At 42.9% G+C, this 55412-nt stretch overlaps 2 protein-coding genes and 1 pseudogene across 3 annotated transcripts; all 3 read left to right on the plus strand.

Moving 5' to 3' along the window:
* LOC110522979 overlaps positions 1 to 9415 on the plus strand; it is an 11941-nt pseudogene extending 2526 nt beyond the window's left edge.
* An 11754-nt stretch (positions 9416 to 21169) lies between these two features.
* Positions 21170 to 45622, plus strand: LOC110524169 (KN motif and ankyrin repeat domain-containing protein 2). Of its 2 annotated transcripts, none has more exons than XM_021603560.2 (12): positions 21170 to 21383; positions 35044 to 35162; positions 36178 to 36266; positions 36393 to 38264; positions 41487 to 41589; positions 41726 to 41950; positions 42349 to 42439; positions 42803 to 43022; positions 43245 to 43387; positions 43491 to 43691; positions 44717 to 44815; positions 45143 to 45622. In XM_021603560.2, the coding sequence occupies exons 3-12, from the start codon at positions 36230 to 36232 to the stop codon at positions 45200 to 45202; spliced, it is 3051 nt and encodes a 1016-aa protein (XP_021459235.2). In that variant the 5' UTR covers positions 21170 to 21383; positions 35044 to 35162; positions 36178 to 36229; the 3' UTR covers positions 45203 to 45622. The 2 variants fall into 2 exon arrangements, with proteins under 2 accessions (XP_021459235.2, XP_036833866.1); XM_036977971.1 differs by having other exon boundaries at positions 42803 to 42953.
* A 463-nt stretch (positions 45623 to 46085) lies between these two features.
* ndufa7 (NADH:ubiquinone oxidoreductase subunit A7) lies at positions 46086 to 49728 on the plus strand. Its single transcript, XM_021603562.2, has 4 exons — positions 46086 to 46282; positions 46541 to 46590; positions 46779 to 46913; positions 49506 to 49728. Exons 1-4 carry the CDS (start codon positions 46232 to 46234, stop codon positions 49594 to 49596), a joined length of 327 nt encoding a protein of 108 aa, XP_021459237.1. The 5' UTR covers positions 46086 to 46231; the 3' UTR covers positions 49597 to 49728.
* Positions 49729 to 55412: the final 5684 nt, after the last annotated feature.

Consider the following 55412-nt stretch of genomic DNA (forward strand, 5'->3'; position numbering starts at 1 on the left):
TGTTTTGGGCCATCCCTGGCTAGTTTGTCATAATCCTTCTATTAATTGGTCTAGTAATTCTATCCTCTCCTGGAACGTCTCTTGTCATGTGAAATGTTTAATGTCTGCTATCCCTCCTGTTTCCTCTGTCTCTTCTTCACAGGAGGAGCCTGGTGATTTGACAGGGGTGCCGGAGGAATATCACGATCTGCGCATGGTGTTCAGTCGGTCCAGGGCCACCTCTCTTCCTCCACACCGGTCGTATGATTGTAGTATTGATCTCCTTCCGGGAACCACTCCCCCCCGGGGTAGACTATACTCTCTGTCGGCTCCCGAACGTAAGGCTCTCGAAGATTATTTGTCTGTAGCTCTTGACGCCGGTACCATAGTCCCCTCCTCCTCTCCTGCCGGAGCGGGGTTTTTTTTTGTCAAAAAGAAGGACGGGTCTCTGCGCCCCTGCATAGATTATCGAGGGCTGAATGACATAACAGTGAAGAATCGTTATCCGCTTCCTCTTATGTCTTCAGCCTTCGAGATCCTGCAGGGAGCCAGATTTTTCACTAAGTTGGACCTTCGTAACGCTTACCATCTCGTGCGCATCAGGGAAGGGGACGAGTGGAAGACGGCGTTTAACACTCCGTTAGGGCACTTTGAATACCGGGTTCTTCCTTTCGGCCTCGCTAACGCTCCAGCTGTCTTTCAGGCATTAGTCAATGACGTCCTGAGAGACATGCTGAACATCTTTGTTTTCGTTTACCTTGACGATATCCTGATTTTTTCACCGTCACTCCAGATTCATGTTCAGCACGTTCGACGTGTCCTCCAGCGCCTTTTAGAGAATTGTCTTTTTGTGAAGGCTGAGAAGTGCACTTTTCATGCCTCCTCCGTCACATTTCTCGGTTCTGTTATTTCCGCTGAAGGCATTAAGATGGATCCCGCTAAGGTCCAAGCTGTCATTGATTGGCCCGTCCCTAAGTCACGCGTCGAGCTGCAGCGCTTTCTCGGCTTCGCGAACTTCTATCGTCGTTTCATCCGTAATTTCGGTCAGGTGGCAGCTCCTCTCACAGCCCTTACTTCTGTCAAGACGTGCTTTAAGTGGTCCGTTTCCGCCCAGGGAGCTTTTGATCTCCTCAAGAATCGTTTTACATCCGCACCTATCCTTGTTACACCTGACGTCTCTAGACAGTTCGTTGTCGAGGTTGACGCGTCAGAGGTGGGCGTGGGAGCCATTCTTTCTCAGCGCTCCCTCTCTGACGACAAGGTTCACCCTTGCGCGTATTTTTCTCATCGCCTGTCGCCGTCGGAACGTAACTATGATGTGGGAAACCGCGAACTGCTCGCCATCTGCTTAGCCCTAGGCGAATGGCGACAGTGGTTGGAGGGGGCGACCGTTCCTTTTGTCGTTTGGACTGACCATAGGAACCTTGAGTACATCCGTTCTGCCAAACGACTTAATGCGCGTCAGGCTCGTTGGGCGCTGTTTTTCGCTCGTTTCGAGTTCGTGATTTCTTATCGTCCGGGCTCTAAGAACACCAAGCCTGATGCTTTATCTCGTCTCTTCAGTTCTTCAGTAGCCTCCACTGACCCCGAGGGGATTCTCCCTGAGGGGCGTGTTGTCGGGTTGACTGTCTGGGGAATTGAGAGGCAGGTAAAGCAAGCACTCACTCACACTCCGTCGCCGCGCGCTTGTCCTAGGAACCTTCTTTTCGTTCCCGTTCCTACTCGTCTGGCCGTTCTTCAGTGGGCTCACTCTGCCAAGTTAGTCGGCCACCCTGGCGTTCGGGGTACGCTTGCTTCCATTCGCCAGCGTTTTTGGTGGCCCACCCGGGAGCATGACACGCGTCGTTTCGTGGCTGCTTGTTCGGTCTGCGCGCAGACTAAGTCCGGTAACTCCCCTCCTGCCGGCCGTCTCAGGCCGCTTCCCATTCCCTCTCGACCGTGGTCTCACATCGCCTTAGATTTTATCACCGGACTGCCTTCGTCAGCAGGGAAGACTGTTATTCTTACGGTTGTCGATAGGTTCTCTAAGGCGGCTCATTTTATTCCCCTTGCTAAGCTCCCTTCTGCTAAAGAAACGGCACAAATCATCATCGAGAATGTTTTCAGAATTCATGGCCTTCCGTCAGACGTCGTTTCGGACAGGGGTCCGCAATTCACGTCTCAATTTTGGAGGGAGTTTTGCCGTTTGATTGGGGCTTCCGTCAGTCTCTCTTCCGGCTTTCACCCCCAGTCTAACGGTCAAGCAGAACGGGCCAATCAGACTATTGGTCGCATCTTACGCAGTCTTTCCTTTCGTAACCCTGCGTCTTGGTCAGAACAGCTCCCCTGGGCAGAATACGCCCACAACTCGCTTCCTTCGTCTGCGACCGGGCTATCTCCTTTTCAGAGTAGCCTCGGGTACCAGCCTCCGCTGTTCTCGTCTCAGTTCGCCGAGTCCAGCGTCCCCTCCGCTCAGGCTTTTGTCCAACGTTGCGAGCGCACCTGGAAGAGGGTCAGGTCTGCACTTTGCCGTTATAGGGCGCAGACTGTGAGAGCCGCTAATAAGCGTAGAACTAAGAGTCCTAGATATTGTCGCGGTCAGAGAGTTTGGCTCTCCACTCAGAACCTTCCCCTTAAGACAGCTTCTCGCAAGTTGACCCCGCGATTCATTGGTCCGTTCCGTATTTCTCAGATCATTAATCCTGTCGCAGTGCGACTTCTTCTTCCGCGATATCTTCGTCGCGTCCACCCGGTCTTCCATGTCTCCTGTGTTAAGCCCGTTCTTCGCGCCCCCGCTCGTCTTCCCCCCCCCCCCCCCCCATCCTTGTCGAGGGCGCACCTATCTACAGGGTCCGTAAGATTTTGGACATACGTCCTCGGGGCCGTGGTCATCAGTACCTAGTGGATTGGGAGGGGTACGGTCCTGAGGAAAGGAGTTGGGTTCCCTCTCGGGACGTGCTGGACCGTTCGCTGATCGATGATTTCCTCCGTTGCCGCCAGGTTTCCTCCTCGAGTGCGCCAGGAGGCGCTCGGTGAGTGGGGGGGTACTGTCATGTATTGTCATATTATGTCTTGTTCCTGTTCTTTCTCTTCACTCTGTCTCCCTCTGCTGGTCGTGTTAGGTTACCTTCTCTCCCTCTCCTTCCCCCAGCTGCTCCTCATCTTCTCTAACTACCTCGTTCACCCTTTTCCCACCTGTTCCCTTTTTCCCTCTGATTAGGTCTCTATTTCTCGCTCTGTTCCTGCTTCTGTCTTTGTCAGATTCTCGTTTGAGTTTCTCATGCCAGAACCAAACTATTGTCTTGTTGGCTTCAACCTTGTCCTGTCCTGTCGGAATCTGCCTGTTCATCTGAGGCTACGTGTGATCAGGTACCTCTGTCCTCTACAACCCAGCTAATCTCCTCTGCTGCTAGAAGGGGACTCTAACCCAGCTATTCTCCTCTGCAGCTAGAAGGGGAACTCTTCTGTGATTTCAGAAGGACCTTATGTTTCATTTGTCGCCCTCTCTGCGGGTTGTTTGTTTCGACATTAAAGAACTCTGTTATTGTTAAACCGCTTTTGGGTCCTCAATCACGTGCATAACAAAACGCATCTTTATAAGTTGTCATGGTTTTGAACTGTGTTCGTATGTTTGTCTATTCATATTCTGTATGTCTACCTGTGTATTCTGTATGTCGCTTTCTGTTTATATATTTTTGGTCTATGTATTCTGTATGTCCCTCAATGCCGATCTGCCTGTGTATTTTCATGAGTCCTTGTTATTCACCAGATTGTGAGCACCCAGGACAAGGAGCTGGTCCTGCCGTTCACCACCCTGTTCCCCGGGGTCGAGTACATTGCCCGCGCCGGCTGGACAATGGACAAGACGGCAAATAGTTAGTTCTAAAGACTGGAACAGACACAACTAACCAAACCTATCTATGCCATGGAACGGATTGTATCTGTAATGTAAAGGTGTAATTATTCCTATACATAAACCATTGAGTAAAGTGCTTGTAAAGATTAAAAAGGCGCCAAGCCTTGTGGTGTCATCTGCTAGATTTTTGTTTATTTATTGTAGCTTTATTTAACCATGTGAGTTATTAAGGAATGCATATTTACAATGTTAGCCTGATCATGTGACTTAGGCCAGCACCACCTGGAGTTCCATTCCATCCCACACTCACCAGCAATCTGGACTAGTCCTCACACAATTGTGCTACCCGCAGGGCTGAAATGGCAAGTTACCCACTCCTGGTGGGCGACAGTTGTCTTGAGGTCTGTGCCAAGGCAAATGACACCGCAACCAGAAACCAACAGCCAATCAAGCTCCTCTCCTCTTCATGTTTTATTCCATCATGTGTGGGTCGGTTATCTGTTGAACCGCACCCATTTCTTCTCTCCATAAGGGTAGCCTATGTCACAGAGCATGATCAATAAGCTAAGTCGACTTACTTTGATTTAAAAAAAATTGAAAGTTAAAAGATTAAAAGTAGCTCTTTCAATTTCAAGACAATCTTTCTCTACGAACTAGGAAATATAGAATTGTTTGAGGATATTTAGAAACGTTAGCCAGCTAATTATTTGATACGGACTTGTAACATATCTCATTGCTCCTCTGTCCAGTGCATGGGCAGTGCTGCTGTACAGGAGTCAGCAGAGGCTCCAGCTGGTCCTGCTGCCCCCGGGCCTATTCATCCCTGTAACTCAGGACCAGACCCACAGGGAGGAGAGTGTGGAGGCTGTGCTTGAGGGGGTCCACCCCTTCATCATCTGTGAGGAGATCACTGACATCTGGATCAATGTGAGTTAAAGTAACTCCGGCTTTGGCTCCAAGGCCTAGATTCTGACTTGAGATCTGAGCATGTAAAATAAATCATCCTGACTGCTTCCAGTGCCCTGATTAGCACAAAGTTGTAGTAACTTGCCTGTATCGGAAATGGCTGTTACTTGTAGTTTTTTGTTGGTTAGTTTGTTGTCACATGAATGTTAAGTTACCTACCTCTCTTCCAGTTATACGTGCTGAAATGAAACGCTTTTGTTGTCTTGAACTTTGAAACCAATGAAGGCTCTTTCTTTAAGGGCTCATATTATGTTGGTTCTTTCTTTGTTTCAGGTCTATGACATCTTTTATCTTTTTGTTCAAACAAGCTATGAGGAGATCACCTTCCTCAGGGTGAATGAGTCCAAAACTGGCTTCTGCCATTTGTACACGGTCACCACACTGTTACAACAGGGCTGTGACCAGTGGGCCAGAGACTACACTCAGACAACAGGCAGGAGACTACACTGTTGTTAGATTTTCTTTCTGGATTCTATTTCTGGCTTAATGGTAAAGATGTGAATAAGGATGCACCTTCCAAAATCTTTATTTTAATAATGGGTAGGTCAACTCATTTAATCTACTCGTTGTTCCCTGCAGATTACTTTAAGTGCCCGATTTAAGGAGGCGGTTATGTTCACTTCTCTACCGGCTTTTCACCCTCACCACAAAAACATGAATGTATCAATGCACAAGATGTTAACATGAATAAGCACACACTTACCTCACAAATTGAGACGTTGGAATGCCGCTGCAAATTCAATGTTGCTTCTTCATCGTTTTTGAATGAGCCACTCCAAGGGCAGCTACATATATAACATCAACAGTATCTGCTGTGGCTATTGTGCCCTAAGGGCAAACAAGATCAATAGTATCTGCCCTTACTATACTGACTTCCTAAGAACAACAACATAAATACTATCTGCCCCTTCTGCTCTAGTAACTGCCCCATGTGCAGCACCATGAACAGTGATATGCATTTGACATCATATTGATGTTGTTTTCTTCTCAGGGTGCCAAGGAGATTACATTCTACCAGAGACTTTTAATTTCTCAGGGAAGTCGAGGTTCCCGCTATACGGCATGTTGTGTAAACCACACAACTTGGTATCTGGCAGAGACCACCCCACCATCCCATTTGTGTGTTGAGGGCCCCAGGTTTGTTCAATTAAAATGTTATTATCCTGTAATGTAGTCTGTTTGTGATAGTTGGGATTTTATATATTTTATTTGATTATTGAACCTTTATTTAACTAGGCAAGCCAGTTAAGAACAAATTGTTATTTACAATGACGGCCTACCCCGGCCAAACCCTAACTCGGACGACGCTGGGACAATTGTGCGCCGCCCTATGGGACTCCCAATCACTGCCGGTTGTGATACAGCCTGGAATCGAGTATAGAACAAGAAGGTCCGCACAACGTTAAAGCTCCCAGTTCACCGCTTTATTGACAACGTTTCCATCCGAAACAAATCTTCGTCGGGTCAAACACACCGAGTGTTCACATCCCAAAATAAACACATTTCACCTCACATGACCATTGCGGACATGACGCATGGTGGGTGCAACAAACGTTTGTGTATCTCTAATAATTAAATAACAATGAGATGGGTGCATGTAATGGTTCCAGGAAATAATATGTATTTACAAAATGACCAATTGGGTAACATGGACGGCAAGACAAATCAAAGTAATTCTAGCCAGGGTCTATAGTCGTGTCGCCTCTAGCACTGAGATGCAGTGCCTTAGACCGCTGCGCCACTCGGCAACCCCAAAATGTATAAAAATAAAGATCATGTTAAAGGTTTTCTTATGTATGTTTTTAATGTTGAGCGGGTGTTTTTGTTTGTGCTCCAGGTGCAGTTAGTAAATAACTCGCACAAAGGAGTGAAGTACTTGAGGCTGAACACGCTAGCGCCACTATGCTACTCCGTCGTTGTCATCGATGGAAGAGGGCTCAAGTTCGAGGCTCTGAAAAACAAAATGGTAGCACAGTTTAATATCTCTAATGACATCATTGTTGTAGGTATTGACAAAATATGTGATTTCTGTATTGCCAGTTTATCAATCTGTATTAGCAGGGTTGTGTTCAGGAAGGCACAATGTGGCAACATCAAAAAGGACGTTCTTATTGGACAAGCCCAGATAGTACGTTCCCATTTCACTGCATTTCAACAAAGTTTTCTCCTATTTCGTGCCCTCTGAACAAGACCCAGTCCATGCGAGTCTTAACATTCCTTTCCCACTTTCTGTGGGTCTCAGGGCCAGGTGGAGGGGCTGCAGTACTTGGCCGACAAGTACAAGTTTGTTGACCTAAGTCGCGTGGCTATCCACGGCTGGTCCGACGGCGGCTTCCTCTCCCTCATGGGCCTTGTCTACAGCCCCAACATCTTCAAGGTGAGGTGAAAGTTCAAAGTCTCCACTGAAGAACTTTAGGGGACTATTCTTTGGACTAGGTAGGTCACAATTTCACATCACATGCATTCTGTGTAAAAAATAAGAATATTGTGATGGCAGGCTGTGCAGTTCTATAACCTCGTACCATGAAAGGGTAGTAATGTGGCCCAGCCCTGGTAAAAATCAACAAGCCCAAAATATTGACTCTAAAACTGAATTTAACACTACAAGGTCTTGACTGGTTGTAGCTATGATTACTCCTCACTCTTAACCAGTTAACATTGTAGACTCACAATCTCAAGTGATTTAAGCCTGCTTGACTTGAGCTGTCCTCCAGGTGGCCATAGAGGGCGCCCCTGTGACTGTGTGGATGGCTTACACAGAGCGCTACATAGACCTGCCTGAGAACAACCAGCAGGGCTGCGAGACCGGCTCGGTCGACCCTGCCCATAGACAATCTGCCCAGCGAGTGAGTCATTACGTTTCATTACAATGGACTATCGATCTCAGGGTGCTTAACAGGCAGTAAGTAAAAGCAGCATTAAGCACTCTCCAAAGTGCAGCTGTGCAGCACTGTCCTGCAGCACTGTCCTGCAGCACTGTTCATCCCTTGTGTTGGTATAGTCCTGATGGGATAGACTTGCATGGAATGCATTTCAATTAGCTTAGTCCTAGATTTGTTTGTGCTGTAGAGCCCACTCTTATGACAATAACCATAGGAGTTGGCTATACTGCATTAACAGATCAAGGATCAGGCTAATTTTCGATTCGAGTGGAAATACTTTTTCTTTAATATTTTTTTTTCCTACCCAGGCCTAACTGGTTACTTATTTTACACGGATTCCTTGATGAGACTGTGCACTTTTCCCACACCAACTTCCTGGGTTCTCAACTGATCCGCTGGGAAGCCTTATCTGCTACAGGTAGGAGGGTATTGGGTTTAGTTGTTCACATGTACAAGCCCATGTACACTACACACATTATAGTGTTTATTTGCGTGTGAGGCTTGCCTTCAGGGTAGAAAATGAAGAGCGATTGATAAGAGAATTGAGTATGTGCGGTGGAACCGTTTCCCAGGCTTTAGCTGAAATGTTGGCGAAAACAGACACACTATGAAGAAGAAACGAGTATGACTCATTTAATTTTCAAAGGAATCTTTTCATAGCATATAAACATCATCTTTGAAATGAGGAAGGTCGATGCATCCTTGCCGGGGCTTTCTCTTTCCTCCATATCTGATCCTTTGTCTCTATCTCTTCAGATCTACCCCGACGAGAGACACAGCATCCGCTGCCCAAAGTCTGGAGAGTACTATGAGATTATGCTGCTGCACTTCCTCCAGCAGTACCTCTGATGAGGGCTGCAGTTGAACGGAAAGAGCCCACCTCTCCTCCCCCCATTGCCCAATGTCACCCCCGCCCCCCCCCCCCCGCGCCCAGGCCGAGAGCAGAAATGTGTCGCCTATCAGTTTTTAACTGGACAATGGCTGTAAAGAAGGAGAAGAGTGAAAAAAGCGGAGCATTTTGAGAAACAGGCTTTCAGCATCTAGGAGTGATTTGGTGTTTTATTTGGGATTTTTGTGCCACACCCTGTTAGCAAAACTCCACCCCATGAACTCTCACTACCAAAACTCCTCCTCAGGAACTCTCACTACCAAAACTCCTCCTCAGGAACTCTCAATACCAAAACTCCTCCTCAGGAACTCTCACTACCAAAACTCCTCCTCAGGAACTCTCACTACCAAAACTCCTCCTCAGGAACTCTCAATAGCAAAACTCCTCAGGAACTCTCACTACCAAAACTCCTCCTCAGGAACTCTCACTACCAAAACTCCTCCTCAGGAACTCTCAATAGCAAAACTCCTCCTCAGGAACTCTCACTACCAAAACTCCTCCTCAGGAACTCTCAATACCAAAACTCCTCCTCAGGAACTCTCACTACCAAAACTCCTCCTCAGGAACTCTCACTACCAAAACTCCTCCTCAGGAACTCTCACTACCAAAACTCCTCCTCAGGAACTCTCATTAGCAAAACTCCTCCTCAGGAACTCTCACTACCAAAACTCCTCCTCAGGAACTCTCACTACCAAAACTCCTCCTCAGGAACTCTCACTACCAAAACTCCTCCTCAGGAACTCTCACTACCAAATGTGTCTTTGTTTCTTCTCCCGTCAGTGGCTTAAGACTGCACCTGGTGATGACACACAAGCATTGCTAACACATACACGTATGCACTTATCCCCATTTTTGTTCTTCTTGTTTGTTAATACTTTAGACTATGCTGTCTTGCGTCATGGTGGATTACACGGTTTTGTGTGGTGAGCAAAATAGCCTGACCACTGCGGCGTGAAACCACGCACTACTACCTACAACTGTTTATTTATGAATAGTGTCAATGTAGCAACTCATGCTTTGAAACCTTTCACTGGCACCCCGTCGGTACCCCGTTCACAAAAATGGATAGCTCCTACAGACAGTGAGTCACGTGGCCGTGGCTTGCTATTTAAAGTAGGCAGACGGGCATCGGGGCATTCAGTTACCGTTCGATTGAACATTAGAATGGGAAAAAAACAGTGACCGAAGCGACTTTGAGCGTGGTATGATGGTCAGTGCCAGGCACGCCATCTCAGAAACGGCCTCGGTCCTGGGCTTTTGCGCACGACCGTGTCTAGGGTTTACAGAGAATGGTGCGACAAACAGAAATGATCCAGTCAGTGGCAGTCCTGGGGCGAAAACAGCTCGTCGATGAGAGGTTGAAGGAGAATGAGAGGTTCAAGAAAAATTGTGCAAGATAACAGGCGGGCCACAAACAGACAAATAATGGCTCAGTACAACTCGTCGATCCTTGTCACGGATGAGCTATTGCAGCAGACGACACACTGGGTTCCACTCCTATCAGCTAAAAACAAGGAAAAAACGACTCCATTGGGAATGCGATCACCAACACTGGAGAATTGAGTGGAAAAGCATTGCCTGGTCCGATGAATCTTGGTTCTTGTTGCGTCAAGCTGATGGCAGACTTAGGATTTGGTGAAAGCATGATCGACCCATCCTACCTTGTGTCGATGGTACAGGCTGGTGGCTGTGGTGTACTGCTGTCCAATCTGCAGCAACTGTGTGATGCCATCGTGTCAGCACCCAATTTGTAGAATCCACGCCCCAAAGAATTCAGGCTGTTCTGGATGTAAGGAGAGTCCGACTCGGTACTAGATGGGTGTACCTAATAAACTGTCCGGTGAGTGTAGTTGTGTATTATCAGTTATTTCACTAGGGGGAGCTGTATGTTTGTTTATGATACTGTACAGAGTACAACTATATGAACCTGCAGCATCCAGACAAAATAAGTCACAATCGATTTTCTAAGAACTTTCTAAGGCCCAATTTCACCCAAACAATCAACCATTTCAAATACAACTCGCAATGATATTTTATTTAAGATATTTAGTTTGTGTTATACATTCAAAGCATTTATTACTATTGAAGGTATAGATGACGATATGACATTCAGTAACTCACATTTTTACCACAGACTAAATATGAAAAATTTCACAACAGTTGGACCCTTTCAAAGGGTGTAAGTGCTATAATGCATCAGTCAGTTTGACTGAAAAAGTACCACTAAAACAGTGAAATATGACATTGATCCTTAGTGAAAGGGATGTTCCTGCAGGATCGCCACACAAAAGGCAAATGTTATTATGAATAATAACATGTGTGATAATTCTGCTAACAAATTGGCAAAAGAAGTTCTGAATTTGACCTCACAACCTCAGTATTGTTTGTACAATATTGTACAAAAAAGTTGAATATTCTTATACTGAAGGTCTAATGAACCTTGATCCACCTATGACTTGACCACCAGGCAATTTGACAGCATCTTTGGTTGTACAGTTGTATGATCTTAATTTGATCACTTTGTTTTTTGCAAAAAAATAGTTTGTTTCAAAGACAAATAATCCAAACTAGATATATAAGGTAGTTACAACATTTCTAGCAGAGTAATAAAAACTATTGTTACTGTTTTTCAATTGCAGGTCAGTGTGTGAAAGGTAAAGATGATATCACGTGCCAGAAGTCTTTCATCATGCACAGCTGGAGTGCTGTACAACTAGTTAGGTCCGATGGCTAAACCCATAATAACAGGTTTTGAAGTGTATTCGCATTTACCCTTGGCCATAATGGCCGTAGGATGGAGTAGATTAGGATTTTTGATTCATGTACAAAAACAGGGTGATCAAATTAAGATCGTACAACCAAAGATGCTGTCAAATTGCCTGCTGCCTTTCACTGACATATTGGATTTTTAAGCATAATAGGCCATTGCCATGAGCAACTACATAAATCTATATTTCAATATGTTTAAAACCTTGTCATTACAGTATTTCAAGTCAAATGTTTAGTCAAAAGTGCCATTGATGGAACAGAACACCATAAAACTATAGATTGGAACAAATAAACATCCTCTCATGTTTTACATACTAGGCTTATCAAAACAAACCCAGAAGTGTCTAATGCGTGTCGAAAGCTGTCACCACTTGTTTTGAAAAATGCAGCTTCCTCAAAATACCACAATTGTCTGAGCTTGAACTTCACCTTATTTCTCGCACTGCCACTGCTTGTACCACCAGTTTCCAGCTGTGCTAACATAATTGCAAAAGGGTTTGCTAATGATCAATTATCCTTTTGAAATGATCAACTTGGATTAGCTAACACCACGTGCCATTGGAACACAGGAGTGATGGTTGCTGATAATGGGCCTCTGTACGCCTACAGTATGTAGATATTCCATTAAAGGTCTGCCGTTTCCAGCTACAATAGTCATTTACAACATTAACAATGTCTACACTGTATTTGTGTTACATTTTATGTTATTCTAATGGACAAAAAATGTTTAAAAAAAAAGATATTTCTAAGTGACCCTGAACTTTTGAACGGTAGTGTACATTAACATTGTTTTGGTTTTAAGGGATCATTCACTATCTTAAAAACAAAAAGTTGCACAAGTTGTTAAGCAGCTGAAGAATAGAAGACTGTAGATATACCATTACTATATACACACCATTCCATGAAACATATGTTTACTCTTGATGTCACGGTCGTCCTCCTCTTCATCTAAAGAGGAGAGGCGAAAAGGATCAGAGGACCAAAATGCGGCGTGGTAAGTGTCCATGGTAGATCTTTAATAAAGAAAGACTGAACACTATACAAACGAGTAACAAAAACAATAAACCAAATCCGACGCTACAAAATGAGACCTGTGCTGAAACAAGCCACTAACATAGACAATCACCCACAAACAAACAGTGCAACCCAGGCTACCTAAGTATGATTCTCAATCAGAGACAACTAATGACACCTGCCTCTGATTGAGAACCATACTAGGCAGAAACATAGAAATGCCCCAAAACATAGAAAAACAAACATAGACTACCCACCCAACTCACGCCCTGACCACACTAACTAAATACAAAACAAAGGAAATAAAGGTCAGAACATGACACTTGATTACTTCATGGAGTGTTGTGGGAGAATTGGGATTTCTGCTAGAACCATACAGCTGTTATTTTCAATGCAGGGGCTAAAAGTCTATTCGCCTCCATCATATTAACCCTTTACCCAGATTCCAAATGTATAGCATCTGTATTCTGCATGTTTTTTCGTTGCTTTCCATAGGCCTTACATCAACTGTATCGTGGATGATCTACTCTAGTCTTTTCCATGTAGAGTCCATTTTGTGACCTGACCAAATGTCACAAAAATGTCATGAGCCATGAGATACATGGACTTCCACAAGTCAATAAACACCCCAAATAAAATGTAGATGTGATAGGAAATGCCTCATACCTCAATAATGGATTCAACTGGAATTGTCATACTTCTAAAAGACACGCATCATGAGAGTAATCTCTGCTGGAACAAACGTTGCTTTCATCTTGGCTATACACATGTTTTCAAGTCTTGCTCAGTTAATCAAATAGATCATTTTCCCATGATGTTGCAACTGTTGGATTTCTGTGGGATGACATGCAAATACTTTCCTAGTTTCTGCTCTATTTCAGTCACTTTAACCCATTCACCAATTACCTCCAGTGCATTCAACTTTAGTTCACAGCGGCACAGTCCAGACATCTATTCTCTAGGTAAAGTTAATTGATTTATGGTCCTTCCCCACTACTCATTGTCTGGTTGGCCAAGCGATGTGCATGCAACTGTCATTTTACTTTTCATTCATCTTTTCCCCAATTATAATGAACATAAATATAAACCAACATGTAAAGGGTTGGATGCATGTTTCGTGGGATGAAATAAAAGATCCCAGAAATATTCCATATGTACAAAAAGATTATTTCTCAAAAATGTTGTGAACAAATTTGTTCACATCCCTGTCAGTGAGCATTTCTCCTTTGTCAAGAAAATCCATCCACTTGCTCATTTCTCTACCATAAGCCACCTCCAATGTCATTTTAGAGAATTTGGCAATACGTCCCACCAGCCTCACAACCTCAGACTACGTGTAACCATGCCAGCCCAGGACCTCCACATCCGTCTTCTTCACCTGCGGGATCGTCTGAGACCAGCCACCTGGACAGCTGATGAAACTGTGGGTTTGCACAATCGAAGAATCTCTGCACAAACTGTCAAAAACAGTTTTGGTGCCCTGGCTACCACACTGTGAATCGCTTGCAGCAAACCCGTGCACATTACATGCTCTTATCCAGAGCAATTAGGGTTAAGTACCTTGCTCAAGGGCACATCAACAGATTTTTCACTTAGTCGGCTCAGTGATTCAAACCAGCAACATTTCAGTTACTGGCCCAACGCTCTTAACCGCTAGGCTACCTGCCAAACACAGGCACAGATACTGTGTGTAACGGTGTGAGAGCGAAGTCTTGCATCTCAATATCTGCTGCTCGTTGCAATGTCATTTCACTGAGCCGAAATGAAAAAGTATTTGTACAAATTTAAGGGGTCTATTTGTGATATTTATTTTTCTACTTTTCAATATAATCAAATAATACATTTACATTGACATCTAGCATAATGAAATGCATTTTAGAGCACATGATGAGGTTTCAAATGTCATCAAGATTAAGTTCTTGCCACATATAGATCAAGAGTTATGATGTCTTGCAATGCTCCTGAGGGCCAACATGTAATTAATGTGCCAACTTTGATGAATTATTTCTCAAATATGCTTTTAGATACATATATTGTTGACATTTGTATCAACAATCCTTCCTCCAAAGGAACATTCTATGGATAATATTTTGTGACAATCCAAAAAATGATGGTCATTTTTTGTTCTAGTTTTTTGAGGAATCGCCCTATCCGCCATGGTCATTTCAACCAGGGGTCACCCTCTGACCTGGAGAAAAAGCCAAAACACTCATACTGGCCTCGTTTTCTGGCATCCTCCACTCCATCACAGAGGTTGATGGACTAAGATCTGGGAGATAAGTATTGTGTAAGTATTTTTGCACTGGAAACATTTTGTATTTCACTCAGAACATAGATATACTGTGCATATGTAAGAATATACAGTTATGGACTTCTAATATCTATCGCTCATAATGTAACTTTCAAGCGCAACTAAATGAAATTGCTTGACAGAAGGAACCCTGGAAATAAAAAACCTTGGGACACTAGTCAGAGTGGCCTTTGACACCTAACCTACATGAATTTGATTACTCAACTGACAGACATACAATAACGAACTGTGAATAAACATGGAAGGGACATTTTAAAATGAGATGAGGGAAACTGTAGATGGTGTAGTAGCCATTATCTGACGGCTCCTCATGCTCTGCCAGTGGTTGTTGATGTTACATTGTGTCAGTGTCATGTTGCCAATTTATTTTTGATGGTACTGGGTGTATAGACTGTCGGTGTTGGGCCAAGGAAGTGCGGTAACAGTCCAATGGGTAACAGTTACCCACTGGACCCATAACAAGGAAGGGACACACTAACCTAGAATTGGAACAATAAAAACATCTCTCCCTCCTCTTCCTCCTCAGGATGTTGACACAACAGGACATCCCCGGGGGATTTTGATCAGCTTAATTTGTTATATCATTATGAATCAATATTTGTTTTACCCAGCCCCACTTCCTGTCTTTTATAGTACGGCTAATGAACCATCGCTGATTAACTTTACAGGTCACTCGATCACTTCTCACATGCAGAAAACAATGCTGTCTTTCAACTGAAAAAACAACAACAACCATTAGGACACTTTGAAAGATTCAGTGCACTGGTCAGCATACACAGCTAGAGGAAAATCTATATGGCTCAACATAATCACTCAACAATAATGTTCAACATACTTAATAGCAACAGTGAGGATGGGCATTTAACCTATCTCCCTTAAGTGTCACTCGCTCTATTTATCCCCAATAAATCACAGAGAAAGAGTTCTGTGTGCTCACCCTAGTATCCCCTTTCTCCCACTTTTAGCCCTGGCCTCAGCCTTGCAAGCCTTTTGGCAAACTCCAAGCGGGCAAGCATATTTTGGCCCCTTCAGATTATTTCCGCTGTACAAACCCTGATAGATAATAGCGGTCATGTTTAAGATCGACAAATCACTTTGCATCCTAAAATAACTATTATTTGTCGATCAGTGAATGTCTCTCTTACTTAAAAGACGCATTCTGCTGATTCATCAAAGCAAAGCTGGTTTCAATCAATGTGCATGACAGACCACGGAAGCCATTACAAAACTTTGCTCAGCTATGTGTGACAGTTATGGTCAGCTATATGTGTGGTTAGACAAGGAGAGTTCCCTCCTTCATGTGCTTGTAAAATGTAACATTTTCTTCAGTGACCAGATTTATCTTAACTCTACCCTTGTAAGAGGTTTTACTGGTCAGTCAGTAGTGCCATTGTCAAATCTAACTGAGAAATACAGCAACTGTAATGAAATAGGGCCCTCCACTGTTTGGCAATATGGTTGCAGCTAGGTCAACAGGGGATATTGTGTTGACATGATGAGTGAAGGAATTGAAGTTTACCCTCCTCCCACTGTGCAAAACTTAGACTTGGTTCATTCTTTATAGATTATAGTTTAGCGTACATTTCTTTGAACAAATACTGGCAGACTGCAATTTTATCCGAAAATTCCCCGTTCTCAATTAGTTTTTAAAAGACTAACAGCTGTCTGGAAAACATAACATCTGTCGTTCTTGTTTGTGAAACTGCTATTCAGCAGAATGGAACAGCTACAAGCTCAAGAAGGATGCTCATAAAAAAAGCTGTTGTTTCCCATGTCCCGCTGGCTGCTGCTGTAAACAAAAATAACACACTCACATACACACACCCCAGTAAGCAAAATTATGTTGAAGAAACGTCTTTTAGACGTATTTTCCAGACGTTGACATCACGTGCATTCAGGTGCTGAATGAAAGGTTAGAAGATATATTTTTAGAACGTTGAAAAGACGTGTTATACGGATGTCAAAAATATATATTTTACGGATGTTGAAAATATGATACAGCATTATTCTAAAATGGATTAAATAAAACCTTTTCCTCATCAATCTACACACAATACCCCATAATGACAAAGTGAAAGCAGGTTCTTAGAAATGTTTGCAAATGTATATATAAAAAAACAAACAGAAATACCTTATTTACATAAGTATTCTATGCTTTGAGACTTGAAATTGTGCTCAGGTGCATCCTGTTTCCATTGATCATCCTTGAGATGTTTCTACAACTTGATTGGAGTCCACCTGCGGTAAATTCAATTCATTGGACATGATTTGGAAAGGCACCCACCTGTCTATATAAGGTCTCACAGTTGACAGTGCATGTCAGAGCAAAAACCAAGCCATGCGGTCGAAGAAATTGTCAGTAGAGCTCCCAGAAAGGATTGTGTCGAGGCACAGATCTGGGGAAGGGTACCAAAACATTTCTGCAGCATAGAAGGTTGTCAAGAACACAGTGACCTCCATCATTCTTAAATGAAGAAGTTTGGAACCACCAAGACTATTCCTAGAGCTGGGCACCTGGCCAAAGTGATCAATTGGGGGAGAAGGGCCTTGGTCAGGGAGCTGATCAAAAACCTGATGGTCACTCTGACAGAGCTCCAGAGTTCCTCTGTGGAGATGGGAGAACCTTCCAGAAGGACAACCATCTCTGCAGCACTCCACCAATCAGGCCTTTATGGTAGGGTGGCCAGACGGAAGCCACACTAAAAGGCACATGACAGCCTCCTTGGAGTTTGCCAAAAGGCACCTAAAGGACTCTCAGATCATGAGACACAAGATTCTCTGGTCTGATGAAACCAAGATTGAACTCTTTGGCCTGAATGCCAAGCGTCACATCTGGAGAAAACCTGGCATCATCCCTTCGGTGAAGCATGATGGTGGCAGCATCATGCTGTGGGGATGTTTTTCATCGGCAGGGACTGGGAGACTAGTCAGGATTGAGGGAAAGATGAACAGAGCAAAGTACAGAGAAATCCTTGATGAAAACTTGCTCCAGAGTGCTCAGGACCTCAGACTGGGGCAAAGGTTCGCCTTCCAACAGGACAATGACTCTAAGCACACAGCCAAGACAATGCAGGAGTGGCTTTGGGACAAGTCTCTGAATGTCCTTGAGTGGCCCAGCCAGAGCCGGGACTTGCACTTGATCATACATCTCTGGAGAGACCTGAAAATATCTGTGCAGATACGCTCTCCATCCAACTTGACAGAGCTTGAGAGGATCTGCAGAGAAGATTGGGAGAAACTCCCCAAATGTAGGTGAACCAAACTTGTAGCATCATACCCAAGAAGACTTGAGGCTGTAATCACTGCCAAAGGTGTTTCAACAAAATACTGAGTAAAGGGTCTGAATACTTATGTAAACGAGATATTTTCATTTTTTATATGTAATACATTAGCAAACATTTCTAAAGAACTTATTTGCTTTGTCAGTATGGGATATTGTGTGTAGATTGATGAGGGAAAAAACAATTTCATAAATTTTAGAATGAAGCTGTGACGTAACAAAGAAAACGAAATGTCAAGGGGTCCGAAAACTTTTCGAATGCACTGTACACTCTCAATTAAGTTAGCATCATATTACAATAATGCCTTCTCATGCCTCTCAATAGGAAAGAGGAGCCGGCTGAAGATTGCAACATAATATGTATTATTGCTCCCATCTGTAACATCCACTTATGTTAGCTTTTTCAAAAGCTTTAAAACTGGCAGTGATGATGTTCAAAGTCGTCCAACATACAGTATAAACCAACAAACCACTTCAACTCAAATAAAATGTTTGTTAAGTAAGTAAGAATTGTTATTTTCTTGCTATGACTGTAATTCAGACAGTTCCTTCAGAAAGTATTTACACCCCTTGACTTCTTCCACATTTTGTTGTGTTACAAAGCGGGATTACATGGATTTAATTGCCATTTTGTGTCAATGATCTACACACAATACTCTGTAATGTGAAAGTGGAAGAATTTTCTTTTTTTAAATAAACACTAATGTATCTTGATAAGATAAGTATTCAACCCCGCGAGTCAATACATGTTAGATTCATCTTTGGCAGTGATTACAGCTGTCAGTCTTTCTGGGTCAGTCTCTAAGAGCTTTCCAAATGCGGATTTTCCAACATTATTATTTTCAATATTCTTCAAGCTCTGTCAAATTGGTTGTTGATCATTGCTAGACAACCATTTTCAGGTCTTGCCATAGCTTTTCAAGCAGATTTAAGTCAGCCATTCAGGTGCATTTACTGACTTCTTGATAAGCAACTCCTGTGTAGATCTGGCCTTGTGTTTTAGTTTATTGTCCTGCTGAAAGGTGATTTCATCTCCCAGTGTCTGGTGGAATGCAGACTGAAACAGATTTTCCTCTAGGATTCTGCATGTGCTTAGCTCCATTGCGTTTATTTTTTTATCCTGAAAAACTAGCCAGTGCTTAATGATTACAAGCATACTCATAACATAATGCAGCCACCACTATGCTTAAAAGTATGTGGAGTGGTACTCAGTAATGTGTTGTATTGGATTTGCCCCAAACATAAGACATTTTTTGCAGTATTACTTTAGTGCCACGTTGCCAACAAGATGCATGTTTTGGATTATTTTTATTCTGTACAGGCTTCATTCTTTTCACTCTGTCAATTAGGTTTCCTTCCTCTCTGGCAACTGAGTTATGAAGGACACATGTATCTTTGTAGTGACTGGGTATATTGATACACCAAAGTGTAATTAATAACTTCAACATGCTCAAAGGGATATTCAATGTCTGCTTTTAAAATGTTTCCCCATCTACCAATAGATGCCGTTTTTCATTTTCAATCATTTGTAAACACTTAAACATTTTCCACTTTGACGTTATAGGGCCTGTGTCCACCCCAAAATATGATGTAATCAATTTTAAATTCAGGCTATAACACAGCAAAATATGTAAATATGGATGTGAATATTTTCTGAAGTCACTGCATTTAGTTGTTTATCTACCTTAGTTGAATGCACTGACTGTATGTCACTCTGGATAAGAGTGTCTGCTGAATGACCAAAATTGAAATGTAAAAATAAACAATTGCAAAGCATGATGGGTATTATTCTGATGACCTCCACCCCTAAACAAGTACAAATTTGGTAGGTACAGACCAGATCCAAATCTGTACAAATCATATATCTCTAGGCTATGTTTCACAAGTTTGAATATCACAGTACAGTATAGCACAGTTTAGAACAGTACAACACAGTAGGACACAGAAGAGTTCAGTACAGTACAATACAGTAAAATACAGCACGTATGGTTTGATATAGTAGTTTTATTCAGTAGAGTATATCACAGTGCAGTAAGGTATAGTACAGCAGAGTTTAATTCAGTAGAGTAGAGTACATTAGAGTAAAGTAGGGTACAATACAGTACACTATACTTTACTTTTCTTTACTGTACTCTGTTTTCTACTGTATTGTACTGCACTGTACTATACTCTACTTGTATTTACTGTACTGTAATGTACTGTACTCTGTTGTGCTCTACTGTAGTGTACTGTGCTGCACTGTGCTGTCCAAACTTGGGAAACATAGTTTAGTATGAATGTATTGTGTGAATGGTGGTTTCTACAGTGTTATTTTGTATTTCTGTACTGATGTTAATGTCGGTCTGTATTGCTGTTTTTGTTCTGTGCTTACACACCAAGATACATTCATAGTAAAGTTGTTTGCAGGGCAGTAGAGTTTCCCGATTCGTATTCAATGTCCTATTTCAGTCACCATGAAATGACTTGTAATAGAGCAGATATCCTATGAACGCTTTGAGGTTAACGCTATTGAATCACATGGAATCAAAACATCATGCAAAAGTAATTCATAGCAACAAAACCTTACTGTTCAGTGATTTATTCTTTATTATGGAGGCATGATTGTTCTAAATACCATATAGCTATTGAACAGAACATATAAGACATCAGGACATCCTTTTCATGGAAAACCAAGGCAATATCCTTTCCTATGCAGGCTGTCCAATTTGTTCTGATATACAGTAAATTGGTATTTGACCAGATAAGTGTATATTATTCATAATTTTTTATATACCGTTATCACAATCTAACTTAATACCTAAACATTCCACCATGCATTAAATAGCTTGAAGGGAAATGATGAACACCTATTTTTTCAAATAAATAAAGTATATTTTACACTTCATAGACTAACGTTACATTTATTAGTTCAAGTGGTGGTGAAACTTTCAAAAATGTTTATGAAAAAGGTATAAAGAAGATCTGTTGTCAAAACAATAATAGTTTATGTTCTTATTTTTCTAAATAATAACATATGTTTCTACATTTACATCTGACAATAGACTAGGCCAACAACGTGAATTTTTTTCCCTTCTCAATTCTGACTCTAAATAAGTATTTTTTAGATGTGTTTATAATATATGCAGATATGCAAGTGTATTTCTATTTTGTGTTAAGAAACATAATCAAAAGGGCTTTATATTATGACTATGGACATGAGACGGTATAAGTAGGAAGTCTGCCACTAGTCACTTCCAACCCGTTCTGTCTCCTACTACTTTTATTGGTCACACATTGGTCACACATCCCCTAGCACCGATTGGATGATTCCCCTGTCTATCATTGATTTAGCCCCTTTGAAGAGTGAGAAAACGTAAGGGTGGCATGTTTTCCTGTCTTCCTAAATTTATTAACTTATCCCGGGAATGCCATCAGAAGTTAGATTGAACGTTGAAAGAAAGCCATAGAACGTCTGAAAGGTAAGATAAACTAATTTCCTTGATACATATTACTTACATGCACTACTTATTACTCGAATAATAGTATATCAAGGGGATCAACATTTGCGTAAAGCAAATGGTAGCCTACAGGTAAAGTTGCCGCTGTATCAACCGTATTGAACCATGCCTTGATTGATTTCGAGCTCGTCTATTACATAGTAACATATTGTGTACAACTTTGATTTAGTGTTTTGAAACTATTCCGCAGAAAATATACTTTTGGGTGTTCCCAACCCATACGAAGCTCATCATATCCCTGCGACAAGTGTTTCTGTAACCAACTGTATTCTGAAAAAGCTGTAGCCGAACCATATGACACGCAAAGACCCAAACGGCGTTCCATATCTGTCAGAGTTAAAACATCAACTACATACTGTTGTATTTGTGTACGTCATAACGTTGTGCATTTATTTTGCTCACTGTTCAGAGACCGCACATGGACAGACATAATTTATATAATATTTGCGCATAAAGACTGTAGCCTATCATAATGTCTGCCAATAGCCCCATTTGAACAAAACTGGGCTAGTCCAACAACAGCTGTTTTGAATTTAACTCAAATTAATTATACATCGTTTTCAGAGTTAGTTTAGTCCTTAGATGAGAAGAATTGACACACCCCATGCAAGAACTGTTCAATTAGATATTCCTTTGCGATTTATAGGCTACTGAATGCATAGCATGGATTTACGAAGGTGCTATGTGGATTTTATAATGTCGTATGTTTTACCCCCAACACAACTTTCCATCAATTTGTATAGCAGACCCTCATGCCAAATTGAGTCAAAAGTTGTGAAAAGTATGTGAAAATGTGGATCTGTTGATTAGTGACATTGGATTTAGACAAGAAGAACACTTGAGATTCTAATCCAATCAGGATAACAAAATCCTTATTTTCCCAAGAAAAAAATATTTGGAGTGTTAGCGAAACATAGTCATCATCAAACAATAGGACATGACATCATATGAACATACCCCATTGTCAGTGGAATACTCCTTAACCCTGTTCATATCACCCCATTAAGAAGTCTGTGGTACTGTCAGCAGCTTTTCTTCACTCTATGGAGGACAAGGAAGTAGTGTTCTGCCTCAATAACACACATAATCATATTATGGTATGGGGATGACTAAAGCCCTATTTATACTTGGTGCTAACATGTGGTTGCCACCATCCGATTAAGATGATCCAATCGGATCAAGAGTTTCATGACTAAATTTGGCATTAAAATGTGTCTTTAACTGTGTTGGCATTGTGACCAGATGTTGTGGTCCCTCTGTATGCAAACTATTTGACAGATTTTGTTTCAAAATAATATATTAATTGAATTGATTTATTTGAAGACTATTATGGTCAATGGTGCCACCTGTCAATGACTTTAGAGGGCAGGATACTGATGATTTAAATGGTTTGACCGCCCAACTCCGTCTACACTTGTGAGATATCCAGACCAGTGGCGGTCAGTGACAATTTTTTTTTTCATGAGCGTGGCCTTATTTCTATTACAGCTTATTGGATGACTGTCATTCATATTAGATTCACCCAGCTCAATGTAACAGCGATAGGTTTAAGCTACTACATGATACTCAATTTTCCCTATACCCATCATGAGGTTGCTGCAGGTCGAGAGACACATTTGAGGTGACACATGGACAGACCGTGACATTCAATACCTCCTTGCACACTCTTGCATGCATCTAGCTGATTAGTATATAATCATTAGTCCAACAGTTGTAAAGGAGTTTCTATTGGACAAATTCAAGTATGTTTATTGTTCGTTTTGTTCCTTTTGCTTACATTTTAATAAACGTTTTTTAACAGAACCGGGCGTAATTAATCCCCCCCCATCACGCGTAAATACACAGCCAAGTTGTATTCCTTTTGTGCGCTCTCCTCTCACCTCATCCCTTCGCTTGTGGACTTCAATGCACAACACAAGAGCTGTATGTGACCAGTTAAAAAAAAAAATACACACAGCCATATTACTTTAGATAATATGCTGACAACGTCATAGTCAGCATAGCTAACAGAACTAACACGTTAGTGAACCCGCTACAATCATACAGTAATGTTACCGTGTACAGTAAGTAAGCAGTTACACTGGCGCGCCCGGTGGCAATACATTTGTAAAACCAAAAGTTTACCTTGACTTGGAAGAGTTCCAGTGTTGTGTTGGAAAGTCATAGCCAGCTAGCTAACATAGCATCCCTCTGTTTGAGCAGGGTGTTTTAAGTAGGCTAAACTAGCTTAGCTGCATGACAATCTCTCTCTACATATATTTCTCTCTTTCTTCTCCTTCATTTTGGAAGAGATTAATTTGTTCAAAACTGTTCAACTATTGTCTTTCTCTCTCTTTGAGTCAACTACTCACCACATTTTATGCGCTGCAATGCTAGCTAGCTGTAGTTTATGCTTTCAGTACTAGATTAATTCTCTGATCCTTTGATTGGGTGGACAACATGTCAGTTCATGCTGCAAGAGCTTTGATAGGTTGGAGGAAGTCCCCCGGAAGTTGTCATAATTGCTGTGTAAGTCTATGGAAGATTGAGAGAATCATGAGCCTCCTAGGTTTTGTATTGAAGTCAATGTCCCCAGAGGAGGACTGACGCTAGCTCTCCTCCGGCTACACCATGGTGCTACCCTACAGAGTGCTGTTGAGGCTACTGTCGACCTGCTTTGCAAAGTAGTCTGTTGAATCAATTATATGGTGACGTGATTATATTTAGTACAGTTTTATCTAAAAAGGATAACTTTTAAAATGTTTGACCATTTATTTATTTTTTTAATTCACTGAGAAGGATGGTCCTCCCCTTCCTCTGAGGACGAGACTCCGCTGATCCAGACACAATACGTGCCTGACAACCTCCGTAGGCGGTCAGGAAGATGTGTCTTTTGATCATCTACACATCATCTACACCCCCTAAAGTGGGCACCATCGGGATAGGGACAACATCTACGCATGTTAGCACCAGGGATTAACAGGGTTTATATGACTACAGCTTTGTGGAATTGGCTTGTTGTGATAACAATTGATTCACATATGGTGGATTGAGTTGTGCTCTAGACATGGCTGGTCCAGACTGTAATTCATCCACTTGATTGCTAACCATCCCCAAGTTGTCTGTCATGTGATTCTATGCTTTAAACTGGCTTATTGCCAGTTGGATTCCCCAGTCCATTCTATCTCACTTGACAGCCACGGAATCATTGTTTTGCAACGTCCATATGAGTTCATCTTGAGTTCACATGTTGAGAACTATCACTATGCAGGCTGGTGTCATAGACTAGACTCAACATAGTAAATGAAAATCTGGGACACTCAAATTAGTATGATATGTTACACTTTTGGTATGGTTACATAAGACAGAATGTCTAGCAACCCAAAGCTTGTGTTTTCAAATCTCATGAACAACTTCAGGATTTTAGTTAATTAGCAACTTTTCAACTACTTAGCATGTTAGCGAACAGTTGCCTTAACCTTTTAACCTATCCAACGTTAGCCACCTAGCTAATGTTAGCGTTAGCCACGTAGCTCAAATCAAATGTATTTATATAGCCCTTTGTACATCAGCTGATATCTCAAAGTGCTGTACAGAAACCCAGCCTAAAACCCCAAACTGCAAGCAATGCAGGTGTAGAAGCACGGTGGCTAGGAAAAACTCCCTAGAAAGGCCAAAACCTAGGAAGAAACCTAGAGAGGAACCAGGCTATGTGGGGTGGCCAGTCCTCTTCTGGCTGTGCCGGGTGGAGATTATAACAGAACATGGCCAAGATGTTCAAATGTTCATAAATGACCAGCATGGTCGAATAATAATAAGGCAGAACAGTTGAAACTGGAGCAGCAGCACGGCCAGGTGGACTGGGGACAGCAAGGAGTCATCATGTCAGGTAGTCCTGGGGCATGGTCCTAGGGCTCAGGTCCTCCAAGAGAGAGAAAGAAAGAGAGAAGGAGAGAATTAGAGAACGCACACTTAGCTTCACACAGGACACCAAATAGGACAGGAGAAGTACTCCAGATATAACAAACTGACCCTAGCCCCCCGACACATAAACTACTGCAGCATAAATACTGGAGGCTGAGACAGCTAAGTTTAGCAATAACAAATTGGAATCTGTATCATATGTATTGCAAATTTGTAATATTATACGAATTGCAATTCGTAGCATACAAATGCGAATTCGTAAAATATCATATGACATGGATGATGGACGTCCACATATTAATACATACCAATCGGAGGGCCTGTTGTCCGGACCTCTGGCAGTCTCTATGGGGGTGCCACAGGGTTCAATTCTCGGGCCGACTCTTTTCTCTGTAGATATTAATGATGTCGCTCTTGCTGCGGGTGATTATTTGATCCACCTCTACGCAGACGACACCATTCTGTATATATCTGGCCCCTCTTTGGACATTGTGTTAACAAATCTCCAAACGAGCTTCAACGCCATACAACACTCCTTCCGTGGCCTCTAACGGCTCTTAAATGCTAGTAAAACGAAATGCATGTTCTTCAACCGATCGCTACCCGCCTGCCCAACTAGCATCCCTACTCTGGACGGTTCTGACTTAGACTGTGGACAACTATAAATACCTAGGTGTCTGGTTTGACTGTAAACTCTCCTTCCAGACTCGCATTAAGCATCCAAAATGAAATATAGAATCGGCTTCCTATTTCACAACAAAGCCTCCTTCACTCATGCTGCCAAAATTGTCCTTGTAAAACTGACTATCCTACCGATCCTTGACTTCGGCAATGTAATTTACAAATTAGCCTCCAACACTCTACTCAGCAAACTGGATGCAGTCTATCACAGTGCCATCTGTTTTTGTTACCAAAACCCCATATGCTACCCACCACTGCGACCTGTATGCTCTCGTTGGCTGGTCCTCACTACATATTTGTCGCCAAACCCACTGGCTCCAGGTCATCTATACTTCTTTGTAGTTATAACTCTGCCTTATCTCAGCTCACTAGTCACCATAGCAACACCCACCCGGGGCATGCGTTCCAGAAGGTATATTTCACTGGTCATCCCCAAAGCCAACACCTGCTTTGGCCGCCTTTCCTTCTAGTTCTCTTCTGCCAATGACTGGAACGAAATGCAAAAATCACTGAAGTTGGAGACCTATATCTCCCTCACTAACTTTAAGCGTCAACTGTCAGCAGCTTACCGTTCGCTGTACCCAGCCCATCTGTAATTAGCCCATCCAACCAACTACCTACCCCATCCTACCTCATTTTTGTTTTTCTGCTCTTTTGCACACCCGTATTTCTACTTGCACATCCTCATCTACACATATCACTCCAGTGTAAATTGCTAAATTGTAATTACTTTGCCACTATTGGCCTATTTATTGCCTTACTTCCTTACTTCATTTGCACACACTGTATACAGATTTTCCTATTGTGTTGACTGTACTTTTGTTTAACCTATGTGTTGCACTGCTTTGCTTTATCTTGGCCAGGTCGCAGTTGTAAATGAGAATTTGTTCTCAACTAGCCTACCTGGTTAAATAAAGGTAAAAAATACCAAACGTTACCTATCATACTAATTTGAGTCTCCCAGTTTTTTATTAACTCTGTTAGGGCAACCTGCAGTCGTTGGTAGACCTATCAGGCTTTCTTTAAAAAAAAAACGCTTTGGTGGAATTTTCACGTGTATGTGGTACATTTTCACAACCCCTATTACAAAACTCAAAACAGATCATCAAAAAGTCAAAACTAGAAGCACATTTTCAATTGACTAAGTACAGCACACAAAATCATAGTCACTTTTTCACCAACCTTAAAACAAAAATCCCCCCCCAAACCACTAATTCTTATAATTTACAGTGTTAAATAAATATGAGTATGTGGGAACAATATTTTTTGTGAATAAATGTTGAATTTTGTCATTATAAAAAGGTTGGTAACTACATGTGAAAAATCGTGTTGGAAATCTGTTGCAGCTCAAGTCTGCTACAAAACCCACAATGCAATGCTTTCTCTATGGGTTGGCTGGCTAGCTAGCAAACATAGCTGCACACAATAATACCAAAGTCAATATCAGGATATGAAGTAGCTAGTTTGCTGTAAAATTGCCTAAATCAATTTAGGAGTCGACAATCTCACCATGTTCAACCTGCAGATCATGTGCCGCATAAAGTGGAGTTTGATATAGAACCCCTCAGTGGAGGTGTCATAATACCCATAAAACCTAGTGGTCAAACAGGGAAATGGTTCCAGTCATTTTTTTACCATACATTCTTCCCAAATGGGATTTTAGAAACACTTAAAATAAGGTCTGTGTTTCGTGTAGGCTTACCCTGGCGTGACGTTTTGATAACCATGTAAATCTCTCTAGGACATTATTCAAAAATGTATTCAACTTATTAGAAAATGAATTACATTTGCCCATGTTAATCATAAGACATGAACAAAATACATCAGTGATTCATATTTTCCTGCAACTTTCTAAAACGGCACAGGAATGCCACAAATCAAATGTTATTTGTCACATGCGCCGACGGTGTAGACCTTATAGTGAAAATATTACTTACAAGCCCTTAACCAACCATGCAGTTTTAAGATAGGTGTTAAGAAAGTATTTACTAAATAAACAGAAGAAAAAATATTATAATAATTAAAGAGCAACATTAAAATAACAGCAACAAGGCTATATACAGGGGGTACCAGTACCGAGTCAATGTGCAGGGGTGTATGTCTCGTTAACGATAATGCTAATGATAACCGTCTGCTGGTAGATGGAAAGGTTTTCCCCAAATCCCTTGATTTGAATTGACAATTTAAAATACATGAAGAAACCACAACCAGGCAACCAATATGTGTTTCAAAATTGCACAAGATTATATAGACAAAAAGTCAAAGGCCATGAATGTCCTCTATTGGTAGGCAAGTGGCTGCAGTGCAAAACAAGTGACATGGGCACTCTGTGTCATACATACAATGTCCACATATTTAGATGTATACAAAAAAAGCTAAATATACATATCTAACAAATTACTCCACTAGCGCAGAGTAGCTTTACACTTGAACCTAAGACTGGCAGAAATCGTTTTTATCTCAGCTGGGAGTTTGTTCCACTCTACCACTGCCGCATATGAAAATGTGTTCTGGCCAGTACCGACATAGCACAACATTTTGTGGCGTAGGAATGAGAGAGTTCTTTAGATACTGAGGGGACTGTACCATACATGCTTTTATGGCCCAATCCCAGCTTCAGCTGAATGACTCTTTTTATCAACTGAAAGCCACTGTATTTCACAGAGTTGAAAGACCAACAGGGCTAAGATTCCGAATGACCCTTGACATTTTATTCTGAGCTGTCTGTAGCTTGTTCTTGATGAAGTTAGGGGAGCTACTGTACGAGGTAGTGCATGCATGGTCAGTGAGTCTGCACTAACGCTGCTGCAAGTGTTTTCAAGGGCCCTTTATCTAGAAATGTGGCTTTTCTGAACAGAAATGTCACTTCCTGGTTGACCTTGGCAATTACTTTCTGCCCCATGCTCTCCCCTGTCAGAAAACAGTCTAGTTCACAACCAACGTCTCTTAACACAGTTCTTGGTTGTAACCACTGTCACCAAACGTGGCTCTAAAGCCTGGTGATCTACAGTTGAAGTCGGAAGTTTACATACATCTTAGCCAAATACATTTAAACTCAGTTTTTCACAATTCCTGACATTTAATCTTAGTAAAAATTCCCTGTCTTAGGTCAGTTAGGATCACCAGTTTATTTTAAGAATGTGAAATGTCAGCATAATAGAGATAATTATTTATTTCAGCTTTTATTTATTTCATCATATTCCCAGTGGGTCTGAAGTTTAGATACTAATTGAGTGTATTTGGTAACATTGCCTTTAAATTGTTTAACTTGGGTCAAATTCTTCGGGTAGCCTTCCACAAACTCCCCACAATAAGTTAGTTTGGAAGTATGCTTGGGGTCATTGTCCATTTGGAAGACCCATTTGAGACCAAGCTTTAACTTCCTTGAGATGTTGCTTCAATATATCCACATAATTGTCCATCTTCATGATGCCATCTATTTTGTGAAGGGCACCAGTCCCTCCTGCAGCAAAGCACCCCCACAACATGATTCTGCCACCCCCGTGCTTCACGGTTGGGATGGTGTTCTTCAGCTTGCCCTTTTTTTTTGCCCTTTTTCCTCCAAATATAATGATGGTCATTATGGCCAAACAGTTCTATTTTTGTTTCATCAGACCAGAGGACATTTCTCCAAAAAGTGCAATCTTTGTCCCCATGTGCAGTTGCAAACCGTAGTCTGCCTTTTTTTATGGCGGTTTTGTAGCAGCGTCTTCTTCCTTGCTGAGCAGCCTTTCAGGTTATGTCGATATAGGACTTGTTTTACTGTGGATATAGATACTTTTGTACCTGTTTCCTCCAGCATCTTCAGAAGGTCCTTTGCTGTTGTTCTGGGATTGATATGCACTTTTCGCACCAAAGTACGTTCATCTCCAGGAGAAGGAACGCGTCTCCTTCCTGGACGGTATGACGGCTGTGTGGTCCCATGGTGTTTATACTTGCTTACTATTGTTTGTACAGATGAACGTGGTATCCTTCAGGCATTTGTAAATTTCTCCCAAGGATGAACCAGACTTGTGGACATCTACAAATTTTTTTCTGAGGTCTTGGCTGATTTCTCTGGATTTTCCTGTGATGTCAGGCAAAGAGGCACTGAGTTCGAAGATAGGCCTTGAAAAACATCCACAGGTACACCTCCAATTGACTCAAATTATGTCAATTAGCCTATCAGACGCTTCTAAAGCCATGGCATAATTTTCTGGAATTTTCCAAGCTGTTTAAAGGCACAGTCAACTTAGTGTATGTACATTTCTGACCCACTGGAATTGTGATACAGTGAAATAATGTCTCTAAACAATTGTTGGAAAAATTACTTGTCATGCACAAAGTAGATGTCCTAACTGATTTGCCAAAACTATAGTTTTTTTTAACAATAAATTGTGGAGTGGTTGAAACACTTAGGTTGGAGCCATTAAAACTAGTTTATGTAAACTTCCGACTTCAACTGTAAATGGTTAATTTCTCTTAAAAAGTTCTAGCATTTCTCAAGTCAGCAATTAGCGTTATGTGTTAAGTGTGTAACCTAACAGTTGAGGTTCTTCAACCATAAGTAGCATGCACCCCTACTTTGAAAATGGAAATTGCCACTTTCAATATCCAGCCATTCTTTCTGATTGGAGTGGGTTTTTTCATTTGCACCTCTACAGAAAAAATGTGATTGTAAGTTACATTTAAAGTTTGTGAAGAAACATGCAGGCTAACATTTGTACACTTTCTTCAGTTGCATTTGGCCAACTTGGAGATTGACACAGCATCTCAAAAATTTGAGATGATTTGATTGATACGAGTAGGAACATACTTCTTAATGGGCTTTCATTACACAGGAACTCTATTCAATTGAATCCATCTTGGATATAAGATTGAGTTCCTACTACACCATCTACAGAGAAATGCTGAATGAAAAATGTGCTAAAAATACCCAATTCTCTAACAAGGTCTGAGGGAGAGAGGCTATTTACTAATTGAATCCAGTGCCTTGAGATGGTGTTTATTCTCCCTCAAAGTATAATCAGCTGCTTCTCACAGGAAGACACAATTTAGCCAAGGCCACTTTTGGAGACACTTAATGCATGTCATTATGCTGTTGTCGCTGAAGTCCTTAGCTTCATTCATTTACGTTTACCACAGTGAAAGGCTTCCGGGGCCTTTGCGCTCCACCTAAGGAAAAAAAAAACAAGGAGAAATACTGTTCTCACTAAAGCCATTTACTTGTATTCAATGTGACTGGCTGCTATAGGCATCAGACCTGAAACATACTGCTATAGTGACCAATGGAAAGTTGTATAATTGGGAAAAAATAGATCACACACTGTTTCTGTGTGAGACAGTTGCATCATTTATTGGACCATTCCAAGTCCATTTTCTCAGTTTTCTTGTTGACAATAGAACAGTTTGAAAAAGTAAAATAGTTCATGTCAGACTAGGTTTTGTATTTGGCCTCCCAAACACCAACCAAAGCCACAGACTTCCCCAATGCCTGATTGAATTCACTTTGTGACATTTTGAACCCAGTAGGGAGTGAGGGGGAAGGGGACTGGGATGTTGAACAAGGAGACCTCAGAAAACAGCATCACCACTGACATGGCATAATGCCTCATTGTGGGGCTTGAATGTGACTGTGTTTGGATGAGAATCAAGGGGTGTTATGGGATGCATGTGATGTTTGAGACCAAAGTTGATAGTTAAAAGATAGGGTTCTAGTCTAGATGCATATTCAAGATTGATAGATTAATATCTACTGTTAGAGCTGAAGCATAACTTGGGATTGAATTGTGTTTATGTGCATCTCGAAATCCCCTCATTGACATCAATGCACCACTTACGAGACAGAGTTATGGGTAAGCGTGCAGGCCAAAGTGCCTAGGGAAACATCTGTATATTTCCAGGTATTTGGGGGTTATTTCCTTAAACGTCCCATGCTCTTGCCTTCATGCTGTTTACACATGTTATATATCCCTGGCTCTAATTGCATGTTGTCCAAGTTTTTCATGATGTGTCATGTGATAGGATGCTTGTACTCCAGGAAAAGGACAGGACCTGTAGTGGATGTATGTTTTGCGTTCCTGTGTGTTGGTCTTTTGTTATTGCGTCGCAACGAGGTAGATGAAGTTGTGTGTTTGTTCAGCTCCTCTTTTTACTTGTTTTTTTTACCTGACTTTTTCCTCTGGCCTCACAGGAAGCAGCTTTTTGGCCTTAGCGATGGGCTTCCTGGCAGGAGCAGAGCGGCCCTGAGTTCCTGCTGCGAGACAATAGGTCTCCCCGGGGCCGGGGGCTGTTCTCAGACCTGATTCTCTTCAGGAAACAGCAGATTTATCCCAGCAGCTGATCTGAGCCATACAGAGACAGGGAGTGGGGGAGTGTGGCCCTACCCTATGAGTGTCTCTTTTCTGAATGGGACTTTTTTCTATGTTAAGTAGTGTGATGATAAAGATGAGCCTGTGGTTGTGGTGGGGCGGGCTGGAAGGATGAAAGAATAGTCCCAATCTGGGTTAATATGTGTGGGCTGAACTGGAGTGACTATCATGTATCTGTTGAGTTAGATGCCTTGCTTTTTCTATTGTCAGCTGGACTTGTTGTAGACCCTCCCCTTCCTTTTGAGGGGAAAGGGAGGTAATGGCAGGGATGGGGTTACTTTTCCAAATCATGGCTCATGCGATGTAGCCAGCAGCCCTCGACCAGAACATTTCCTGTTGAAAAGCAGTGCTGAAAAAGTCGACTTCAGTGTTAGATTTATGGTGAATGCTGGGGAAACGGCTGCCTCATTGATGACGTTAATAGTAGAGAATCATTATTTAAAAAATGTTAGACAAATATTTACAGAAATCCTCAACACCTATTTGAAATATGTGCAGTTAATTGCATTGCTTAGCTTATAGTAACTTGGCCTCAATTTGTAGAGTAATCCAGTGTGTCTGTTAACAGTGGGACAGGTTTACAAACTGAAGACCTAGGCCTGCTATTAGTTGTTCCTCACAATGAAATCGGGGAGGGGACTGTGGATGTGTCACCCTCTGTACGTTCATCACACGTGATATCTCAGACAGCACGGGCACGATTTTGATTAAACTTGGGTGGATGATGTGTCTTACCAGAAAGATCCGGCATTTACAAAATGACACTGATGGGCCCAATGCGGGAGCTATAGTAATTAACAGAAATGTGTTAGTCACACGCAATATCTCATTTGTCCCAAGGGGTGGGGGGGATGGGACATGTTTACTGTTGCCTTGTTTTGACTTACAGCCATAGGCATTAGTTAAGGTCGTTTATGGGATCATAGTCTACAAGAACAGGCAATTTGTGTGTGTGTGTGTGCTCACTCCTGCTGGTGTGTGTGTGTGTGACATGGCTCTGGCTCACTACTGGTGAGGATGAGGGGCGCAGCAGAATGTGGTTTCTCCCCCTGAGTGTGTGGGTTGCCCTGTAATTTGTTGCCTGTCATCAGGACCTGGAAAAAACATATTGAACTGGCCTATTTATGCTGAGTGGGAGCTGGAGGCACTAAGTGAGGAGTAGTGAGGGAGGGAATGGGTGGGATGGGGACTACGTGTTTATGTTACACTCCTCTGATCTGAGGAGCTGGCATCTGGAGCAAATCTGAGGCACTTGGAATTTGGCACGTCCAGTGGGATACTGTATTTCAAGAAGCCCAAACACAGACAGATTCTTTCTGCAACCTAGAACGGAAACCTTGTCCACAAGAAGTTATACAACAGCTATTTTGAGTAAATATTCCAAAACAAATCAATGTTTTTCAGTTTACTCAGTATAACTAATGGACTCTAGATAACCACTTGTTCATTATTTTATTGTTCTTAACTGGTGGCTGTGCAGCCGTAGATTCCGTAGGGATATGTTTTCAGCTAACCTGCCTTGACTAATTAGACTGAATGTTGTGTTCACTCCATTGTGCTATAGCTAGGGCAAGCGTTCTGCAAACAGCTGGTTTGTATTTTCTTAGCAAGTTATGGCTAAGTCGTATTAGCCGCTAATCGCTAGTTACACTGCATTCAAAGTGCCCACCACTATCTTATAACTGTAGAATTAGGAATTTATGAAAATGTAGAAAATTATTTTTGGTTGAAGTTTAATTGAACAGTATAAAAAAAATCTGAATGGAGAGAGACCCATGAAATCACTTAGGATGTATGTGATGCCACCCTAGGGTCACGCACTACTCATAAAGCAAATGTAGAACTTTTATTATTAAAAAAAATAAAATACTGTCATACATTTAAAAAAATACCGTGATTTGATTTTTTTGGGCCATAGCGCCCAGCTATGGCAAGACCTAGGAGTATTTCCATACCAGTACTTGAAATCCTGTCCCTAGTCAAGTTATAGGCTATAACTAGAGCCCAGAGTTGTGCCTAGTCAGGAAAATATCTGCTCTATGGCCCTAGAACCCTGTGTAGGAGGGACAGGGTCTTTCCTCTGGCTGGGGGAACGAAGCAGTGACAGCAGGCATGTCCGGCTGGCTGAAGCGAACCAGAGTCCACTTGATGTCTCACGCTACTGACCAGTGTCTGTGGGTGCCATTCTCTTGTGATAAGCTTGATTTGGTGAGGCGGAGGGCAAGAGGGACTATCCGCTGCAATCATTTTAATTCGACGCCTTGCTTTGTGGAATATTAACGTAGGCTACGCTGAGCTTTGCTGTCACAGTATCAACAGCTTCTCTTTGAATGGCAACGAGAGATGTCAGAAAATCCTTGTTTTTGGAGATGTTTTTTTATTTATCCTATGTAATTACAACTACCTCGTAGCCCTCCTCAAGTATCTGAACATGTCCCAGCCTGGTCCATGCTAGCAGGATGTGAGAGGGAATTGTTTGGTGGAATGTGCTTAAGGCTATATGGAAACAGATGTGTGTGTGTGTGTGTGTGTGTAGGGTGCTTTGACCCTTTGTCGATCTCTCTTTCTTAGTCGAGCCGTGTATGGAAATGTGTCCCACAACTGTGAACTCTGTGCATGTGTGTGCCTCTGCATGCATGTGTGTTTCTGCTCTGACGCTGATGTCTATCCATCACTCTCCCTGTCAGTGGAGCTAAGGAGTGGTGACCCAGAACTGGATTGACAGCCAGGAAGACCAACCCAAAGTGAACCCCCTGGCCCAGTGTCAAGACACCTTTATGATTCTTCCACAGACTGTATGACTGAGGTAACTTAACTTCAATACAACTCATTTGTCGATCAGAAATACTACACTAGCAACACTCCAACAGTTTTGAAACATGATGACAGCTGACATAATGGAAGTTTATTACTAAGTAAACCTGTTTGAACAACGTGTTAATTTAACCGTTGGCAAATTCTGTGACTGAGAGCAATAGTTTGGGTTTCCGATCCTAATGTAATATCTGGCTTGTCTGTATTGGCTTCTGTTCATCGTTGTTGTTGCTTTTGTTCTTGGGCCACTTAACTTCGCTTTTATCTGGGCATTCAGACATAATGCTTGGAGGTATAGGTGATGTCATGGTTAATCCCCTTCTTGACTTCAACACCTCCGACCAAGAAAAAAACTAACCATAGGATTAACCCCTTGTTACCTACAGTGCCTCTTTCTAATGGAACATTGGGGAGTGGGTTTCCCAGAGAGTTTGTAGCTAAAGCGCAACGTTATTTCTCTCCACAACCCAGCTGCACAGCCACGAGAGGGTACCAATTTATAACATCGATGTTTGTTTGTCTTGTATGTGTGAATTAGCATCATTCGTAAAAATGAACCACTTTGCTCTTCTACTAGAGGTGTGATTCTGGGCTGGTGTGAGAATTAACATACTACTTTAGCGTGAAGGCTTTGAAAAACCCACCCCAGACCAATGTGGGAAATTGCCCTTCAACAAGGGGTGTATTCAAAAACATTGCTAAATAGATTCTCTCGTATAAAGGTCTTCAGGTGTCCTTACAGTAAGCGCTTTATGGGTCGTTTATAAGAAGGTTTTGTCTTGAATAAGAAAGATTTGCTACAGCTAATTTCGCCATCAAGCGAAGAGTGTCAAGCTACGACGTCCTGAATAATGTAATTTTAGGCTACAAGCCTCCTTACTTAACCAAATGTCATGCTCTCTTCACCCCTGGGTAACACATGAAACATTCATACATGCGTACACTAGCCTCAGTAAAACACATACAGTGCACAGGTATCTGAGTCAGTGTTTCCCTTCTCTTATCAGGTTGTGCGTAGACTCTCTGGGGGCTTCTGCTGAAAGGTCTCAGTCCACAACCATGACTCAGTCTGTGCAGGTCAACCCCAAGTTGCCTGGTAAGCATTTCAGTTCCAGCTGGTATTTATCAAGTCAATATGTGGTAACAATGGATAATGTCTGGGACTTGAAAAACTTAACCAGATTTGATAACTGTTGTTGTAATGTTTTCCTGTGGACTGCAGATCTGGGCGCACCGTTTCTATTCTCCAGTCAGGAAGAGGCGGATCAACAGGGCTCTTATTCGGTCCAAACTCCGTATGGCTTCCAGCTGGACCTGGACTTCCTCAAGTATGTGGAGGAGATAGAAAGCGGCCACCACGTCCGCCGGGCACCCGTCAACTCTCGCAGGTCATCCCGTGGGGTCAAAGTCTCCCAGCGGAGCCCGAATGTGGGAGGAAGAGCCAGCGGCTGGACCTCAACAGAGTCCCTCTCCTCACCCGCCAGTGAAGATGGTCGTGCGCCCCCTCCTCCACCCCCACGGAATCGCATCGGCTCCTCTCCCAGTGAGGGGCAACCCCTGTCCCCGCTATCTGTCCTTAGCCTCCCCCTCTCTGCTGGCGCCAAAGTGCCACCACCACCTCCGCTACGTAACCCCAGGGTAGAGAGGACCCTCTTGGAGACCAGCCTGCGACTGCAGCAGGAGCAGAGCCACCAGCACCAAAATGGCACCTGTTTCCAGCTCTCTGACCCACCAAAGCAAAGCCCCAGGGCTGTGACTACTCATGTTACCCCAGCTAGTGCAGCAGCCACAGTAGATGTCCAGCCCTTGCACCTCTTCTCTGCCGCCCCCAGCCCATCTCAGAGTAGTCTGACCAGACCCAGTCCCCACTCCTCCGGTAGGAGCACCCCGGCCTCTAGCACCGGAATGGCTACTCTGCCTCCCAGCCAGTTGCAGACTGTGAGAGAGCAGATGGCCACTGCCCTGAGGCAACTGAAGGAGATGGAGGAGAGAGTGAAGGGCGTCCCAGTGCTGGAAAGAGAGGTGGCCAAGCTACGGGCTGAGAAAGACCTGCTCCTACTGGCACTGCAGGAGAAGAAAACCTTGGCGGCCCAACAACAGGCTGCAACAGTAGTGAGCAGTACTACCACCACAACGATGGACACTGGCACACAGAGTCAGGAAAGTCCTCCTTTTTCCCCCAAGAGTCCCAGAAGTCCCAAGAGTCCAAGCAAAATAGGGGACCTCAGAAAGCTGACTGAGAAGTTTGAAGGCAAGACTGGGAAAGGTGGAGCACGTTCTGAGAAGGTTGTGGAGAAGAGGTCTGTGGCCGTCGGGGACGACATGTTGCTGGACGCTGGGGTCTTCTACTACAGCCAAGGTACCAAGGATGCCTCAGAGGGCACGCCTCAGGTGGACGTCTGCGAGAAAGGTGTGGCCACGGAGGCACCGGCCTTCCGTGAGGAGTGGGTGCAGGCTGGGGTGGAGACAGAGGAGGCCTCGGTTTGGGTGATGGAATCCCAGCTGGGGCTGAGCAGTGAGGTCCAGAGGGAGATTGACACCCTACAGGACACCATCAAGTTCCAGCAGGAGTCCATCTTGGCTCTGGAGGGGCGAGTCGGCCAGGCTGACGAGGACCTGGCGGTGCTCAAAGCCCAGGAGGATGAGAGGAAATCCAAAGCAACGTCCGAGAAGGCGGTCCTTGCCAAACCAGACTCAGCCCATGCCCAAGTGGGGACCGAAGCCTCTACAACATCCACGCCAGCTTCACAGCATGTCGCAGTCTCCTGTTGTCCTGAGGTGGTTGACGCTTGTGTAGGTGAGGATTTGAGAGCCGTACATTACGACCAGAGCACTCAGACTGACTCTGTGGAGAGCCCTGCAGAAGAAGAATCTACCCCAGTAGCACTGGTCAGCACTGGGAGTCAATGGGAGAATCTGTACGAGGATGAGACTATAGAGCAGAAAGCTCCAGTCACTGCGCTGAAGAAGAGACAGATGACCATTGCAGAGTACAAGGTCACCCCTGAGGAGACGGTCCGTTTAGACGAAGGGAAGGGAGGGAAAGAGGAGGAAACGGTGCCCAGGACACACACAACTCCAACAATGGTGGAAAGTGAGTGCCAAGTGTATTTATTCTTATACAATAGCTCTTCATATAGAAGATAAATGATTCCTCTACACTAATAAAGCAAGTGTAAACGTAATATACAAGGCCTTTGGAAAGTTTAGACCCCTTTTTCCACATTTTGTTACAGCCTTATTCTAAAATGTATTAAATTAATAAAAATCTTCAGCAAGCTACACACAATACCCCATAATGACAAAGTGAAAAAAGGTTTTTTGAAATGTTACATAAGTTTTAAGACCTTTTGCTATGAGACATGAAATTGAGCTCAGGTGCATCCTTTCGCATTGATCATCCTTGAGATGTTTCTACAACTTGACTGTAGTCCACCTATTTTTTTAAATTTTAAATTTTTATTTCACCTTTATTTAACCAGGTAGGCTAGTTGAGAACAAGTTCTCATTTGCAACTGCGACCTGGCCAAGATAAAGCATACAACACAGAGTTACACATGGAGTAAACAATTAGTCAACAAAGTCAATAACACAGTAGAAAAATGGAGAGTCTATATACATTGTGTGCAAAAGGCATGAGGAGGTAGGTGAATAATTACAATTTTGCAGATTAACACTGGAGTGATACATTATCAGATGGTCATGTACAGGTAGAGATATTGGTGTGCAAAAGAGTAGAAAAGTAAATCAATAAAAACAGTATGGGAATGAGGTAGGTAAAAATGGGTGGGCTATTTACCGATGGACTATGTACAGCTGCAGCGATCGGTTAGCTGCTCAGATAGCAGATGTTTGAAGTTGGTGAGGGAGATAAAAGTCTCCAACTTCAGCGATTTTTGCAATTCGTTCCAGTCACAGGCAGCAGAGAACTGGAACGAAAGGCGGCCAAATGAGGTGTTGGCTTTAGGGATGATCAGTGAGATACACCTGCTGGAGCGCGTGTTACGGGTGGGTGTTGCCATCGTGACCAGTGAACTGAGATAAGGCAGAGCTTTACCTAGCATGGACTTGTAGATGACCTGGAGCCAGTGGGTCTGGCGACGAATATGTAGCGAGGGCCAGCCGACTAGAGCATACAGGTCGCAGTGGTGGGTGGTATAAGGTGCTTTAGTGACAAAACGGATGGCACTGTGATAAACTGCATCCAGTTTGCTGAGTAGAGTGTTGGAAGCAATTTTGTAGATGACATCGCCGAAGTCGAGGATCGGTAGGATAGTCAGTTTTACTAGGGTAAGTTTGGCGGCGTGAGTGAAGGAGGCTTTGTTGCGGAATAGAAAGCCGACTCTAGATTTGATTTTCGATTGGAGATGTTTGATATGATTCTGGAAGGAGAGTTTACAGTCTAGCCAGACACCTAGGTACTTATAGATGTCCACATATTCAAGGTCGGAACCATCCAGGGTGGTGATGCTAGTCAGGCGTGCGGGTGCAGGCAGCGAACGGTTGAAAAGCATGCATTTGATTTTACTAGCGTTTAAGAGCAGTTGGAGGCCACGGAAGGAGTATTGTATGGCATTGAAGCTCGTTTGGAGGTTAGATAGCACAGTGTCCAAGGACAGGCCGGAAGTATATAGAATGGTGTCGCCTGCGTAGAGGTGGATCAGGGAATCGCCCGCAGCAAGAGCAACATCATTGATATATACAGAGAAAAGAGTCGGCCCGAGAATTGAACCCTGTGGCACCCCCATAGAGACTGCCAGAGGACCGGACAGCATGCCCTCTGATTTGACACACTGAACTCTGTCTGCAAAGTAGTTGGTGAACCAGGCAAGGCAGTCATCAGAAAAACCGAGGCTACTGAGTCTGCCGATAAGAATATGGTGATTGACAGAGTCGAAAGCCTTGGCAAGGTCGATGAAGACGGCTGCACAGTACTGTCTTTTATCGATGGCGGTTATGATATCGTTTAGTACCTTGAGCGTGGCTGAGGTGCACCCGTGACCGGCTCGGAAACCAGATTGCACAATCTATGGCAAATGCGATTTGGAAAGGCACACACCTGTCTATATAAGGTCTCATAGTTGACAGTGCATGTCAGAGCAAAAACCAAGCCATGAGGTCGAAGGAATTTTCCGTAGAGCTCTCAGACAAGGTTGTGTCGAGGCAGAGATCTGGGGAAGGGGACCAACACATTTCTGCAGCATTGAAGGTCCCCAAGAACACAGTGGCCTCCATCATTCTTAAATGAAGAAGTTTGGAACCACCAAGACTCTTCCTATAGCTGGTCACCTGGCCAAAGTGATCAATTGGGGGAGAAGGGCCTTGGTCAGTGAGGTGGTCAAGAACCAGATGGTCACTCTGACAGAGCTCTATAGTTCTTCTGTGGAGATGGGAGAACCTTCCAGAAGGACAACCATCTCTGCTGCACTCCACCAATCAGGCCTTTATGGTAGAGTGGCAAGACGGAGTTTACCAAAAGGCACCTAAAGACTCTCAGACCATGAGAAAGCAGATTCTCTGGTCTGATGAAACCAAGGTTGAACTCTGGCCTGAATGCCAAGCGTCATGTCTGGAGGAAACCTGGCACCATCCCTACGGTGAAGCATGGGGGTGGCAGCATCATGCTGTGGGGATGTTTTTCTGTGACAGGGACTGGGAGACTAGTCAGGATCGAGGGAAAGATGAACAGAAGTACAGAGAGATCCTTGATGAAAACTTGCTCCAGAGCGCTCAGGACCTCAGACTGGGGTGACGGTTCACCTTCCAACAGGACAACAATCCTGAGCACACAGCCAAGACGACGCAGCAGTGACTTCGGGACAAGTCTCTGAATATCCTTGAGTGGCCCAGGCAGAGCCCGGACTTGAACCCGATCTAACATTTCCGGAGAGACCTGAAAATAGCTGTGCAGCAAAGCTCCCCATCCAACCTGACAGAGCTTGAGAGGATCTGCAGAGAAGAATGGGAGAAACTCCCCAAATAGATGTGCCAAGCTTGTAGCGTTATACCCAAGAAGACTCGAGGCTGTAAATGCTGCCAAGGGTACTGACTAAAGGGTCTGAATACTTATGTAAATGTGTAATTTCTGTTTTAAATTTGTAATAAATGAGCAAAAAATCTGTTTTTGCGTTGTCATTATGGGGTATTACGTGTAGATTGATGAGGAAAAATTCTAATTTAATAGATTTTTTAGAACAAGGCTGTAACCTAACAAAATGTGGATAAAGTCAATAGGCCTGAATACTTTCCAAAGGCACTGTAGAATTCAATGAAGTAGCAGATTAGTTGGGTCACTCACCGAGTATTGTGGCCACAGGTATGCTGAAGTCCATCATGAAGAAGAAGGATGGGAGTAGTTCCGGTGAATCACGTAGCAGCGGCAAGAAGAGCTTGCAGTTTGTTGGCATTCTCAACGGGGGGTAAGTGGTGCTTTGTCATCAATGAATGAGCAAAAATCTGCACATATTACCATCACACTGATAATACACAGGGCATATTAGAAGAGAAGGATGACCAATGTTAAAGGTAACTAACTAGACATGTACTTCTGTTCAGGTATGAGTCGACATCTAGTGAGGAGGAGGAAGAGGGGAGTTCCTCGGGTGGCAGTGAAGTGGATGATTGCTCGGACAGTAGTGATGGCGAAGATGGAGAGGCAGCTCTGGAGGAGACCTCTGATGAAGAGCGGAACATTAATATGGATGATACCGATAGTGATGATATGGCCTTAGAAGCAGGGACTGGAGCCACTGAGGACAGTCCAGATGCAGTGAAAGAGAAGTATGCTTGATTACAACTACAGCTCATAGAACTGTCATTGTTGGCGGATAACAATTTTAAAGGGATAGTCAACAGAATTTTCTGAATTTGTTGAAAGTTTGCTTCCCTTGAAAGAAGTCTGTTGGTAGTAAAATTTGAATCTTCTATTTTGGTTTGTAGCCTTTAGGTGCCCTGAATTCAATTACCGCAGCCAAAGTTATTTCGCAACATTATCATCTGTGAAGCTATGCATGTGTATATTATTGACATGGAATTATAGCCAGGATGTTTGCACAAAAAAAATGTTGAATACGTTATATAGGAGTCTCATCTCATCTTATCTTGCACAAGTGTTCGATCCCAGTCGGTCACTACCATAGATAACGTCCATGTCTAATTGCAGTAATCCCTTGTCCTAGATTTGAGCTGAGTGCAAAAATGCATGAGGCTTCTCTCATTCTGAAGAACCACCTGAATGATGATGTCAAAACACTGAAGAGTAAAGAAGTGGTATGTTTCAGCATGCCTCTTTAATTCCTCTGTTTTATTATATCCTAGAAATCTTGAATTTCCTTTTCAAAATTAGCTCATACCTGATTTTTGGAAACAAATACCCAGTTAATTTTTTTTTTCCAATCCACACATTATCTCTCAAGTGTATTTTGAAGTTCCATGACTTGAAGAAGTGGTTGCACGGTCTCCTTAGTCCAATTCATGCCACACTAAATACGATTATAAACATGTAATACATCACCAAGACTTCTGTTCCAAGTGTTTATAATCATATTAGTATGATAACCTTTTATGGAGCTGTATTCCATCAGTGATCCTATCCCACATCCTCCCTCCATACCCCTTTGTCTTGTACTGTAGCTCTCCAGCATTCATACTGTGCAGCTGGAATGGTTCCGCATCTCTAGTGCAAAGATGGCCCAGCCGCCCCGTGTCTCAGACTACCTGATGGCCTTCACTGAGGTCTCCTCTGCCCTGCTGGCCCACGTCATCAACATGACCGATGGCAATGGTAACACGGCCTTGCACTACAGCGTCTCCCACTCCAATTTCACAGTGGTGGGGCTACTACTGGACACAGGTTAGTTGGAGTGAGGAGTGTTCACTTATCTCGGGGAAGTTCTGTTAGGGTCGGGGCTTATGACCTTAGTGAAGAGATCCTGATGATCATAATGAATCATCAGAAGTTTGGTATTCATGGTTTAACTACAGGCATAAAATCACATTAGTTATGCCATGTATTTATCGTCAGGAAGTTTCCATGCCCCGGGGTTTCACCATGGGGTGGGTGTGCTCTGTGCAGGCATGTGTTGTGTGGATAAGCAGAACAAGGCAGGCTACACTGCTATCATGCTGGCGGCCCTCTCATCTGTGAAAGAGGAGGATGACATGGTGGTGGTCAGGAAGCTCTTCAGTCAGGGCAACGTCAACGCCAAGGCCAGCCAGGCAAGTCCTTCTCAAATCACTTAAAATCCAGTCTATCCCCCTCAGTCAGTGTTGCTTGTGTGTGCTTGCTAACACCATGCTAACTGTGCTATGTTGTGTTTAGGCTGGCCAGACAGCGCTGATGTTAGCCGTTAGCCATGGACGGCAGGAGATGGTGCGGGCGCTACTGGACTGCGGGGCTGAAGTGAACGTGAAGGATGACGAGGGCTCCACGGCGCTCATGTGCGCCAGCGAGCACGGCCGCGCCGAGATTGTCTCGCTGCTCCTGGATCAGCCGGGCTGTGACATCTCCATCGTGGACAATGTGAGTTCCTTGGCTGTCTGTTTACCCTGTACACTCAGTGTGTCTTTACACGCATGCCTGGCTTCCTCTTTCTGTCCACTTTCTTCATCTTCTACCTCTTTTCCATTTCACGCTGAATTGAAAGAACTAGGCAGGTCAAAGCAAGTACTCGGATAGGTTTTTGCCATATTGTTTTATATGTCCTGTCTTAACATCAGTGCTGCAGATGAAGGAGAAGAGAGCAGGGGAGGAAGCCACTAGATTATTGCGACGCAGCCAAGAAGTGAATACAAAAACATATTACATTTATTTTATAAATCCTTGTTTGTTTGTTTTTTTAATTAATGCTAATTTTTAAATTAGCAATAAGACAATATTTTTATAATCTGTACACCAGTGTTTTTCTACCGTATGACTTTACAATGGATTTTTCTCAGACTAGTTTGAACCTCCAGTCCAGACTGATATATCTAAGAGAGCACATCTGGGGCAAAATGAGTTAGGCATGCAGCACATGGATTGAGTTTCAGTAAGATACAGCTAGACTGAGAGGGGCTGGGAAAGTATTTAGGAACATGTTTTTTTCAACCTTGTGACAATTGGATACAGCTAATTCTTCAGGATTGTGAGGCAGACAGAGATGTGGGTTAACCCTTTGCTGCTTTGAAGACCTAGACCAGGGGTGGGCAACCTTAAGGGCCACTGTGGGTGCAGGGTTTTATTTCAGCCAACCCGGAACACAACTGATTAATCTACCCGATTTAATCCAATCAAAATTTTGATAAACTACAATTAGTTGGTGTGTTGCTTGGCTGCCTGGAAGAAAAGCCTGTACCCACACCGGCCCTTGCAGTGTAAGAGAGCCCACGCCTCACCTTGACTGTATACAGTAAAGACACAGTTCTATATTGCATGAATGGCTTATAGCTTCTTATTCTTTCTCAACTGTGTGATGAGGCTGTGAATGGGCAGGAATCTTATCTGTGTCCCACCTCAAAGGGTTTATCGCAAAGCCTGCTGTCCCTTTTGTCTTCCTCCCTCTCTAGGATGGCAGTAATGCGCTTTCCATCGCCCTGGAGGCCTCTCACAATGACACAGCTGTGCTACTCTACGCCCACATGAACTACACCAAAGCCCAGGCAGCTGTGAGTTCCCCAGACGCTGGTCTTGAGGCCGAGAGACCTGCCTGGTTTTTATATGACAAACAGACAGTTTGGCCTTGAATCAAGTATAGGTCACATTCACAACATATCCGTATCATGCGCAATTTCAAGTGTGTAATATTAGCGCCTCGGCTACACTCCAATGTTGGGGTGTGGTATGTTGGCCTAGTTGAAAGATCTTGTCTTGGCATGTGTAGCAGTAGTGACCCCTAGAGCATATTCTTTACAGCTATGTATTTTTACTGTATATTGTAGTTTTTGTCCTGTTTTACTACTATCACTCTGAAAACATTGGTATATTTCTTTCAGGGGACAAACAAGTCTCGAAGCCCCACTAGTCCTCAAAAGACATGGCCTGCTGCGGAGTGATTTACCACCAAGATAGAAAAACAAACATTACTGGACATAAGCGTTGAAAAAGCTCCACTGGAATATTGCAGCTGTCTACATAAATATATGTATTTATATCATGGCATACGTTATTCATTTGTATTGTTAATATAAGATTGTTATTTTTCCATAAATGTCATTATTATATACAATACTAATCTGCATTTGCAACATTTCTAATTCAAGGTCTGCAGCATTTAGTTTTCTATGATACAGTAAAGCAGACCTCACATTTATTTGCACTCATTTACTGTGTTGAGTTTTAGTTCCCCTCCCTCTTTAACTACCTTCTCAATCTTCATGCCAATGTCATTCAAGTCTGCACTAACTGTCTATGCCTTGTATATTCATGTATTGATTTTCATGTAAAAAATAAAAATATATTTACATAACATGTGACACTGCACTAAGCAAATATATCAGAAGAGGTCCAGATGACTTAAATCGTTTTTTTTTTTTTAAGGTTCATGTTATGATGCGTAGCATATATTCTAATGTCAAACATGATCAAGCTATAAAGGTGAGCTTGTTTGAATAGTATTTCAAGCAATAACCATCCTGTCAGACATTATCAAGCCAACTTTTAATGCAAATTAATGTAATAAGATGACATATTGTTTAATAGGTAACAGGTAGCACGCAGAGATAAATACAATATGTATGTAACTTGTTAGCAGTACAGCTCTATGGTAGCACATTCTGATTTCGCATGAGAAACACTCTTTTCATGCCACACAGCTACGACCGGAAGTTACTTTTTCTTATCAGGTTAGGAGACTGAGGTTGAGGTTAAGAAAAGGCTTATTGTTAGCGGAAATGCTCCCCTAGCCTGCTACGAAAATCACTTCCGGTAATATCTGTATCTAAGTGGCATGAGAAGAGTGTGTCCCGATTTCACAAACCGGTACTTGATGTTTCACTCCGGAACGGTAGGTGTCAGTAATCTAACAACATGGACTGCCTGTCGTGAAAAGGAAAATAAGAAGTATTCTGCCCTTGACAACAACAATGGCGACTGCTACAAGAATTATCCAAAGGCTCAGAAATCTTTTATCCGGGGTAAGCCATATATCTCTTCACATTGTGTATTTGGTGCAAGTTGTTATTAATGTAACGTTAGCTAACTTATTTCTAGGTCCCCAACGTTCCACGTTTGAAGAGTTTATTAAAGCCTGTCTAACTTGCTAAGGAAACAGCTAAGGACGTTATCTAGCTTGTTAGCTACTTTAGTTGGCTAACGAACATTGCATGTTGGCAATTTAAGACTCTTTGAAAAGCAAGTTGTTACTTTTAATTTACCTGCTCAAATGTACACAGCATGATCTGCAAGCAAAGCTCCAGTTGCGCTATGGTGAGATTGCGAAGAGGTAAGTGCCAAGTCATTCATACATGTCTTGAATGTTTGCTAACTAAGAATCCATTTAGGCAGGAAGTTTTCTGCAGGTTTTGCATGACAAGTACGGATGGTGTTTGCACTGTACTGTTTGTACTCATATATAAGGAATAGGCCTACACTTTAAATGCCACACAATCTTAGTTTCAATCTTTTGTGCAGGACCCAACCACCCCCCAAACTTCCAGTTGGTCCCAGTCACAAGTTTGCCTTCAATTACTATAATGGCAGAGATGGGCGTAGAGAGTCTGCACCAGCCACTGTTGTGATGTCCAGTCAAAAGGCCCTCGCTGCTGGGTGAGTGGGACATAAAGTCTGACAGAGTCTATGGCTTAAAGGCTGAGTGGGACAAAGGCTATGGCAGTACGTTAAGTTTTGGGATTCCATCCTCCTCTGGCTAGTCGGGTGGAGGTTGAGAGTGCATATGACTGCTTTACTGTTTGTCCTCAGTTGACTGCCCTTGCCCTTAGTCTGCCTCCTGTCCTTCCTATTGCCATAGGTACACCTTCCTGAAAACAATGGCACAATACTTTGAAACCTCTGCCAGTTCATGTTCTTAGACACACTCCAGTCTCCTTTTCATTTGATTTACTTAACAAAAGGCACATCTCAATAGGTGGTCCCAGTATGACATGGGACAAGGGGCCTTTCCTTTATTGTTCCCACAAGCAAGTGGGGAGGCAGATGAGAGTAAACCCATCAGACCAACTCCTTGAAACTTCAAGAGTTGGCCATTCTAGTTGTGTCAACAAAATAAAAAAAACTTCAACATTTTAACGCTAAAATGTTTAGTAATGCCGGGCATACACAATACGATTTTGCCACGAATTCGCCAAGTTTTTGCTGTCACAGACACATTTTTGGGGTGAAATCCTATGAACTTGGGCCAGGATCAGTACACCGGGACTCATGTAGTTTGAGCGGGTGAAGGACGCACTGATGGCTGTTCCGTTCTCCAGACCCCAGTCGCATGTCTTGATAATTTTGTGAAATTTTGGTTGTGCATCTTGTAGTATGACCAGTCCTACGACGTGTTTGGGCAAGGACTACTGCCAATAATCATTGAGCACTCAGCATGTGAGACCAAAACAATATTGGCGAAGAGGAAAGCAGCAACAACAAGCACTATGTGGACCGAGGTGATGGTAGACACATTGGCGGAGAGAACGCAGTTGCCTTTTCAATATTAAAAGTTTTATATTACCTCCAATTCCCTTTGTCGAATAGAAAGTTCATATTGTCCACATCTGCCCAACCATTTGTGGGTCCATATTCTGCCCCTCTCTCTTTTTTTATGTTTTTGCACATAAATAATGCACACACTAATTAAGCAGCTCGCTGTTTGATTGTCAGCATTTTTTTTCCTACGACAACAAGAGAAACGCAGGGCAGGATCAACTAGGGAATCATCAACTTGGGGTTGAGGATGGACGGAATGAAAGATTTGGGACAAGGAAATCTGGAAATGTGAGCTAGTCCAAGTTGTTAAAGGCATAATCCACCCCAGGAATATAAATCATCAAGTTGGTGAAAGCCTATGTTCCATCTGTGGGTAAAATAGAAGTTAAGTCATGGTGACCTTTTTTTAAGTGGTCCGTCTGAAATCAGGTAATCGTGTAGGAACGCATCATAGCTATAGTGTGTTATACCCCATCACATTTCATAACGCTTTTAAACCAATGACTTGCACTCCAAATCATCAAATCAGCCAATAGATGGTATGGGCATACATCTGTCTATTTTCGTGACAAAGTAAATATTTTTGTCCAAATGTTCTAAAAGTACAGTCAGATCCTTCAAACGCCTCTCGTCTCCTTGCTAGCAGGCCAATTGCCATAGCAACCACACTGACTCAAACTATTGAGCTAGAAATGCGATCTCTGCCAACTTCAACTTGGTGTAACTCCTAAATTGATAGTGCAGTTTGTTTGAGTTATTTTACACCTAGCTACCTACTTCACATGCTGATATTGACTTTGGTTTTAGTTTTTGTAGAGCCCTGCACAGGCATGATTTTTTTTGCCCAAGCCCTACCCATGTTGATTGCTTCTGCCAATTTTAAGGCCTGGTCCTACCAGAAACCCGAAATCAGAAATAACATTTAGTATATCCATTAGCTACTCCTGTCTGTCGCGTGCTCTGCGTAGCCATAGCACCGGCTCTGCTTGGGCTGCTCTGCTCAATGAAGACATGAGAAAGCAGTTACTTTTCGTAACTCAATGAACATTATTATTGTCCGTGAAATATATTTTGCAAGTTTGAAGCTCCAAGTGTCTGCAGGCAGCCATGTGTTCTGGATAGCTACCTTGCTAACCAGCTTGTCTGTCTGTAGAGAGAGCTTTGAATTGTGGGTTTTTGTCGTCGATTTGAGCTCAAATATTTCCATAATCTTCACATGTTGCTTCCTTTATTATTATTATAACGAAATGCACACAAACACAACAATATCATATTACAATATTATAACGAAATGCACACACAAACAACATATTATTCTCACATATTTGCATTATATAACTATGTAAATCATAAGAATTTCTGGTTTTGAGTGGATTATCGCTTTAGATTTGAGATTTTTGGTGTAGTGTATGCCCAGTAGAGGTCTGCATGGGACTGATTTTATTCATCCGGCCATTCGCACCCGCAGCTTTTCATACCGCACCCGCCTACACCCGCTACCTCTGCCCGACTTCCACCCTCTACCGCAAGAACTGGTCCCGTAATCGCAGTCCCGTAATGTTATTTTAGAAGTATGTGGCGCAGCGCTTTAAAATGTTTTAAACTGGTTTGGCGTGTATTTGTTTTGTGAGGGCAGCAATATATTTATTTTACCATGTTCTAAATAATGTACTAACATAGTCATTAACTTATGCTTTCATTTTCTTACAGCCAAGCTCTAGAGGTGCCAGCAAAGCGTCCTGTCACACCTGGTAATGTTCCCAGGGAGCTCACACTGTCTACAGACCAGCCATACCTCTGAACAACATCAACAAATAATTTTTCTCCTGACTTACTTTAGGCCTGACATTAGAGCACAATGTTGCTCTCCCTATTGTTCAAAACCTGTAAAATAGTGTGTCGGTGTTAATAAATCAATAATGTAATGTTTGAAGAAATGTTTTATTACCAATTATTCATAGAATTAGCATATTTTGTTTGCCAGTCAATCATAGTTTTGGGTACCTGATTAATATCCCCAAAGTAGTTCATCAACAAAGCCCCACTGCTTCTTGACACAATGCCCACTTAACCTGGAAGCCAACCGCACCAATGTGTCGGAGGAAACAATGTGCACCTGGCGACCGTGTCACTGTGACGGCCCGCCACAGGAGTCGCTAGCGCGCGATGAGACAAGGACATCCCTGCTGGCCAAACCCTCCCCTAACCCGGATGACGCTGGGCCAATTGTGCGCCGCCCCATGGGCCTCCTGGTCGCGGCCAGCTGTGACAGAGCCTGGACTCAAACTCAGAATATCTAGTCGCACAGCTAGCACTGCGATGCAGTGCCTTAGACCACTGCACCACTTGGAGGCCCATCACAAAGTGCTTCTATAGAAACCCAGCCCAAAACCCCAAACAGCAAGCAATGCAGATGTAGAATGCAATGCTTAATTTTCATATTTAGTTTCCTCATTGCTCCTCGTGTTTTCGATGTCAAACACGGTGGGCGGGGTTTTGATAACGTGAGGCAGAAGAGGTTGCCTGATCTTGCTAGCTACGCTCAGACAGAAATACCGGTACTCTTCATTGCATCCACTTTAATGTAAAAGTGTTTAGAAAACATAATATTCTTACAGTGCCTTGCGAAAGTATTCGGCCCCCTTGAACTTTGTGACCTTTTGCCACATTTCAGGCTTCAAACATAAAGATATAAAACTATTTTTTTTGTGAAGAATCAACAACAAGTGGGACACAATCATGAAGTGGAATGACATTTATTGGATATTTCAAACTTTTTTTAACAAATCAAAAACTGAAAAATTGGGCGTGCAAAATTATTCAGCCCCCTTAAGTTAATACTTTGTAGCGCCACCTTTTGCTGCGATTACAGCTGTAAGTCGCTTGGGGTATGTCTATCAGTTTTGCACATCGAGAGACTGACATTTTTTCCCATTCCTCCTTGCAAAACAGCTCGAGCTCAGTGAGGTTGGATGGAGAGCATTTGTGAACAGCAGTTTTCAGTTCTTTCCACAGATTCTCGATTGGATTCAGGTCTGGACTTTGACTTGGCCATTCTAACACCTGGATATGTTTATTTTTGAACCATTCCATTGTAGATTTTGCTTTATGTTTTGGATCATTGTCTTATTGGAAGACAAATCTCCGTCCCAGTCTCAGGTCTTTTGCAGACTCCATCAGGTTTTCTTCCAGAATGGTCCTGTATTTGGCTCCATCCATCTTCCCATCAATTTTAACCATCTTCCCTGTCCCTGCTGAAGAAAAGCAGGCCCAAACCATGATGCTGCCACCACCATGTTTGACAGTGGGGATGGTGTGTTCATGGTGATGAGCTGTGTTGCTTTTACGCCAAACATAACGTTTTGCATTGTTGCCAATTTTGGTTTCATCTGACCAGAGCACCTTCGTCCACATGTTTGGTGTGTCTCCCAGGTGGCTTGTGGCAAACTTTAAACAACACTTTTTATGGATATCTTTAAGAAATGGCTTTCTTCTTGCCACTCTTCCATAAAGGCCAGATTTGTGCAATATACGACTAATTGTTGTCCTATGGACAGAGTTTCCCACCTCAGCTGTAGATCTCTGCAGTTCATCCAGAGTGATCATGGGCCTCTTGGCTGCATCTCTGATCAGTCTTCTCCTTGTATGAGCTGAAAGTTTAGAGGGACGGCCAGGTCTTGGTAGATTTGCAGTGGTCTGATACTCCTTCCATTTCAATATTATCGCTTGCACAGTGCTCCTTGGGATGTTTAAAGCTTGGGAAATCTTTTTGTATCCAAATCCGGCTTTAAACTTCTTCACAACAGTATCTCGGACCTGCCTGGTGTGTTCCTTGTGTTCCTTGTTCATGATGCTCTCTGCGCTTTTAACGGACCTCTGAGACTATCACAGTGCAGGTGCATTTAAACGGAGACTTGATTACACACAGGTGGATTGTATTTATCATCATTAGTCATTTAGGTCAACATTGGATCATTCAGAGATCCTCAACTTCTGGAGAGAGTTTGCTGCACTGAAAGTAAAGGGGCTGAATAATTTTGCACTCCCAATTTTTCAGTTTTTGATTTGTTAAAAAAGTTTGAAATATCCAATAAATGTCGTTCCACTTCATGATTGTGTCCCACTTGTTGTTGATTCTTCACAAAAAAATACAGTTTTATATCTTTATGTTTGAAGCCTGAAATGTGGCAAAAGGTCGCAAAGTTCAAGGGGGCCGAATACTTTCGCAAGGCACTGTATTTACAATAAAATGACGTGTAGTTAGTGTCCCCCCCTTTTTGTACAAAGTGCTGTAATTTCTAAATGGTTCACCTGATATGAATGAAAGTACTGCACTTTAAAATCAATCATTGTTTGATTTCAAATCCAAACTTTTGGAGTATATGCTTCTCTGTCACAATAATTGCGGCGGGCACTGTATATATTTTTTGACACAGTGACTGTGCGAGATAAAGGACCAGTTTAGCCATTAGTCTTTGAGTTAGTGGGACAGTATTTACAAAAACTGGTTGTCATATATGCAGTGGTAGTTAAGTGTTTGGCCAGTAACCGAAAGGGTGTTAGTTTGCTCAGGGATTCGAACCATGTGAAAAATCCTCCTGTGCCCAAACTGCTCCTTTAAGTCACTCTAGATAAGAGCATCTGCTGAAATGTAAAAGTAACTAAGTGAAAATACTAAAGTAGTTTTTTGGGGTATCTGTACTTTACTAAAGTCAGCAAAAAAATAAACTTTTTCAGGACCCGGTCTTTCAAAGATAATTGGTAAAAATCCAAATAACTTCACAGCTCTTCATTGTAAAGGGTTTTAACACTGTTTCCCATGCTTGTTGAATGACCCATAAACAATTAATGAACCTGTGGGAAGGTCGTTAAGACAATAAGTATACAGACGATAGGCAATTTAAGGTCACATTTATGAAAACTTAGGACACTAAAGAGGACTTTCTACTGACTCTGGAAAAACACCAAAAGAAAGATGCCCAGGGTCCCTGCTCATCTGTGTGAATGTGCCGTAGGCATGCTACAAGGAGGCATGAGAACTGCAGATGTGGCCAGGGCAATAAATTGCAATGTCCGTACAGTGAGACGCCTAAGACAGCGCTATAGGGAGACAGGACAGACAGCTGATCGTCCTTGCAGTGGCAGACCACGTGTAACAACACCTGCACAGGATCGGTATATCCGAACATCACACCTGTGGGACAACTACAGGATGCGAACAACAACCGCCCGAGTTACACGAGTCGCAGTTTTGTCTCACATGGGGTGATGGTCGGATTTGCGTTTATCGTCGAAGGAATGACCGTTACACAGAGGCCTGTACTCTGGAGCGGGATCGATTTGGAGGTGGAGGTTCTGTCATGGTCTGGGGAGGTGTGTCACAGAATCATCAGACTGAGCTTGTTGTCATTGCAGGCAATCTTAACGCTTTGCGTTACAGGGAAGACATCCTCCTCCCTCATGTGGTACCCTTCCTTACAGGCTCATCCTGACATGACCCTCCAGCATGACAATACCACCAGCCATACTGCTCGTTCTGTGCGTGATTTCCTGCAAGACAGGAATGTTAATGTTCTGCCATGGCCAGCAAAGAGCCCAGATCTCAATCCCATTGAGCACATCTGTGACAAATATTTACACATGTTAAGTTTGCTGAAAATAAATGCAGTTGACAGTGAGAGGACGTTTCTTTTTTTTGACCACTTTTACTCAACTACATTCCTAAACAAAATATGTACGTTTTACTCCCATACATTTTCCCTGACACCCAAAAGTACTCGTTACATTTCAAATGCGAAGCAGGGCCGCAATATGGTCTAATTCACACACCTAACAATATCATTGTATTTTCATCACTACTGTCTTTGATCTGACGGACGTCACTTTTTGAGCCGAGTTCGCCATGGGCTTTGAACGGGGCGCCCGGCTCACACCCGGGAGGCAGCCCAGTTATCAAAACAATCACTTTTCACCCACTGTAATCGCCACCCACCCGAGCCAGCTTAATCGAATCCCCTCATTGTAATGTCGCTGTAACCCTCAGCGACAGGAATAGGCGTATAGCTGGTTGAGAGAGCAATTGAGGGCTGCATCCCAATTCTCCACCCTTCTCTTATGGTGTGCACTTGCAAACTCCTCCATCACGGAAGTATGCACGTGCACACGTCAGGAGAAGGGAGGAGAATCGGGACACCGCTCGGCAACATGACAGTAACTCTGCAAGTCCAACTCATTTGAGTACTGCCTATGACAGGGATCAACTAGATTCAGCTGCGGTCAGCGGGCCGGAACATACACTGAACAAGAATATAAAAGCAACATGCAACAGTTTCAGCAAATTTTTTTATCAGTCAATTTAAATTAATTAATTGGGCCCTAATCTATGGATTTCACGACTGCAAAGGGGTGCAGCCATGGGTGGGCCTGATAAGGCATAGACCCACCCACTGGAGAGCCAGGCCCAGCCAATCAGAATGAGGATTTCCCCACAAAAGGGCTTTATTACAGACAAATACTCCTCAGTTTCATCAGCTGTCCGGGAGGCTGGTCACAGATGATCCCGCAGGTGAAGAAGCCGGATGTGGAGGTCCTGGGCTGGCGTGGTTACACTTGGTCTGCGGTTGTGAGGTTGGTTGAACGTACTGCCAAATTATCTAAGATGACGTTTCTTGATATGCCACACCTGTCTGGTGGATGGATTACCTTGGCAAAGTAGAAATGCTCACTAACAGGGATGTAAACACATTTGTGTACAACATTTGACAGAAATAAGCTTTTGGTGCGTATGGAAAATTTCTGGGAACTTTTATTTAATCTCATGAAACATGGGACCAACAGTTTACATGTTGCGTTTATATTTCTGTTAATTATAAAAACTAAAATCTGCCATTAATTTTGATGTTTTTGCCAAGGAGATTTTAGTCATGCAATTTTACATTTAACTAAGGTGTTTGGTGCAGTATTTCTCAATTAAAAAATGTGCATAAAAACGAGACATCTCTCCTTTCGGATTGGGTTGGCGGATTGCATCCAACTTTTAAGGTGTATACACTTCTACCTACTGTACTGGAGTGTGAGGCCAGTCATGGCCTAACTACAATACATTCTCCATTACTCCTGTTCCTCTAAGAAAGTGAAATAGAGCCCTAGACACCACTTCCCTCCCTTTTCCTCCCCCACTACACCACCCAAACCACAACCCCGTCCAGCCTCTAACCCTTTCACACAATCTCTCCCTATCTACGCCATACAGTTCACAACATTTCAACACATGCTCCACCGTTTCCTCCATTAAATACTCATCACACAGACCTGTTTCATGTCTCCCTGTCATCCACAATGTGGCATCCAACCACCTTCTGCTTGATTGTCCACCTGTACGCCTTCTGCTTACCCCCTCCTCGCTCCCAGCCTCCCCCAGTTGCCGTGACTACAGGAGGTCCTTCTGAACTTCCTTTTATCCTTGCCCAGTGCGCTAATGCAAGTTTGTCCCGCCTTGTCCTCAGTGGCAGTTCCACACTATCCACCTGCAATGCCTCAACAGGTGTCATCCTGAAGGCACCCACACACAATCTCAGGGCACTTGACTGTATCCACCTCAGGCACTGTAGTGCAGTT

The sequence above is a fragment of the Oncorhynchus mykiss genome, chromosome 5 (genome assembly GCF_013265735.2).
Source record: "Oncorhynchus mykiss isolate Arlee chromosome 5, USDA_OmykA_1.1, whole genome shotgun sequence".
NCBI lineage: Eukaryota > Metazoa > Chordata > Actinopteri > Salmoniformes > Salmonidae > Oncorhynchus > Oncorhynchus mykiss.

Bases quoted from the DNA above. Each gene is read 5' to 3' on its own strand.
- LOC110524169 (XM_021603560.2), top strand. From the start codon at position 36,230: ATGACTCAGTCTGTGCAGGTCAACCCCAAGTTGCCTG. The intron at 38,265-41,486 runs GTGAGTGCCAAG...TTGTGGCCACAG, and splicing joins AACTCCAACAATGGTGGAAA to GTATGCTGAAGTCCATCATG. The intron at 44,816-45,142 runs GTGAGTTCCCCA...TATTTCTTTCAG, and splicing joins ACACCAAAGCCCAGGCAGCT to GGGACAAACAAGTCTCGAAG.
- ndufa7 (XM_021603562.2), top strand. From the start codon at position 46,232: ATGGCGACTGCTACAAGAATTATCCAAAGGCTCAGAAATCTTTTATCC. The intron at 46,283-46,540 runs GTAAGCCATATA...AAATGTACACAG, and splicing joins TCAGAAATCTTTTATCCGGG to CATGATCTGCAAGCAAAGCT. The intron at 46,914-49,505 runs GTGAGTGGGACA...ATTTTCTTACAG, and splicing joins CAAAAGGCCCTCGCTGCTGG to CCAAGCTCTAGAGGTGCCAG.